Here is a 72,089-nt window from a genome sequence, read left to right as displayed (position 1 = left end):
ATGTTGTATTTCAACTCCTTTTTTTTAACTAAATATATCTTATTCATGATTGGTTACATCATATCATACAATAAGTATGTTGTAAAAGTGTGAGCTTATAATACTAAGTTTGGATAGTATTTCGCTTGGTCGGTTCAGACGTGAACTATCGTGTGTCGAATAAGGATGTCTCAAAAAAGAAATTTGCAATACTTTACATTTTTACTTTCTGATGGGAAAAACGCGTCGAATGCACACAAGAAAATTTGCAGTTTATACAGGGCAGATACACTTTTGGTTCGTTTTGCACAACAGTGGTTCAAGCGATTATAATTTTTCCTTTGTTCTCAATTATTCCCTCTTCTGTGGACAAGTCAATCTTTTGAATTTGGCGATTGAACAGAAGTGGCCAGAATTATTGAATAGGAGACAACAAGAACTCATCAAGACAACACCCGACTACTCATATATTTGATGATATGCCAGAAGATCCGGGAGCTCGGATAGGAAGTTCTCATCATCCACCTTACAGTCCAACCCTGCACTAAGTGGCTTACATCTGTGTATATAGCCAAAGAGGTTAGGACTAAAAAAATTGGCCTCAGTAGGGGGCTGGAAAAATGGCTGTTCAAGTTTTTGATAATAGGGGCAAGGCTTCTACGAAATGGACATAATGAAGTTGGATTCTCGTTTGTAACAAGTTATAGAACAGAATAGGGGAATATTTGCCTTATATCGGATGATTGTAGCACTTCTTATAAAGCATTGAAATAAAGTAAAAATACCAATAAAAATAATTCCTTTTTTACCAACGTGATATATGGAATTATATAAAATATGACATGTAGGTAGTTTAATTTTTTTTCAAGCTGTAATATCGTTTTATTAGATTGTCAACACGCAGCTATGGTAGAAACTAAATAAACACAAATACCACTCAGTATCTAGCAACGACTTATGAAGGCAGGAATTATTTCGATTTTGACCCTCCATTCTACTCTAAGTCCAAAAAGGACTTACACTTATTACTCAAAATAAAAATAATCAGTGATACTCGCTTTCTTGGATAAGCAAACATAGACCAGTAATTAATTTTTACTTCGATGTTCTCTCTTTAAAAATTAAAAGAATAATGATATTAGCTTTAGAAAATAAAAAAACTGCTTTCATACTTTTGACCGGGCCGACAAAAAATTCCCATGAACTTTCTGCCCTTATATCTCGGGTTCTAAATTAAGTGAAGACGTTTTAGGAATTTTACTGAAAGCTCAAAGGATTCTGAATATTTTTTTTTCTCCATTACGTTAGTAGGAGTAGTTTTTACAATGGAGTCCCGACGAGAAAAGATCTGTGCTCTCCTCGACGCACACATCTCCACCAAAGAGATCGCCGAACAGCTCAAGTGTGCCTGCAAGATCGTCTACAACGTTAAAAAATGCATGGAAGCGACTTTAAGCGACGTAATGAAAGTGGGAGAAACAAAAAGTGGATCCGACAATGTACAAGAGGCCGCGAGTGCCAATCTGAACTCCACCATCACATCCATCTCAGGGTGGAAAGGTCGATCGCTTCTCTCAGGATAAAAAAAATCAGAAGAATTTTAAAGGCTCTTATTGTCGCAAAAACAGCGTAACCTGAGGCTTGAAAGGGCCAAAAAACTCTTGAACGCGAGGAAGCGAAATCCAGTCGAAATCGTTGTATTTTCAGGGGAGAAAACTTTCACGATTGATCCAGTGTTTAACTGGTAAAATGACGGACTATGGACATTCCTCGATGTACCCTAGTGTAACTCCGCCAGGTACGTGACCACCAAAAAGTATGCCGCGTCAGTGATGATGATAGGCCTCCCCACATAATCTGGTAAAAAAATGAAACCAATTTGGATATTGTCTTAAAGCTGGCGATTATCTCGACATCCTCAAGGAGAAGGTAGTCCTATGGCTCTGGAAATCGTTCTGGGAGGGCCTGTCCTATTTTAGCAGGACGGGTCCCCCGTACACCCAGCCATATCTGTCCAAAACTTCCTCGGCAAGAATGTTGTTTACTGAGCTAAGGATCCCCCTGCAGCCAGAGTCCCGAACTTAACCCACTGGACTACAGCATCTAAGCGCATATTGAGGCAAAGGCCTATTTCGACCACTTGGTATGTACTTTATAATTTTAAGTTTGTGTATTTGATCAATAATTACATACCTGTGTCAGTTATTGCTCTTATTCTATAATTGGTTTTTAAATTTTGGTTTTGGCTCAACTCTTTTTATGCTCTTAATAAACCCCCAATTATATTAAAAAATGCTTTAGCAGTTTAAAAGATTGATGGAATTTTGACCAATTACCTCCTGATTTTGGATTGTTTTTTTACTTGTTTTGAGAGAAAGGTTGAGAAATACAATACAAATCCCTATAAGTTAAATGAAGGGGTAATATCTACTACTTATGTATGTAGATGTACGATAATATCATTAGATCATCTGTAAAATATTGACGATGATGCTTTATTGTGACTTATATAAATTCAACTGGAATTACATGATTTGGAATATGTAGACTTATATGTAGATTTGTAGATAGACCAATACAAATTGAATTACGTCAACAAACATCATACATGTTATCAATACCCTATTAAATAATACCTCATGAAAAGAATAATAAAGTTTCTATAGATATAAACAATAAATAAATGACTGATTGAAATAGTCCTAACATAAATTACTTTTTTTATCTCATAGACCCTACATTCCTAAAAAAATTCATATTCAATATATCCAATAATAAAAATGTACATTTGAATAGACATGTTCAAAAATAATTATTTCAAATGTGTATATATAAGTTTAGAACGTACTTTTCACCATGTCTTTAAATCTAAAGAGTTTGATGGAACAGTTTTTGGAACACTCACCCTTAAAGAGTATTAAAGATGACTAAAAATAATAATTAGAAACTTTTGGACACAATTTGAATAGGAATAATTATTAAATAGTGTAATAATTTAACAAAATTGTTATACTTTAGTATTTGAACTATTTGGAATAAATTTAAATAATTTACAGAATTTAATGAAATTTAGTTAACGTGTGAATTTTGACATGCAAACTCTTTTTTCGTTTTGCCATAAAATGATTGGTTCCCAAGTAGTGTTAACTTCGTCAGCTATTTTCAGTTTCGTCTCGTCTTGTCTTTGTCCGCAAATAGTCTTCGTCCATCATTAGTTTTTCTCATTATTTCGTCAAATTTGTCTTCGTCAGAGTTTCGTCTGCGTCATAATATTGTCTTCGTCATAGTTATCTTTTATTTCGTCTTTGTCAGAATGTTGTCCTTGTCACAGTTTCGTCTTCACAAGAGTTTTGTCTTCGTCATAATTTTTGTCAGATTTTCCTCTTCATCATAATTTCATATTTGTCAGAGTTTCCTCTGGATTGCCACCAATTTTTCTAGTTTGATTAAAATTTCTTAGTAATAAATAACGTTAAATAGTGTTTTAGACTACATAAAAAACAAAAAAAAAACTATTTTTTCTTTATAATTACATTATGGCCAGAGTAGGTTCATGAGCCACAACCAAATCATAGTGATTACGAAAGGAAACCCTTATTTCAGACTCTATTTATTTTTTCAGGTCATAAGACCAATATACCCGCGGGGAACGTAGTGGGCTCATAGCCCAACGCCAATTCAAACTTTTTTGATATTACTTCCAGAGTATAAGCAATTTTTTTAATTATATGATCCATTTGACTTCCTACTGGGTTTGTAAAGGCAGTCACAGGTACGTCTACAGGGGGGTGGGCTGGAGGGACTGTAGCCCTCCCCAAATTAAAGATATTTTTTTATTATTAGAAATTTGTTTTCGTCATTTTGGCAAATTATTTAACGGAGCAAAAAATTTAAAATATAATATTTTTTTTTCCTAAAAATTAATTATCTCTGTGTAGATATGAATTTTTGAAATTTTTTGCCAAAAAATTTAATATTTGATTTTTTTTTTCTACAAATTTAATTTTATGTGAATAGCTATGGGGTTTGGTAATTTTTTCCCGAAAAATTTACTATTGGAATTTTTTTTTCAAAAAATTTAATATTTGAATTTTTTTTTCAGCAATTATTTTGTAAATTTTTATTAGATCTTCACTTTTTACTATAGTCATCCTGATATGCCCAAATTTTATCATGTTCAGTCAAATTACTCACCTTTTTGGCTTAAATTTTAGTATTTAAAAAAAACCTGAACCTCTGGCTGTAAAAGAGCCGCATGACGGTCATAAACCACCACCAAAGTTACACATACCTTTACATAGACCACTATGAATAATACCAACAAAAGTTCAAGAGTTCTGCGAATAACGACGCACCTTTTCGACCAGAGTTCACTTGCACAACCTATGAACTGTGGTGTATTATAAGATATTGAAAGGGGGCCTTGATGAGCAAGGAAGCGGTAGCGGTGGGTAATGATCCACATTACGAACTTGCGGTTATTTTCCACAAACCGTATTATAGGATATCAAAAGGGGTCATTGATGCTAAGGGACGTGGTGGGTAATGATCCATTTTTTGGAAAAGTGGTTCAATTGTACCGACGGAGTATTATAATATATTATAAGGGGTTTTTTAGGAACCAGTTGTCCACCTGCACAACCTGTTGGCCGAGGTATATTTTGCAACATAGAACTTAGTCTCTCGTGACAATTTCTTATCATGGAGTAGTTTGATTGTGTGAATACAATATAAATTTCAATAAAAATATACCAGAGTATCAAATTGTATCATAATCAAATTTCCTAACGATCAAATTGTTTAGCATTGAATTGTTCAATAATCAAATTGTCCACAATCATTTCACCTGACTATGTAAATGAAGTTAAAATGACCATTGCCCAATGTATTGGTAATTTTATAAATTGCCCGGGCATTTTGCACAATGCTCCCTCTTATGAGAATTTTGCACATTGCCCACTATTACGGGCATTTTGCACATACATAGACATTACAGAGACACTTAATTATTAATTGAATTCAATACACTTTAAGAAAAGTTATGTGCTGTGAGTTTGTTGTAATACCACGAGGGCATGTTGCACGAACCATCGGCATCAGTGATTGCATTGATATTTTTTGGGTTTGTAAGCGTAAGTCTTTTACTATTATTAGTTTTTGTCAGAGTTTTGTCAATGTCATAATATAATCTTTGTCAGACATCGTCATTTTTTCGTCCTAGTTACCTTTTATTTCGTCTCATCTTTGTCGAAGTTTCGTGTTCGTCAGTTTCATGTTCGTCTCGTGTTCGTCATCATTTTTGTCAGATTTTCGTCTTTGTCATAATTGTTATTCAATTTTCGTCTTCGTCATGAAAAAAAAGTTTCTTTGACGAAATGATTTTGTCTCGTCAGGCTTGATGAAGTTAAGACTGTTTTCGATATGTGGATACCATTATTTTTGTAAAATGTAATTTAACACGAACATATATTTTTATTACCTAGTTTGGTTGCGTTGAGTTTGACCTCGTAGATCAAAATGTCGAGGATTTACTTTTATATGTTTTAAAGATATTTAGATTTGAGTTATCAATGAAATTCAGAGTATATTACACTAAAACAAAATCCAAACATGAATGAGAGGTTGTGATTTTAGCAAAATCGTTTATCATCTTAAGTCATAACTATACTATGTCAATAACTACCTTAATATTATTTGCTAAATATTTTACCATGATTAAATATACATTGTTTGCACTGATTTTTAAAATCCAACCAGTCCCAAGATTGATGACATCCTAAGGAAAGTGTGATTCTGAACCAATGAGTTGATCTAAGGGGTTTCGATGATATTTGATCAGGTTTTTAGTATAATACAATGTCAAAATATTTTTTTATTTATGTTGGTTACTCATATCTTTTTGAAATAATGAAAATTAGTTTCGCTTGTGTCAAATATCATTGTTTTTTCTCAAGCTTGATCATTCACTAGATTCTTTGTCGTTTAATTTAATGATGTAACTGAAAGTCATCAGCAGAAATTGTTGATGTAATCCATATTGGTCAACATAATATCACAATAAAGGAATCAAGTCTTTTCAGCTTTCCAAAGGTACGTTTATTGTAATTCATAAAATCGTTATACTTAAGCACCTTTTTCTGAACTGAATACTTTTTAAAGAATACGATATTTACAAGTAAGATACAAAAAAACTTTTCATCTTCTTTTTTGTTTGGTTTAAATTAGTATGTTTGCTTCTCTGAACACTCCACTATTACTAGGTATACTCTCAAAAACGAGGTCATTAATCTTTTTATAATAATTTTAAGGATCTGGAGTTCAGTGAATGTTTGAGCTTGGCATTCTCCAGATGAATCACACAAATTCCTTAGTATTCCATGGAACTTACATTCAGGATACGCAGATGAACGGGACAGTAGAACTGATAGAACATATGTATTCCACCCAGGTTAAATATTAGGGGCATCTTGTAATATCTTAGAAACATAGAGGGAATAATTTCCTACTAAGAATGAGTATTCCTCTAGCTTTTAAACAATACATATAGTTTGTTATGTATTGTCAAACAATCTAGGACAGTCTGTAGTGTTACAAATTAATCCATATTCTATGACATTCTTTGTTATTGATAAATTTGTTATAGATAACTTGATAGTTGAGAAAAAAACGGATAGCAATCTCCCCAAGTAATTTTTATTTATGGATTTTTTTATCTATACCTGTATTTTAAAATTTGATTTAAATACACAAGAAGGACATAATATTTTCTCCAAGGAGTAAATGGGTCTTAAATATATGATTATTAATTAATAACAAACTTTTAATTAAGTGGCATATACTTGTTTTGAAAATAACTTCTTACCATACAAAAAATGAAAATGTGTTGGAAAAATACCTTTTGTGGTATCGAATATTGCAGAAAATTTTTCTTTATTTTTCTTTACATAAAATTCTTAGGTTTTTTATTTAAGGGATAAAATTATTATTAAATATTATTAAAATAGGATTTTTTTAAAAATATATATTCATTTTGGTACATTCTCATGTCAATTAACAATTATTGACTATACATGCTTCCACTTTTGGGAACTGACAAGCCCATACACTGAAACACTCGTCTGAGAAGTCGTGATGAATATTTCAATAACTATGGGATAACGTCTGCCGGTTATCTGCACTCAAATAGCATCGGGTTGAGGAATTTCATACTTTCACGAAGGGACTTAACACTGTTCCGAATCCCAAAAAGCGGAATAGAAGCGTTGGAGGTACTCCTATTCCGACATATATTTTACTAAAAACTGTTTCTAGTCAATTAAAAAGAGAAACCTTTAAGAACGGCCTTGCTGTGAAACACCCTTCCACTCAGAGAAGAATAAATAGACTGGACCTAGAAAGACACAAACGGTTTTACCCATGTTGAGGGTGGTGGAAGAGATGGTATGGCACGGAGTGAGACTCGCCTACCTGGATTGGCTTGTCAACACGTCTCCTTTATATAAGGAGTGTCTCAAAATAGAGAACATTGATTCTAAGGTCCAGGAAGTGCTCTACGTGGCGAAGCATCCGAATTGAAATATTCCATTCGGAATCCGAACCTCCTTATTTAATATAAAACTAATAATAGCAAACTTTTAAAAAATGAATATGTGAGTAGGCATAAATATTACTATTCATTTAAATTTATATTTTATTAACATTTAAACAAAAAAATTAGTTAATTCTTGTGTCAGTCCTTATTTATTCGGTCTAGTAAAGTCCAGTCTTATGAACGGTCTTTTGAACTCTCAGTACTATAACTGATTAAAAAAGGGAAAAAATAATGTTGAGTGACGTCTCATCAAAGACTGAATCATATAGTTTGTAGGACTGACATGCAACAATAAAGCCCCACACAACGCTACCCAAATATACCTAAAACGTCACAAACAATATTTAAAATTAATTTTTTATTGTAAAATGTAAAGTATATTTAACATGAACGAATTATTTCTTTTTCCAAACAATTATATACTCACATAGGTTTATTCCACTCAAATCCTATGATACATATGAAATATTTTATACCTAATCAATGTAAATCAGTCATAACTTTGAAGTATCTCTCAACTACAATAAATCATATTTACAATTAAACTTTTAATAAAATGGCATTGCAGAAACACTGACTTATTACTCCTTGAAATGAAATTGATTTGTAGGCAGTTAAACAAATAACTGATTGACCTCTGTCAATAGGTTTTTAGAAATATTATTTAGGTACATATGATGTTATTGCTTGATAAAAAATATTTATTTTATAACAATTGGAAGGATGGATACAATTTCGCAAATTTTATTTGGGTTCTTTGTTTTTTGACAAATTTATAATTTCTTCGCCTAATATACGAATTTACGTCCAATTAATAGTTTTGTCCACTGCAGCTGGATATGTTGCATTTTCATTAAAAATACCAAGTATTGCTAGTGATTCCTGGGATCATGTTATCGGAATTGTCAAATAGAAACCATCAGATTCAGCTAAATACATCATTAGTTTAAAAATAATTGTTCGGAGGTATGAACACTTTCATTAAGGGAGACCAATGAATTCATTACTATTTTTTGAAATATTTAGTATCTGATTGTTTTATAATAGAAAAAAATATATATTGTCATATCGAATTTTTTTTTTATTTTTAGGCGTTCGTCATGGCTAGGAGGTTTAATTTCAAGCAAAAATGATTATTCATGTTAATGTAATGCAACTCCTCCGAATAATTCATATTCTCCTTTTTTTATGTTTGTATACATATGATGTGAATAAAGGTAAAATAAAGATATTTCTATATTTTTCTGTAAATGCCGTCGATTTGGCAATAGATTTGAAGAATATTTCAAAAAATTGATCATGTGGTTCGTTAAATAGAATATTTTTTCCTCATAATAAGTCTAAATTTAACAAATTATAATATTTCATTTCCATTACTCCATTATTTTTAATATAATCTAGGTTTTATTCATTTCTAATCAAACATGTAAATAATAATTTAATAATTAGAGTCGAGCTAGAAGGAAATTACAGTATTTACTACATCCTGGATACAATAAATCCCTGATACCAAGATTCCTAGTGTCTATAGTGTGATGGAAAACAATACCCCCAAAAAATATAATTCGTTTTTGCCTGAGCATAGGCAATTTGTAGTAATTTTCAATACATAAATCAAAGAGATAGTCTCTCATTAATCATATCTATCTCATATATTTGGCGCCCTCTTTCACCCTTTCTCTACCCAGTAGCTCGATACATCGATCACTTTCTTATTCTTGTTATTATTAACAGTTCACCACCCAATGTTGCATAAATTCAACACACTATGTTATCTATATCGGTTAAGTTGTATACAACATATGTACATAAATATAAAGTAATAGAGACCTTTCTCCTGGTTGTTGTCAATCATTTCAAAGGTAGAACAATATTAGATGACTACAAATTAGTCATTTTCCGCTGGTATGACAAAAACCTTAGGGTGCCATCAATGTTGTTCATTTTTTTTCGCAAAATATTGTGGAAAAACTTGTCAACCTGCATCATATTCCTATCATTATTATCTGTCAATCTAGGTGAAACAATGAGAGAAGAATTTTTTTTCCTGTATAAACATGAATATCAATCCAAATTGTCTTTTAAATATTACTAGTATCAATTCCATAAATGTCGTTATTGATTTTCTACAAAATATTCCAAAATTGAATTATAAATTATTTTAGCTGGAACAATCATAATGCAATTTTATTAATTTTTGAAGTTTCACCGAAAATGTCACTTGGATCTAATTGATTTAGATTTTATTTCTTTTACATATTTATACCGTCTGAAGTATATACGTACACCTAGACGACAACGTCACATGACCTCCTTGCCACTCACATCAGGGTTATGATAATTATAAAAAGAATGTGGGATTATCATTAAGCCTGTCTATTGTCTCAAAAAGGCGCATTTTGTTCAGAGTTTTGTAGATGCAACGTTTTTCAAATCAATAAAGGGTAAATGGATTATTCTTCAAGTCAAATTTCAAAGACTTAATGAAGCACCATCAAAAACTAGGAAAAAGTCTATGAAATAGGATTTAAAGTAAAAAAAAAGAATCAAGGGAATGCCTCATGACAGTAAAATTACTTTTTACCGTATTTGTTTCATTACTATAAATGAACTTGGACTTTTAAAAATGTGAAAATTGATATTATAATATCTCTATTGTATGTATAATTTGAATAATATCAATAAAAATATATATTAAAATTGATTATCCGGGTCGTTTAATTTTTACAATAGAATAAGAAATGAGGGCAATACAACTGTAACGGTTTCCAAACCATTTGTTACACCAGATTTTCGATTGGTTTAAATATATTTCCCAACCTCCTCTAACAGAAGCCCATTGTTCCTCTTTCAATTGCGGCACCATTTTTATCTACTTTTGGTTCAGAAGTCTAACTAACATAAATATATCACTATTTACTGAATAAATAGAAATTGTAAAATGCTCTAGGGAATTTAAAAAAGGAAAATATCTAAATTACGATGAAAGTGCTGAGAAAATGTTGAAAATTGGGGGAATGTGGAATTTGAAGGCAACGGGTAACTCTGTAGACAAAGGGGGAAAAAAAGATACAAGACAATAGCCCAGGATTTCCATATTATGGAAGCAAAGTGTCAGATTCCGAGTCTGGACATGGGAGGATGGAAGAATTTGGGAGAAAAGTAAGGGGAAGGCCTAGAAACTACAAGAAAATAAATAGTTTGGACGCCCAATTACCAAACATACAACGTTATTTCAAACATGTTAAATATTGACAAAAACTATTAAAAGAAACAAAAAGATGTATTCATAGAGTTACATAAATACTCCATAAATGTACATGAAGAACAATCAAATATGGAATAAACAATAAAAAAGACGGAAATGAAAAGAAAGAGGTGAAGAATATAGATAAATCGAAGTGTTCATCCTGAATTAAAAGTAGGAGAAAATTTTTAAAGGAGTATTTTGGAAGAAAAGCCTAACAAGAAGCAAAAAAATAACAAGAGGAAAAAAGTTTGTTCTTGATTAATCAGATTTGATAATTATATTAAAAAGAAAATGAAAGTGAATAAAACACTGTAAATATGTGAAATTTTGTTTTTTCTTTCTTTCAGAAACTTTTAGAGGAGAGTAATAAGTTGGCATACTTTATAGCTTAGAGAATATTCTGAAAAACAAATAAACCATCAATACTAATTTGTGTAATAATTACTCTTTTGCATAATCCGGGCAACTTCAATAAAGAAAAAACAATCTTTGTCCCCTCACTTTATTCGAAAATTTATAAATAAAAAATTTACTGATACATAGTTATGCAAAAACCATAAGAAATAATACGAGAGTTGTCGATACCATTCAATACCCTTATTTATAAGGTACGGGAAAATAGAAAGCAAGGATCAATAATTGTCATTCATTTACAAATGTGTTTTCCGAAACACCAGTTAATTTGAAAACAAGTTAATATTTACTTCATGAGGGAATCTTTAATTGTATTAGAGCATGTATTACATATGCTAAGTCGCATATTTACGTAGATAGAAAGTATTATAGGGAAGTTACATTCAGGAGTTATACTTTATCAACAAATTTTTTTAATTAGACTCTCTTGACGCAGATGAAGAAAATTGAAAACAGTGGTTTTTTAAGAGTTTTAATTGGAAGAAAAATTTAAAAAACTCAACTTTATGCCAATGACAACTATATTTCGATAGAAAATGAAAGTCACGGAAGCTATAGTATAAGATAAAGAGAAAACTACAGCTCTATAAAAGATTTGAAAAGAGGTTTAACTTAAAAATCAATAGGGACAAAACTTAAATCTTGTCCGTACATAAGACGAATAATTCAGTGTAAACAATTTTTGGTTGTAGGGGGTAACGACGATCGAACAATTGTGAATTAGAGTGAAGAAGAGTAGATCAGACCTTGGACATATCAACTTTAGACCATACAGTGTCTACTGTGGGAATCAAATAAAAAAAAGTAAAGTCCTCTGAAAGACATATTTGGGAAAGGTTTGTCACACCAACAATTAACACTTCTACGTAAGCTGTAAATTTATTTACCAAATTACTGTTGATTCAAATGTGTACGAAAAAGTTTAAAAAAGTTAATGTACTTTTAAAAAATCCTTTTCCTACGGATAGTACTAAGAAGTTGCAGGTACCAAGGTCTATAGGAGGTTATGTATCAAACTCCTCAGGAGAAATAAAGTCGATTATTTACTCTAAATCTATCATTAGAATTATTTACTCTAAATCTATCATTAGAATTATTTACAAAAACAAACCACGGATGGTGGAAATGAGAAAAGATAATTATTTTTGGGAGCACTATATGTATCCGAAAACCTGTAGAATATGGATCTTATGCAGAATAAGAGACATAAGGCATTACCCATAACCTAAATTAAGTCCAACAGATAGACTTCTCTAATATAGTCGTACATATTTTTCACAAAATAACCAAGCAGCTGATGAACAAGAAAGGCCGATATAATAAATTTGCTCGACCTCTGGAGACTCTGGTAAATATAAATAGATTAGTAATGGGAAACCAGATACAAAGAGTTCTTTGAGGGTACGGTTAAATATACAACATATCTTACAAGATTCCCTATGTTGTATCAAAGAGTAGGCCAGATCCCTTACTAAAGAATACATAAATTTGAATTTAGAACATTCCCTCTCATTGGGAAAGCGTTTAAGGCTCTAAATTTTAAAAAACGGAAAATGTGTTCGGAATACCCTCATTATTGTCCTATAATAATGGATAACATTGAATTATACTGTAAAATTATAGTTATAAAGGCTATCCAATGAGTACTAAAATTCTAAATTTCTTTAGGTGTAAGAATATATAAATCCATGCCTTTTTTCTACATCAATAATTGATACTCTGTGAGATATTGAAGAATGGATAAACGTTTGCATATCTTAGGAGTGTGAAAAATTCTTAAAATGAATACAACTAGCGAAAGACTTATATTACTTGTTGTTTGTAAAATACAATAAGGAGTAATGGTTTTTGTAAGGCCCACCTAGAGTGACAAGGGAAGACTGAATTCACTTAAATATATTCACAATTATAAAATCGTCTTTAGTTAAAGCAAAACTACAAGTTTGGGAACGCAATATGGACCAAATGAAACACTAGTTGACAATATATACGACAAGCAAATACGTTTGTAAAACTAATTTTAGTAATATTCTTGATAATTTGGTTTCGAGGAGTATAGGATTTTTATGTTTTTATCAGAATGTTTAAAGTGTTCTACTGGCTCCATTTAGTTATTCAATTTGAAAAGGAATTACGTTTTAAATGGATTTATTTATCAGAGATAGTGTTAACACCTCTATTTTAAATAAAGATATTAATATTATTATTTTTTAATGTTGTATTTTATTTTCTAAATATTTTTGTATATAAAGTGTGTTTTAATAAATGTATTGATAAATATTAAGTTCTTGTGAATACAAAAAACATAAATATATCAGTTGAAGAATGTGATAATTCCTGACATTTGGACTACACTTCTTGGCTATCAAATAAGTCTTTATAAAATAAAAAATATTATATTTATTAGCAAAATAAAAAAATCAGTCAATAATAACTTTTCTAAAAGAAAAAGTGTGATACTGCACCCCAATACTTTTTATACGAATCTATGGTAAATAAAATAATAGACTATCTCCAAATTTGATATATACCTACTTTATGCGTAAGTACTAATAAATGATTCAACTCTTTTGAATATGTCCTTGATAAAAGCAACGATATTATTATCATTCTTTATTTTCTGTCCTTCAAAAGTTTTTTTGTGTAGATCAAATTTTAAACTAAAAATTCATTTCGCAGAACGTGCATGCGACAAAAAATGATAAGAGGGAAACGAGAGAGACTCGAACGTTTAAAAAGTCTACGCTTGGTATAGTTACAACAATTCTAAGTTTGGTGGTACTTTGTTTGTATGAATAAGAAGTTTTTATGAGATAAATGTGTAATTATGGCAAGGAAATACAAAGACAACAACGCCACCAACAAAAATAAGAACAGACACACAGAGTATGGGAAGTAAAGTATTTATTTATTCGAGCCTTGCCAATTAAATTAGAGATTTACATCTTTGCGGAAACTGCTTGTTTACTTCTTCTCACACATCCCCTTTATACTACCCAAGTAAATAAGCTAATCTCAGATCCTTTACCTGGCAGTTTCTTATGTCGATGTTCATACGAATCTACGCAAATTCTATAATTGGCTTAGTAATTATTATTAAAAATCTACTTAGATCATGAATATTAACGGGGGAGAGAGTCAGGCTAGTTAAAACACTTTTCACTCTTTGGTATAGTCCAAAGTTTGTAGAAGGGATACTGAGATTCAAGTTGGTTAATTTCTTTTTATAAAGTCTTAGTAAAAAATTAAATTTTTAACTGCAATTGCATAACAAATGCATAATATAGTTATTGGTATTTTATCTTCAATATCAAATGATGTGTTGGAAGTTTTTGAGTCAATTCTCCCAATGGAATGAGCCAGTTGGATTTGTAGTTTTAATGACTCCAATTACTTATCAGTGGTATAATTGAAACAAAATTTCATTTGTACAAAAATACATATTCCAAATAAACAGGATGATAATGCTGGAGAACAACTTTTCAGAAACTTGTTAGAAAGACAAGAATGCCGACTCGCCCCTTGGGTTTTCTGATCATATGGGGTAATTTGTTAAGAGGAGTAGTGTTTAAGAATCAATTTTTGGATCTATTGGATGTCAGTATGTACAAAATATATATGTTACCAATCACGTCTCGACGTTGCTTAATCGAATAAACTAACCAAATCTATGATTTTATTTTTGTCATATGTAAATAATATAATTCAACTTTTTGACGAGTCTTTCATAAAATCCTTATGAAGCTCACATCTACTGGCAATAGAAAAACTGTCACAGGCTATTTAATTTACAAATCTATCGAAATTTGACGTCATATTTAAATAAATGATGATGTATTAGTGTTGAGCAATTAAAATAAATACATTTATCCAAACATTTTATCATTTATTTGAGAAGGTGTAAGTAGTTACAAGAAACCACTAGACTTCAAATCTGTAAAATTTCCTTGTATTGGAACCAATCAACTACTGAGAAAAATTTCACACCTATCAAAATTGCACTTTTTTATTATCTAGAGTAGATAATTATAGCATTGCTTTTTAGAATAATTTCAGACCTAGTGACATGTAATTTGTGAAATTTGACGTAGAGTACAACAATAATTCACCAATTATATTAGTAAAATTACAGATGATAATAAATTATGAAATTTTGATACATTCTGAGGCACATTTTTCCTTTTAATTTTTTGCTGGGACGTACTACTCGTATGAAAATTCATAATATTTAGAATTATTAATTAACTCTAGAGCTTTTAGCTAATAATTTTCCCTTTTCAATTTATATAGGTACAATATGTCTATATTCATATTATGTGAACAAAATTCTAATTAGACGAAAATTACAAATAAAAACCTTTCATTAGTAACAAAATATTTTACGCAATATTCAAACCTTGATATTGATGTTATTTATTTTTTTAGCATCCGGGCATTGAAGACATGATATTGCCTTTTCCGCTACTAGAGTTTATCTCTATTTTTTTGCTTATATATAAACTTAATATTGAAGTTTCATGATAACTTTGTCATTAATTGATATTGTTCATCTTATTATAAGTTAAAAGCGTCTTGATGTAAAGGTTTATATATTCTAATTATGGAATATACACTAACCAGAAGTTGGCAAACTTCTTCATTCCTATTAAGTAGGAAAGCTTGATAGTGATACTGTATTATAAAAACATAAATGTATTTTCAATTAATTATAAAGTCAACAAATGATAGTAAGTTATGAGTAAACTGTAGTCGTTATTTGTAAATACGTATGTGGCTGTCAACACAAAAGCAAGTTAGAATGATTTTATTATCATCAATTTCTATCAACAAATTATTCTAACTACTCCTTTGCATATATTGCAAATTACCCTTAATTAGGCCAAATTAATTATCACAATATAGGAATGAGAAATTATATTTGATTTGAAAAGCAATATGGGGGTCAAATTAAGATTCTTAATCAAATAAAGTTTCTAAACTCTAACTAAAATTCTTGGGCATTTTAATTCATACCACAAATTTGATTAAAAAGCCTATAATTTACTCAAACATGTCTATCAAATATTGTCTTTATGTAAATATGAACTGTGATATATTATATGAATAATCATTGTTATTATTTACATATGTATTAAAACAATTAATATAGAGATGTGTCGCTCTATCGCTCTATTTACAATTTTTAAACTTATAACAACTCTTCTTTAGATTTGATCAATATTTGGGTTTGACTAACCTCCAATTTCTCAAATACCTACATACGTCGATTTTCACCCTTGACAATATATGACCGATTATTTTCACGAATAGGGTCTATAATCCTGATAGAATCCCAAAATTAATTGGATTTTGAACTCGGACTTGTTGTCCAACTTCAAGCATTGGTAAATCCCAAGCACCAATCCGCTTACGATTTCTCTCCGCAATCTTATTTATAGAGTCAGATATTCTTCGATATTGTGATTCATGTGCAGGATTCAAAGTTCTGAGATTTGTTCCAAATAACCACTCTGCATCTGATAGACCACCCCACTTTGGAATATTCCTCCACTCTAATATTGCCGGATTAAATTTATATGTTGGCATTTCCATTTCTGCAGGATTTTTTTACGAGATCTTTCCTTCCATTAACAGCTGCTTCAGCATTTCTGTTTCTTTGGGGATAGTGTTAACTTGATTTTTAGTGATTAATTTTAAAATGATAACATAATTCTTTGAATTCCATAGATTTGTATTGAGGTTCCCCATCGGTTCTCAAACGGTTTGGAATTTCAAATATCATCATATGAACTTTTAACGCACCGACCAAATTGTTTGTATTTGGAGCTTTGTGAAATTGGGTCACAATGGGCCATCCGCTGTATCGATCTATATAAACTTGGAAATATTTCCCTCCATATTCGATAATATCTGCCGATGTTGCTTCATATGGTCTGTTTACAAATTCATCAATGAGTCTCTCAGTAGCCTGACTATTTCGAAATCGTTGACATTTTTCATACGTGTCTCTCTATTTACAATTATCAAACCTATAACGTGAAATAAAAAATGAATGCAGATTTTATGCTTTTTCTTAATGTTCTCCAAGGTTGTTAGTCATGTTGACACAGCATATATATAATGATATTATTTTGTTTTGTATATAACATGTTAAATTTATTTAAGTTGTAATGTAAGATAATATTATTTGGCTTAAACGTAAGTTTAGGAAAGATCTCATTAAATTTGTCAACTTGTTAAAAATACTCATAAATGAATTTTCAATAATCCAAGATGTTTAATAATTTATTCGAAAGGGATCTCCTCAAAAAAAGACATAATATCTAACTGTGAAAAAACCCTGTTTTCCCCACCCTTCCACCTTAAAATATTTTTTCTTTATTTCAAAGTGCAGATTATATTCATTACATCAGACATTCTTAAAGATACATTAAAATACAGGGTAAAAAGTACAGTTTTCAGTGTTCGTCTTTTCATTAATTTTAATCAAAAGAAAATATGAAAACAAATTATAGTTCGAAGATTTCTCATTAGCTTTTTATAAGTAAGGGATAAAGTTATTGCATTTCTGAACCGAATAGACATTTGAATAATGAATTCACCATCCTAATTACAATAGGAACATATGTGTTTTTCTCTTTTTTTTTATTACTATAAAGAGCTTTTCAATTAATTTTTTTTGTGGATTCAATTACATTTTTTGAGTAAAATGTTGCATTATTTTTTATTCAGTTTTTTTATCGGACATTAAATGAGTAAACAGAAGGAAAAAAGGTGTGGTGTATCCGACTTGCTTGACTCCCTTATAGCCCAAAAAGATATCGTTTGGGTCAATGTGAGGACAGTTTGCAATATTTAACATGCCAGGAACGTTGACAAAGGGGCGTCCAGAGCTCCAGGAAGTGGAGTTCTGTACCCAAAAACTATGGTGATTTCTGGTGAAGCTCTTGAAACAGTTTGGCCTTGAGGTAATGTAACTGGATCTTATTTACTGCTGTGATAACAGTATTAATTGATTTGTGAAATCAGTCACTAAGATTTTTATGCTACCAGAAGCTGCCTGTGGATTGCACAAAGCACTGCATGTGCACCAGGTACTGCTTTTCAAGAAAGTGGATAGGGCACCATTTATTACATTGCAAGTTAGCAAGTTGGTTGTTTTTCTCCTGGAAAAAAATTATCAATGCTATCAAATACTGACTCTCCTTAGTATTTATTATAAGATTTTTTACAAATATCATTTCTTGAACAAACTTTTCATCTTTCGCAAAAAACCGAGATAAGCGAGAAGCACATTTCATTTCATAGTAAAATGGACTCATCTAACTTTTAAATTATGTTATAGCAAGAATCCTGAAAAATGTATCATAATGTTTTCAGCCCCTTAAACTGAGTTATTAGTGAGATGTATAAACTTCATAATTTGGCCTGGTGACTTATGTACAACAGTGTTCATAATCTAACTTACTACCCAATCATGTAAGTTTTACCAGATCTAGCAATCAGCAAAGATATATTGTATGAAGCACGCAAACTGTTAGTGAATTGTTACGAACTGATTGAACTATTTCCAATGGTTGTTTCCTGCCTGGAACATTTCTCGAAGCAGCAGATTAATAGGTTTTATGAATCTCAAGGACTTTTGTGTTTAAATAATTAAATAAATAAAGGATTATTTATCCAAAAAATATCTTAATACAGTTTTATAAATACTGAACGTATTTTAAGTACTTGATTTATGATTTTGGATATATCATTTGGATTTTAGTTTATGGATCTTACTTTTGTGTAATTCCACACTTTTAACTTAAGTATAAATATTTATTCTAAATAGTCTGTTTGCATTAGAGAGTAATAGTATGCTGAGTATAGGAAAAAAATAAAGGCACCAACAATGAAATACAATAATACGATATCAATATAACGTACTTCCATCCTATCAATCGGATAACATTCAGCATATACCTTGTAGTCACATTTTTTAAATTTTTTATTTTAATTTGTTTGTTTTATGTAATAATACATAATCACTGCTTTTTTGCTCTACCGTTGCACAATCGCCTCTTTTTGGATTACCACCCCCGACATCAAAACACTGCCCCCAGAGGGTTGGTATACCCCGCTTTCGAAAACACTGGTCTAGGCCATCCCCCGGAGGAAAAAATTGGCAATACTTGTAAAAACTTCAGGCACCATATTGAGGGTGCCTTTGCTTCTAATGTAGGCCACATTGAATTAGATTCAGCCTGAGTTGTTTGGCAACCATTTTTGTAAATACATTTTTTTCAAATCAGTTAATAAAATTTTGAGTTTTTGAAACAAAAAGTTTTATTTTTGCTAACTGGAAAAATTTGCTTCTGTACCCTGTATAAAGTGTAAATAATTGACTTTGATGCTCTCCTTTTGTTTTTCATGATACTTTGTAAAAATTAGTCCCATAGATATCTACAGAGGTAATATTATAAAATGCTCAGCATTTTTTTTTTTTTTGTTATTTATTTGAGTTGCGTTGATTAACATAATATTATATACGTTAGTGATGTGGTACTCTAGACCGGCTAGATTAATACATATTTTAAAAGATTATTTGAAGAGATCCGTCTTGATTCTGAGAAGCTTTGGCTTTTTCTGATTTTCGACTCTTCATAACCATAATTGTTTGGGTTCAAGTTGTTTAACAAACGGGTATGAACAAAGCTCCTTCAATGGACAATTTCCTCCAACTCAGGAGTCATAATGAATAATATAAGGTCATTATTAAATGATGATATAATTGAATAGAGTTCTGTGCATACGGATAATAATCAGTCATCATCATTATGGTATCATTTTAAACATAGTATGGCGCAATCAGTAGGAATTTGGAGATCAAATAATGCCGATAAGGGAAATGCACGGTGTTCTTATTGCAGAAGAAATTATCATAGAAATGAAGAAAAGTGTCCTGCATAAATGAAGAAATGCAATCAATGTTGTCAAACTATAGCCATGAAATTGAAATTGAAATTGCCCATTTCCAAATATTGGTCTTGACTGAGTGTCAAATCCCTCAATGTCTTGATCTCAGGTTAGATGGATGGTATTGATCACAACACCTAATATATGAATGTTGTTACATAAGTACATATTTGATTTGATGATTGTGATATCAACAAAAGCTTACCCCAATAATTTATTTTACTCTTTAACAAAAACAAAACCTGAAAGTATAAAAAAACTGTTATCGTAACGTAACGTGAAAAATGTGATATCTGGACACCACTAATAATATACCATTGTATGTAAATCCCTTACTAAATAAACCTATTGTAATTATCTTTTAAATGTTTACAACTATTCTACATTTTCATTTAAACTTAAGTACTTAGGCGAATGAAGTATTAAAGTACTCATAAGAAATGAATTGAACTAAAAATAAAAGACATGTGCATAATGTAGGTTGTTGAACTTTTAGAATGGTGATAAAACTTCCTTTCTTCGATTTTTACTTGGCCATATCTGTTTGAAGAAATTGATTGTGCATGGTTTCCTACTGTTTCGGTATATAAAGACGATTTTGACAATGTTTTATATTTTTAAATTACACCATGACTTGAGAGTTGGGGAAGAAAAATTGCTTTCTCAATTATTGATGTAGGTACTTTGCCCTATAGATTTCAGTTTTTAAAATATTAATAAAGTAAAATTCAATATAGAACCAGTGATTTCAGTTAGAAATATTCTGTTGCTCTCTTTCAGATCTAAGATTGTAAAATACTTAACCTTATTATCATAGAAACATAAATTTCTAGTAAGTTTCTACTAATTGTGATCCAACCTATCAGTGCTGTATTGGATGGTCTTTGATGTGGTAACTGGTAATAACACCAAACTCTGAGCTGTGACTCCTTTTCTGAATTCAGAGCCTCGGATATATTGTTCTTCGTGCTCATTAATTTTCTTCGGAAACAAGTATTCGATTAAATTCTTCTTTTTTATTTATTTTAGGCAGTAGCGATAGTCAAAGCCTTACTTCGATCAACTTATACTGAGTATTTATTAATTATAAAATTATCACTGTTTGTAGCAGTATTACATAAAACGTAAAAATATTAAAATTTTACAAATAACGTGATACTGCAAAAAAAAAAAAAAAAAAAAAAAAAAAAAAAAATTGCCTGAGGTCATCCTCACATTTATAGGTATAGAATTGTAGAAACTAGCCGATCTATAATCAAAGTTATGCTTTAAAATGTTAGATTTGGTTTTGGGAGGTCTATGGTGTTATGATCAAAGAGTTTGGTTTTGTGGAAACTGATAGTCTTTGTTTAGTAGCTCGAGTAGGGATTTTTGCTTAAAATTAGGTGGATCGTGATAAAATTCTACATGGAACTTGTCTATGATACAGATTTATGAGGCCAAGTCTTTTGATTTTGCGTGGATATTTGTCGTTATCTTCCAATGAAGGAAAAATAGACAAATACTTAATTTGTACATTTTCCAGGGACTTAATAAAATATTTTTTAGAGTTAGTTTGGCGTTGTTTTCAATCCTACTGAGAAGAGGAGGGTACCTCTCTGACTTCTTTACTAGAAAGAAAGAAAATTGTTCTAGTTGCTCCCCTTTCGTGTTTATTCGATAACGGATACATACAGTGTACCGCTTTGAGAAACTGATAATTGATTGACTATTCTGCTTACCAGCAGATGAAAGCCTAATTTTATCTGAGATTCGGTCACGATAGATTGATGGGCGTCTCTCTCAAATTGCTTAGGTATTTGATTAAAAAATAATTAGTTATTTTGTTTTTATTGATCGTGTTTGTAAGAAAAAAGGTGGTTTGATACCAAACAAAAGATATTTAGCTGAATATTTGACAATTATTCTGAAACGATCAATAATTGGGTTATCGATTAAAAATACTATTTAAAATATTGTCTTTTTAAGAGACGAAAAATAATTAAGAATCCCAACAGGCAGTAACATGTTATCTGTGACTAATTAAAGGATTGTCAGTTATTGCTATAAATGTGTTTAGATATAAACTAATTGTGAGTCTCTTTAATGCCCTAAACTAAATAACATGTTTATTTTCCTCATCAGGAAGAATGACCAATTGGTTCTAGATCAGGAATGTCCAAATCATTTTGACCAAGGTCACATGAGTACAATATATGTTTATATTTGAGTAAATTTCAAGTCAACAATGATGATTCATTTCTACACAGTTTCCCTAAAAACAACATGTTATGACGATGAATACAAAATTAGCAATTGAACTTTTTAATTTAAAGGAAATTTAGCACCAAAATAAATTTGGAAGCAAATAATTGTCCGGTTACCATCCAATTTAATGTGCAAAAAATCATCACAGAGCATATTTGCCAACATCTTGCCAACCTCATGGGTAGAGGCAGAAAGGATGAAGGAGAAAAAAAACTCACCGGATTAATCAGTGGAGTGACAGAAAATATAAGTGAGGAAATACTATCCCAATAGATGCAAACCAAGGTAATACTCTTCACATCAAGGGTAATGTGAAAATCGTAAGATGCTAAATTAAGAAGGTAGGCAACGTTCTGCACATCAGTGTGAATGAACAGGTCTTTGAAGAACTACAATCTGTAAACTTCACATTAGGAATTGGCTCCATTGGAAAAATACATTTTACAAGAGCCTCGGGATCCAGCAAGAAGAGGAAACGAAAGAAGAAGAAGCTGACAAAGACCCCCCAGGTCCAGCAGAGGTCCAAAAACTGAGGTTACTTAAGATAATTATTTTCCCAGTAGGGCCGTGAGGGGAGAATTGCAAATAGTCTACATATACATAGTACACGTGTTTCGTATAAAGGGGGTCTCAGCTAAAAAAGTATTAGTTTATGGGGCCTTGGAATAGTGACACTTGGGAAAACCTGGCTTAAGAAATATTATATTTATCATATTATAGTGCCCCGACAAGCTTAGTAGCATACCTGTATCCATAATCTACCCCACCCCTTCCCTCTTTTATTTTCACCTTCTGCTGCCTAAAACCCCTTTTTCTTATCCATAAGAAGCCCTTGGCTATTTGAAAGTCAGAAAAAACTGTATCACGCAAAAAAAAAAAAGTCATTGTTCTTACTTTCCAAGTGCACAAAAAAAAACCCTCAGAAAATTGCTTTATTGATTTAAGCTAATTTTTTAAAATCATAGATATTGGTTTTTTTTTTTTTAAATAGGTACAAAAGCCCAAGAACCGAGACCGATAAGCAATATAGTGCAATCTCATTCTGGTTTCTGTTCGAATTTGTTCATTTCGGTTCAAGAACCGGAACAGGTTGAACCGCTAGAACCACTAGACTGATGAGGGCACAACTTTCATGATAATGGTAATCATCAAAAAGAAAGGAATTACCTAAATGATACAAATGATGACGATAATACTGACACCAATGTTGATGAACATGATGAGGTTGATGCTGATAGAAATAACGATAACAATCGTGCTAACAATGAAGATATTGATTATTTCAATACAAATAATCCAATACTTTCTTGAAAGGGCGAAAAGGCTCAAAGAAGCTATGAAATTACCCTCAATAACTGAACTGTAAAAAATTGTTACTTCAGAAGAAAACCTGATAGCCAAAAAAACAAAAAAACAAACAAAAATGGACAATTTATTTGACAAAGTTGGCAATGCCGTCTTCAGTCAATCAACACCATGAAACAAATCCAAATTATCATCTTATAAACAGATGTCCTACACTCAAGTAATTCAAGATGAAAATGACGAAGTTCGTGTTCTAAAATTTATGAAATGTTCAAAAAGAAAAGAATCGATGGTTACATTTTCAACTAGTAACAACAGCCACAGACAATTGAGTCGATTGGATTAAGGTTGAGGGAGCTAGATAGCAGAAATTCTTTTTAAATGTATTCTCATTTTATTGTCTTCCCCTCAATCACCCCTTGCCTCTGAGAATCCTTGGTGTCCAGTAGAGCCTTTCCGATGTTTTGAATTGTCCTAAAGGGGAATCAATCCACTCAGCTGTTTGAATTCAACAAGAGAGATATTTCGTTGAATTCAAACAGCTCGACCCCCCATTGGTAATGAACAGATCAATGTCAGAATTGTACTGAAGATGACTGAGTGTGTGCATGTACGACTGACTTAATCTTGTGTAAACTACTTTATTAACTTGGGAGTAGTGTCATCATTACAAAGACAAAAATTTGATATAAGCCCTCTATATACATATATTACATAAGGAATTACAAAATCTGTAGGTATGTTTTTGTGATATAAGAGAAAGATTATTGGAAGTACATACAATATGTGTAGTGTTATGACAAGGGTTGTGAGATAAATATAGCAATTGACATTGAGTCTATTTCGAAGAGAGCCTTGTACTATATTATTTCAAAAAATAATTGACATTTTCCCTTTTATGATAATGCAGATTTTTCCTTATATTTCATTGATACCCCTCTCCCCTCCCGGCCTTACTTTTGACCGGAGATAACAAAAGAATTAAATTATAATTATTATAGATCTCTTATTAAAGGATAATCTTCTGTTATTTATTTATATTATTTTCTCTCATATAAAGAAATAAGGTTTTTTTCTTTCTTTCCTTTAGCTTGTCTATTCCATTAATCTAATCCTTTTTAACTAAAAAAAAAGAAAAAGAGAGAAAATAACGTAAAGTTTCTCAGGAGCCTACAAAAAATTCCGTCTGTTTGGTATTATTATTATTTAAATAGAAACAAACTTTTCTCATTATTACTATAATTTAAGCATAATAAATATTGTAGAGCTTTCTTTAAAAAATTCTGAAAGTCTTTAAAAAAAAACAAGAACGGAGATTATTTAGATCTAGTAAAATAAGTTTCAATTTAAAAAAGAAGCATTTTTGGAGACAATTTGATGTCCTAAAAATGTCATTATTTCGTCCGTATAAAATCTCCAATATATAAATATATACGCCAATGTATGCAATACCTGATATATTTGCATCCGAATCTTCGGGTGCACAGAAATGAATATCCACACTCAAATCCGTAGCATAAAAATGTGGATATCTTTCCCTATCTAATTCCACATTGAACTGAGAAAGAAAGAATGAGAGGAACAATATGAGACTCAACGCCGTTTTAAATTGTATTCTGGGACATCAATACATTAAGCATTTTGTGTATGTAAAAAAAAAAAAAAAAGACCAAAAATCAACAGGGTGACCATGACAATCTGTAGAACGTTTTGGAAGAGAGCAGTTTCCATGTCGTGATGAGATTACTTATAGGCTGCTATGAATAGATAGAAATAAACAGGAGCCCTACTCCGTATCAAGCAAGGACATAGTCAGAAATTACTCCATATTTAGTACTACTCTGTGTCTAACAAGGACGTACCCTTATAGCATCCTATCACTTTATACTTACAATTTGATGTTTCTTCCCGAAGAATGAAGCAGAATGATGACAGCCTTACAAAAAAAAAAAAAAAAAAAAAAAACACTGTTCAGGCTCCCAACAACAAAAAACTCACATACTAAAAATATTTCAGATTTACACCCTAAGAATATTCTACTGAAGGAAAAGGGTATATTATTAATGCATCGATAAATATTACATAGTGGCAATAGCTAAAATATTAGGTAGGGAAAAAGTAATAACAATGAAATTATATCAAGAAAAAAGATAATTGGTAGCAAAAGGTACAATTTAAATTTAATCGGAACCTATAACATATTACGAAGGAATTTAAAAAAAAATCTTATTTGAGAGATCCATTAAGGTGACAAACATAGAAAAAAGTTGATTTTATAATGTAAAAATGAGTAATTCTTATCGGAATGTTTTAAATGCGTAAGTGGCTCCATAGCATTGCTTAATTCGACAAGATTTTTTATGTATCTTTTTATAAAAGGGAGCTTTAACATCTCAATTTGATATCAATATCAGTGATAAATTTATTTCCTAGATATACCTATTGTTATACATATTACACAAGAGAACGTTTACAAGGTCAAAATTTTATCAAAAAGTTGAAACCAGGATGGAGTTATATTAAACAGATAATCCTATACGGATCTCAGTTTTTCTTTTAGTCATTTGGTTTTAGAAATATCAGTGTTTTTATTAATTCTGGACTATTATCGTTCAGAGTTATTTTTTCCCTTAATACAGTCACCAAATTAAAAATACAATTAATAAAACTAATATAAAATTTTTATAATGACTATAAAAGATCAAAAAAGACACTTTTCTTTAAATCCTTATAACTTATTCATCATTCATAGTTCTAAGGAATATCATAGCTTGTTTTTAAAAACAAGATAAAGGGTACCCTCTTAAAAAAAAGTATTCTCTATATAATATTTAGTAAAGTACTCCAGACGACTGATAAACAAAAAAAAAAAAATATTTCATGTAGATTGAATCATTCATACTTATATGTAGTTGTAAATTTATTAACCTATCACCTGGAATGGGGTAATTTGCCATTAGAAACATTAAATGTTGACATAAAAAAACTATATAACTTTAAACGCGGATATTTTAATAACCAGGAGGAGTTTGTGGTCAAGTAGATCGTCTTAATTGCAAAGAACTTTCAACAGTATAGAATAATGCACTGGTGTTAGTAAGTTGCTGATGAGTGATGACTCATAAACGCTACAACTGATGAGCTAGGGATGGATTACCCTCTGACTTTTTGAAAGGCAATAATAGTAAAAAGTTGGATAATTATGTTGATTATGGCGTCATTTCTGTGAAATTGGTTCCTTCCCAGTTTAAAATTGGTTGCAGAGATAAAATGATGAATAAGAGCACGGGAAATAAACAATACATAACTCCATTTTATTGATGAGAGTTGTTTTGTTTTTTTAAATTAATTTTTTTTTTTGCTTTGCTGCATAATTTGCCGAAATGACCTTCTTTTTAGAAAAAGAATACCCAAAAAGATTTTTTCCTCCTATTTTCGCTTCAAATTTCCTTCTGACGAAAAAAATTTATAATAAAAAGACAAGAAATCAATATCACTTGGAGTGAGCCGGCTCCTGTCGTTCACTTCAAGGAGCTGTCTCATAGAGCCCTTACTTTCACTAACGATACATTAATACAACATATATGTGATGTAATTCTTGGAGTGCTTTCCAGACATATGATGACGTCACAAAAAGTTGTGAACTAGTTCGTTTTCTCTTTCATAATACTTTTTTAAATTTTACCCTCCGACGAGTAATTACCCGTTTGGGGTTAATATCAGATATTTTTATATTGATGTTGAGGGTTCAAGGGAATTATCCGGACCCATTCCTAATAAATATTGTACATATTTATACTGTTTAATTTCAGAAAAATAATGAATGACTTTATTTCATCAATTTCTTTGTAATGATTTTTACTTTTTACAAAAGTTAAAACATACAAATTATATTGTGGTGCGAGTTGATTAAAATAGTCTCACAAACAACTGAAAGGTCGGGGATTCTCCATATTTATAGACCATACAAGTTAGTAGTTTTTCCACTAACTTCATTTGAAATCGCCCGTTATATATTGTAATTGTTCTGGGCTACAAAGACAGTTGCAAGAGTGGTTTGGTTATTATTATGAAAATATTTTTTTGTGAATAAATTTTAGGACTTTTTAAGGTGCGAATTATAATTCAAAATTTGTCATATCACATGAAAATTAATATTGTAAGTATTCAATTTGTTTAAAATGCACTTTAACTATTACTTTATTCATGGCTCATTCTACTATACAAACATTTCGTATTTTTATGTAAAGTAAATATAGAAAAAAAACTAGCACATCAGCAACATTTGCTGCTACTTACCTATTTTTACTGCCAGTTATAATATTCCAAATGTATCCTTTATTAGTGAGGTTTGAATTTTGTTCAATTATATAAACAAATAGTTTAATTATTAATATTTCTAATTGTTTAAATTACAAAATAAAATAAAAATTCAAAACAACTCCTCGAAATTATTTTTTTGTTTGATAATCAAATTATCTCAAGCCCCCTATATTAATAATTTTTGATCTCGCTTTTCTGGAAAGAAATTTGGCGGTTTGCTTTTATAAAAGAAAAAATATTTTGTCTTATTTTTTAATGGTAAAATATATGAGTAATAATCAGCAAATTTTGCCATTTACACATTTTTCTTAAACTATATATAATCGTTCGACTTAATCAAATCGCTAATAACATATATTTCTATAAATTTTGTTTAGACAACATCGAGACACACCCAAAAATGGATGTTATATAATTTTATTGTAGATCCCTATTTCTCAAACTTTATAGAGTCTGAGTGTAGTAGCAATACTACAGATTCCTGCTGGCGCACTGTAAACAAAATAAAACTTATATCTTATAAATATAGAATACAGAGTGGGGACACAAAAATAGCAGTTGTATGATATATTTTCTAAACGTTGATTTATAGGGAATCTAGTAAACACAGCTCAGAATCAATTTGTGATGTCTTTAAATTTCTTTATATTTAAAGTTTAATATGTACTCATTAACAAGCAGTAACAGCTTTGAGACGCCGGCGAACAGATTAGCAGCACTGGACGATAAAGACCGTGTCCACAGTGTATCACACTGTTATTATGTATGCTTGTAGGTAATTTAAATTTGGATGAGAGACACTTTTCTCTGAGACACCCAAAACTGCAAAGTCATAGGGGTTGAGATCAGGGCTGGAGGAGGGCCACATGGAAAAAGGCTAAAAGTCAGCCCTATTGCTGCTACAAAGGTTTGATTCTTTTTGGCTGTTTAGGAGGGGGTGCCATAAAATTGGGATTTTGATGTTGATAGTAGTTCGGCTTGATTACTTTTTTTAGTCGTTGCTCCTATGTTTTATACTATTTTTAGACATGGTGTAAAAACAAAATTTGTTTACTTTTTGTTTCAGCTATCGTTTTGTACGGTATTGAACCCTCGTCATTAAATGGTATTGCAAGTTTTGGACCCCCACTCCTGTATACATATATTTGAGGATTCAAGATTTGGTGAATTTAATTATTACAAGAATGGAAATCCTACTTATTGTATATACTACTCTTACAGTCGACTAATTTCATACAAAATCATTATACATATTATGATTATAAGCGTATATTTTTATGACATGCACCATAAAAATGTGGATCAATTAGTGAATCTTAGTAATTAATATTTTATGTAAGATAATCACTTTATTACGTTTCATAGACTGGTTTAATTATCATGGATATTTAGTTTTTTTTTTTTGTATGTGAGTAGCTATGTACATTGAGGACGATCTAATGATGATGACAAGAAGGCAGAGAATCAAGACTATATAAAAATCTTGATATACAAAATATGAAATTTATATTCATTGCTTCCTGTTTCAAAACGAAAATAAATAAGATTTGAAATTTCCTACAAAACCTCAGCCCAACATTTTTTTTCAATAAATATAAAAAAATTGTTGGTGAATTCATTGTCAGCACACACAAACTTCACATCACTAGTAATGTTCAAGGTCATATAAATGTTTTTCTTACATGTTTTTTATTTTTGCAATTTCCTTTAATAATTGCAACATACCTATCTACAATGTCTTGAAACTAATTACCATGGCAGAACAATTAAAAGTTTGCTTTGATGATATCCTCCTATCTCTACTACAATACTAACATTTAATAATTACTTCCATATATATGTATTGATTTTCTAAACTATAGGCCATACGAATACATATAATCATTTATATTTATGAATATTCTTTTTCAAAATAACTCTTCATTATTCAGCATTATACAATTTATTATACATAATTTTGAAAAATCAAAAGACATGATTAACTATACCTTTTTTATTGACTTTCAATTTTCAAATCTTTATAAATAACCTTTTAAATATTTTTATAGATATTCAATCATTTGAGTGTAAAAAATAATGGTTATTATGATACAACAGCAGTAACAGTTTTAGGGAAAAGCATTGGTAATTTGAATACATTAATAATATATATTCTTAGAATTAGTCTTAAAAAAAAAATTATTTTCTATATAAAGTCACTGGAAAAAAGGGAAATACACCTATTTTATTTTATTTTACATAGGTAGAATAACTTTTTATTTTATAAGCAGAACTCTAAATTAAATTTAAACTTTTAAAAAGGAAAAATAAGGGGCCCGTACATTTATCTTTGTCCCAGGCTCCACTCTAGCTAAAACCAGCTAATAATTTAGTAGTTCAAGAATCCAAACACTTGTTTCACCAAGGGATCAATTTTTGAAATTTCTTCTCGGTCACAATCCGTTATCAACATCAAAACTATAGTAACTAGATTAAAATTTTCTTTTTCAAAACAAAATTCAATAAAATTGATATTTTATTTGATCTGTCATTGTCTTGGCCTGGGATAAAATGGTTTTGACCACATCATTACAAAATGATACACTGAAAGAATAAAAATCAATGTCATATTATATATCGTATTTTGTACCTACATTTAGAATTGTAGAATGATGTAAGTCCAATCCCGAGGCTACACCCTTTATTTGTATGAACACTCCATATTTTAAAGACCACCATTATAAATTGAAGGTATTCTGATTATAAATATCATTTTTATTTATATTGAAAAAAGTTATACCTTTGTATGAAATTAAGAAAGTCTTCTGAGCTTCTTACATATGTAGCTAAGGAAACTCAACTTCAAATTCAACTTGAAAGCCTCGTTATGATTCTTTTTGATCATCCAGAACTTTAATTTTTATATTCAATTCAACCTTTCGCCAATTGTGTTTTAAAAGTGTAATGGTAGACAAAACTTTTTTGGTCCTATTGTCATGGGGGGGGGGCCCATGGAACCAAGAATGGTGCAATTAGTAGCATCAGACAGTTTCCTCTCTTTTGACTAAAATTTCAGCAGGATAGATCCTATTATACGGTCACCATATGAAAATGAATTTGAATCCCTTGCTAAAATGAAATCAACTTTATCTTGATATCAAGGGAACACCAGAAGTATGGTCCCAATTAATGTGGCATCATTTACAAGACTTCTTTAAGTTATTTGAAATGAAGTATGAATTGTCCTCATATTGTCGAGAAATGTCCAATTTTGTAGGCACGTATATTTTTTGCAATTTTTTTTGAGGAAACTGTATACTCATAGATAGTACATATAAAAGTTGAAACTAGGTATCAATGATATGGATTTAAAATTAGCTGAAGAGAAAGAGCGTGTTAGTAGTGATATGGCAATTAAGATATTTGACAAAGATTGTATCTATGTACATATTAGACTGTTACTTTAACAAGTACAAACATATCGTTAATATAGTTAAAGTGTTTTCTACTTCAACTCCTGATGGATTCCTTATTATAACATTATGAAAAAAATAATTACGCTGAGTGAGTAAAGGAATATGTATAGAATAATGAATAGGAAGAAAAAATCACACTTGTTACTCAGTTTACTATGATAAAGTGATTAGTTTGATATTTGATGTAAGAGAAGGAGAACTCTACCAATATAAGTATTAATGGTAATAAGAGGTAAAATAAATAAATTCATGGATTTTGTACAAAAACACACGCACAAAAAAAAGAAACAATGGGTTGTCGATTAGTCTACCCAAGGCCTTAAACATTGCTTTGATTGTCTCTCTAATGTTGACATCATTTTTGCTACAAGGCATGAGTCAAACAAGGAATTATAAACAGCTGTAAACAAACAACCTACATGAATTTGCTGTTTTTTCCAGAGTCATGTAATAGGGGAGACTTGGTACATTTATAAAACTTTTTTTCTTTTCTCCTTAATTACACATATCTTATATGACTCAACCACGCCAAAATACTCACATATATTGCCGAATAAGATACAATTAGATTTATAATATGGATCATGGATAAGTATTACAGACATGCTTACTCTGAAGCGTGAATATATATAATATTAAAGAAGTATATGCAAAACGATAATAATTCCAAAAATTGTTCTCCCTTTCTACAGAGGGCTACAATACCTCAAATTTATCATCATTGAATACCTTTGGAATTGAAATAAAATATAATCAAGTTACAAAAAAAACATCGAATTTTTACAGAATAATTAAAATTATTTTATACATTTAAAATATTCATTTTGTGCTAACAACACTTCCCTGTCTCCCCTAACGTAGTATGTAAGTGTTTTCAAATAATAATATATGTATAACCTACTTTGAATAATATACTACTCGTACAATTTATTTGAATTATAACACTTTATTGTTGAAGGTCCAATAACTGGTCACTAAGCTCTCGAAAAAGAAAGGAAGAGAGAAAGATAGTAGTTGAGGAAGACAAAAATAAAGTATCACACCTGTAAATTTAGATCATGTTATAATTTTTATTAGATGTCCTTACCACAGCAGAAAGAATAATATTCTTTATATGATTCTAGGTATATCTGTATATTATGTTTAAATAATATAACTATGTAGACAATAAGGACACATAATTAATACTAAATGCAATGATAGCAAAACGTGGACTCGAGAGATGGGTGTAGAAATACATCAATAATTTTACATTTTCAATTATATGAAAAAAATAATGTAAAAAAATATGTAGACAAGGTTTCTGCAAAACTTTTTTTTACTCAATATGGTAACCATCATTATCAATGACAGCCTTTTAATGTCGTCTAAAGGCCTAGCAGGAGTTGATGACAAATTCCTCTACAGCTACTATGGAGGAATTCAGTGAGTCTACATTTGGGTGATAGGTCCTGTTGTTTCCCTCTCCTAAGTGTCCCGTATAAAAATGTCAAGTGGGTTCAAATCTGTTGAGGAAGGGGGCATATTTATTTGAACCAGAATCGAGCCATGTCATCTGCGCAGAACTTTTGATACTTGGTGGACGTGTGAGAAGGGGCGTCCACACGGACCATCCGGGTAATTAGTCTTCAGCCATGGCAAGATGTTGTACCTAAGGACCTTATATTAGGCCTCTTGACGGATTTTCTGTCCAACCTCGAAAAAGAACAGAGGCACCTTATTTTCATCAGAGGCCACAAGCCGAGGAACATTATTTGGGCCGGATATTTGGTGTGGTTAACTCCTTTGGCCTCTTCTTTTGTTTCTACAAGCCACCGATCGTTCTGGTGGTTGTGGAATTGATCAACTGTGAAAATCTTCTTGACCGAGAAAATTTTCATAATCGACCTATTTGCCTTGATCCATGTGAGGATTTTATTGCACCTCTCAAGCTTCTTGGCTTTTATGCTCTCTGTCAGAAAGTAGATGGGGGACCCTGTGAAATCAACTAATCCCATGTTGTGCTTTATAACACTCCTGATGGTTCTAGTAGCCACAGAGAAGTTGTTAGGGAGGCGATCCATATACATAGTGGGATCCTCCTTCATATTCTTCTCCAAATTTAATAAAAACTTCCTATCCCTCTTTAAATTAATTCTTCTACTTCCTGATATCCTGGAGAGGTCTTCTCCATTTTTTTATCTTGGCAAACTTAAAAACCATGCTCCTAGAACACTTAACAATGTCCGTAATCTTCATAAAATCAACTCCAACATCTAGGAGATCTGAGATTGGCTGCCTTTTTTGCTCACTCATGATGTTAAAATGGCTAAATGATTAATAAAGTTTGTTTATATAAAAACGGTTGGTGGAAACAGAATATCAAAAAATAATCACTTAACCTTTTCATAGTAATGAGAAAATAAAAATTCATTAACAGTCCACATTTTACTGCCCTATGTATATGTATTCTCTTGTTTAGACTCGGATTGTATTGTCAAAATTATATAAAATGTATGTAGTATATATATTATATATACACACATTATATATTTAAAACTAAATAAAATAGAGAAGCTTTAATGAAACTTTATTAAAAGATAGCTATGAGGAGATAATACACTTTAGTTAAATAACCTTATTAGCTAAAAAATTACATTATATACATATGTTTATTTATTTTCGCAAATTCATTTCAGACTAACTTTTATTATAAACCAGCACATTATCCTATTCAAGGGGTTTGTATTTATTTGATAACTACTATAGATACTTTGCTGCTAATCCAAGGAGAGCTCTAAATTACTCCTTGTCTAATCAATTAAAACGTCATGACAGCTAATCAGCTCGTCTCCCAAATATTATTGAATTGGTCAGGGTTACCCATTCTTTTTCTGACGTTATAAGTATAAACCTTACAAATATAAAAAAACAAGAGAACTATGAATTACCTATCAAATGCGTTAAGTGTCTCAAGGCTAGAAGTTTTTTGCGTTTTTTAAAGAGCGTATGGATAGGGCAGGAGTGAGACATATGGGTTCACTGAATAAAGATAGTTCTTTGATATCAGCTGCCTGTTATAAGATTTTGTAGGGAGAATATGAATGAAGTATTAAAAAGAAAATAAACTTCAACATTTGAAATATAACATTGGAAAATGCTATAACTATATTTAAATTCATATATGCCTACATATTTATTTTGTTATAGATTGTTATATCAATTTACAGCAAAAATAGGCAAGAATTCTTCTTTCAGAGGGAGATCTTAATTTACCACAACTTATTAAATAATGAACAAAAAGAAGATAAAGCACATGCAACAGCTTTTCTTTCCTTTCTAATCGATAAATTTTGTTTTTTCTTTACACATATCCCTTCTTTATTGATGTCCATCCGTTATCAAACACTCAAATTATTTATTTTCTTTTTGTCAGATCTGCCTTGCTCTTTTGTAAAAATGGACAGTATTTTTTTTCCAACTAATGTTAATAAATCATTCTTAAATCAAAGGTCCTAAACCAGTAGTAGTAGCTATACAAAAAAAAAACTTAATTAGTAGCATTAAATGTCGATTAGATCGATTAAGGATAAGTTCCCGATTAATTGGTACATCCCAAATTAATTATTAATAAAAATATTGTGGATGTATTTCTACAATAAAAATGAATTACAGTAAGTGTCAAATGAGTTTTTTTAATCAACATACGTACTAAAATTCTGATTGACATTTTTCATCTCACATTTTGTTTTTGCACCATCTTATTTAATTGCAAATTACATATTAATTATTTTAATCCTGTAGGTATGTAGTTTTTGTTTATTTTTATCTTATTTTATTTATATACATTGTAGATATGAGAGAAAAAAAAATAGAATACTAATTTACACACGTAATAAATGCATTATAACATATCTGATCTCATAGAAAAAAAGTGTACTTGATAGATATGCAGGCATAATTATATTAGTAGTACATTTGTCCTTATTTATACATACTTTTATGGAAAACTTCTCGAGATTTTCACTAATCAATGATTATCATTATTTTCATAATTGAAATAATATTTTAGTAAATGAAAAATATTATATAAAGATAAACGCTTTCCTTACTTAAATGTCTAGAACCTAATAGTACATACTAATTGAATATGCGTCAGGTCTAATGTTTTTTGCAAGACCAATGTTATCATAATGATTATGCTAGTCCTTTATACTTTTTTTGTTGAAAAAAAGTTGGGAATGATTTAAAAAAATAGTCTAAAACAATCACATCATGTCCGTAGATAGTTCAATATAGTAATCCCTCGTTTATTTACAATACAATTTTATGACAAACTCAGTTTATTTCTATTTTAAGGTCCTTTTTAGTAATAAAATCCGTACTATAACAATAATAATAAGATGTTTATTGTAAGCACTAACTCAGGTTGTTTCAAACAATCCGGATTCAAACTCTTTGATGCATCGAAGGAACAAGTTACTACCTAAACTGTTTGGGGTGTTACTGTTGAGGGAGATAATTATAACAAAGTGCATCAAACGCGATTATTTTAGATGTTGAAACCGTCCCTCACTACGGAGAGAGTTGTAACATTGTACCGGTTAAATTGAAACACAATAAGTAGAACAACCACTCATTGGTATAATCTCTAAATAAATTCAAACAATGGTAGACATATGTTGGTATGCTGTCCAAAACTTTGGCGAATCTCAGTCAAACCAGTTTTGAGTAATAAAACCAAAACGCAAAAGTTTTGCAACTGTCCCTGGTATTTCCATTCATAATATATTCAAGAACTGCTTTCATAATTATTATTTCTGCCATTACTTGCGCTAATGTCTTTTCTTTTATAGAAAAACTTTATTTTGAAAGATTCTGAGTTGATTTTTGAATAAATTAAAAGATTAGTTACTTAAATATGTACTTATGCCTATGTCATGTGGATTATCATTTGGTTAAACGTTTGGACAATGAGATAAATATACATATACTTTCCTAGATTATCACGTATGTACATAATATTTAACACTTTTGATTGGTTAAAGATGATCATTTGTTATTGTCTACTTTTTTAGATAGATTTTTCCTAAGTGATGTATAATGGCTAACATATTCATTGCTGTTATTAGTACTATTTGATATTTATACATACTTATTACATAGATATGTTTCTGATGTTAGTAAAAATAGACATAATATTGTGAAGTTAAATATACCGTTTCAAGTATCTCTGAACTAACTCGTCAATTAAATATGTACTACTACAAGGATAAGTAATTTGAAAGAAAACACCTATAATTAGGTCTAAACAATGTATATATGGAAAAATAAATAGCCCGTTTTATTTTTCTTAATGAAGTATCATAATAATTTAAAAGAATGAGAGGGAGATGCATTTTCTTAATCTAAGTGTTTTCCTTCCTATATAGGCATACATGTAAGAACTAATAATACATACGCTATTTCATAACATCTCTTCACAAGATTTGTAACAATTTGTAGTAATTTTTATCTCTCCTTCAGAAAAACAATGCCAAATTTTACGTATAGGTAAATCCAATTGCTAGAGCTAATAGACACAGTGATTCCACTTTAAAAACTGCAGGTATTAATACAGAAATATAGGCTTATATATATATCCATGTTGGAATAAACTACAAAAAATGAAAGCTGACATAAATGGTATGAGTGTTGAAAGAAAAGCAAACAAGAGTCGCCACATTTTGTGTTTGCTTTCAACTTCAAAGCTAAAATCAAATCCTTGGCCAAATTAATGAGTCATATTACTTCTTATTCTCAATGGACATATCTATGTAGATTAAGACAATTAATATACAAAGGTTTATTTATGTATGGGTCCCTGTAAAAAAAAAAAATAGACTGATCTTCCCATAAATTTTCGTTTAAAAAAAAAAATACTGAAACGGTAAGCTTAGATAAGTATTTAAAACGTTGGCATATGAAACTTGACTAATCTTTTGAAAAACATCATCATTTATTTACCAATGATGTCATGTACAGAAAATGATTATAAAAGCTCTAGGACAATTGCCCAAAAAATTTTTTGCCCAAGGACAATTTCCCAAACTCATATTTCGCTGAAGGACCATTTGGTACCCTTCACCAAAAAATGATATTTAATATATTGATATATTTGATCATTTATTTATATTCAATTTAAAAAGATAGTATGATAAATAGGTATTGTTGATATAGGTAAATTTATATAGTCTTTTTTTTTTTTTTTTTTGATAATTATGTTCATTAATCATTATTATTTATACAAAACCTAGTAGCATAATAGAATCTTGTACGAATCTTTACCTTTATAGTACTCAAAATAGATTAAACAATAAACAAACACAAAAGTGAGTCTTATGTAAGAAGTGCTGACCATTTTGTGTTATTAATAAAATTATTATTGGAGGATTATTCATATAGGAAAATACTTATAGATTGGCTATCATTGACAATATAATCTAGGATGTGTCAGAAGATGAGGCCACTCAAAGATCGTTAATATAATGAATATGATTCATAAAAAATTATCTTCTACAAAATAAAATCAATATTTACCTTTATGACATGTATAGTATATAGAAATGAACTATTTATTATACTATTGTTCTAAATTGGATTAAAATATGCAGTCTCATATATCACTACGTTGAATATTATTTTACAGTCAAAATTCAGAAATAGTCCTTCAGCAATAATATCTACGGCCAATATTTCCGCTCACAGATTATGTAACCAAAATGTATCAAAATAATTTAAAATGAGAGAATTTTTTTTTATCGTTTAATGTCTAAATCCAATCCAATTAATATCTATTCTACAGGAATTATATAAAAATATTATTATGAATAATGATTTTAAATTCTATTTTTTAGTTACCACATAAATAAAGGCAGGACATGATTGTTAATATTTATGTTCAGTTTATCGAAAAAATTATTGTTAATTCTCTATTATTTCAGGTATTTGACTAAGATCGGCAAAAGTATATATTAATTTTTACTAAGAAAACGTCAAATTAATACCTATGATTATTTATGAGGATAAATTAGTCAAATCAATCATTGGATTCCCACATAATTATCTCAATAATTTTATACAGATATTTTTATTAGAAGATATAAATACTCCAATTTTGATTAAAGATAATTACACCTGTTTCGTAACATAAATATGTCATTGATGCATTTAATGACAAAACATAAATGGAAGTATTGTACTGAAATAATTTCAAAGTTCCATAACTTTGAAAAGTTTTATACATATCTTGAGAACTGGTGGAAATATATAAAACATATATACGCGAATACCGATAGTCTAATGTCAACTAAATCACGATTTTGTTATTGGGGGCCTGATTGGAGTGACTATGGAAGACTCACAATAAATAGAGTTAATAAATACTACTACTTGAAAAAATATAGCGGGGCTGACTCACGATAATTATAATACTAATATCTATAAACTATGCGTAAATCAAATTTAAATATCAATTTATCAGTTACATCTACATGTAAATATAATGAATTTAAATTAAACGTGCCCCAGAAAAAACACAAAAGATATTTTCTCCCTATTATGTATAAAATACAATTTATGAAATTGGATAGTCTTCCATATCCAGAGTTGCGACCTAGTCCGTCTCCTAACATCACATGTTCCTTCACCATTTTGTCTTCATCCTTGAAATCATCATTGACTTTGTTGACATCGGCCCAGAGAGCTACAACACGTTATTGTCATTATTCTTTTTGATCAACCAGGACTTTAACATTTATATTAGACAACGTCTTTCATGAATTGTGTTTTCAACGTATTAGGGGTATAATGCTTATTGTGTCCTAGTGTCATTCAAGAGTCAAGAATGATCCTATTTTCATTATTTTTTTATTCATTTGAATTGAATCTGTAATGCATCAAATGTTTGAAACATTTTTTAAGTTTTTAAATGAATTATCAATTAGGGTTTTAAAGAAATCGATAAATTTTTTGTTGTTTTTTTTTTCAAAGCACTGTAAATAAATTATTTTGATTATTTTGAAGATTATACATTAATAGACTCATATAATTTAGAGATAACAAAAGTGCAAAATTGTAAATTTTTTATTCATTAATTGACTGTACATCCTTGTAAACTTGATCAACGATAAATTTTTAAATATAGTTTGAATTATACGTAATACAAAACAAAATATTGAAACAATTTTGTTTTTAACCTAATAATATAATTTGAAGATTATTGCAATTATTATTATTATGGGTACATTAATAGACTCATATAATTAGAGATTACAAAACAAAGTATCCTTATGAAATGCTAAAATCATTGTTGAATGTTTGAATTTAATTTTTTATCTCTTTTTCATTTACTATGTTTTTTAACCAAACAAAACAAAATAAAATGTTAAGAGAATATATTTATTAAAAAAATAATAAAAAATTGAGTAAATATTAAATAAGCAAATAGATATCTTATTTACTAATTTAGTTTTTAAAAGTTTTATTGTATTATTGTTTTGCTTGGATATACATATAAGTTTTGAAACTGCATAAAATTATGGACTACATCCAATACATTAAATAGAAGGAGGAAAAAAAAGGAACAAATACATATAGAAACTTATTGTTAAGTGAATTATGATATACATGTTTGTATGCCTATCAATATAAGCTTACAGGAACTATAGATTCTATTCATTTTGAATCATTTTAGTACATATATACATTTACTTTTAGAGGAATGGTATATATTAATTCCTTTCTTAGGGTCTTTGGGAACCTCAGTTTAAAAAAAAGTGTATTTTTTCATTCTAAATTTTTCTTCATTTTTCTGCATTTAGTTCTTAATTGTTCATTCTGAAATATGACAGGAAATATTCTCGTTGAACAGTTTTGACTCTTTTTTAATTTCTTAGATATACTTGCACCAATTAGGAATAATTAAACATTGTAGTACTACAATTAATCCATTTGATCGTGGAAATATATTTAAGTTCATATTCAAATCATATATATATATAGCCTTCTCTTTGAGCGACCGGGATTCGAACTGACGCACACTAATTTTCAAGAGAAAAGCTGTTCATGGGCACATTGTGCACAATGCTATGGGTCTGACAATGTTTTGTGAGCAAAAAATGAGTATTACATCACAATTGACCTTGGATGTTGAAATTGAAAAATAACCTGCAAATAAGGAAAGTATTGTATTACACAGAAAGAAAGGATTACCACAAAACCTCCTTATAAATAAAATTATTTTTTTATTTTTCATAGATTATTCAAATATTGCTAAAATATATCCAAAAAAAATCGGTACTGGACAATGTTTTTTTCCCCTTTAATGTTCCTTTCATTGGTTAGATGGAATTGCAATGATTAAGTATAAGTAAATTCCGTCATTTACTCTGTCTGATCTAGAAATCTTCTTTGAAGTTGATATACATAATGTATATTTCCTACTCTAGGAACGAACGAGGCACAAGCCTACGCACATTGAGTTCACTTAGAATAATTTCTCCCGAGCGTGTTGTTCAATGTGCTACATCGTTCCATTACATTTATGTGGATTAGTTTTTGAAGAAAAGTTCTTTTAAAAAGGGTACCTCATGATACTTTAATGTTGGGGTGTTGAAAAATTCCAACAAAAAGTGTTCAAAAGAGCCGAGATTTAAATGAACTCAAAACCGTTAACGTTTATGAGGGTTATTACTTCAAAAAAAAATTAAATGAATCATTGAACTTTTTTGGAGAGTTCCCTATTTTGCATAAAGTATAGTGTGTTCATAGATTCAAAAATAAGCAAACTTTTGATTGGTGTGTGTGTAACACATCAATACATATAACTAAACCCGTCATACAAATAATAAAATAAAAAATGAAAAACTTAGCCAACTATATAATTGTTGTATTATCCATATATAAATAAAATTTTAACTTAAGTTATTAGTTTAACTGTTGAAGAACACAAATACTGTATTTAATTATCCTTTAATCATTTACACTTTCCATTAGAATATCAAGCCATATTTTTTTATATTTTGTGTAATGAGCTATGTATGTATATAAAAAGCTTTCACCTTGGGAAAAAAAAGTGATGTAATTTTTGTTTTCTGAAGGATAATTGGACGTCAACTTGCAAAACAAATATCTGAAATGTATATCATTATATTTGGTTCGGAGAGATTAGGTAATAACATATCATTGTCAATATCCCTCTAAAAAAAATTTTTAGGACAAAGTACTTAATTCATAACTTAATGATGGAAAAAAAAATATGAAAGTCATTTAAAAAATAATGATTAGGGTAAATGTTTTAAGCTATACATAAATTATTATATAAAAATATATATTTAGTTAAATAATAAAAAGTCGATTACTTAAAAAATAGGATATTTATCCAAGTTTTGATTAAAAGTGTATGTAAGTGTTTGATTTGTACAAGTAACAACATTTACGAGTATTAGACAACTGTTGAATTTTATCGTGTGTTACAGAATGTTTCATAATCATTAGTGGATTATTCTTATCACAGGTACTATAAATGATTCATCTCATCCATTCAGTCGTATTTTTTTTCGTCAACGAAAAATGAAGCAATGTGGATCTTCTTCTAAAAAAATCAATTTATTATCTTCCATTTCTAGTAATAAATTATTTTGATTTACCCTTTGGGTATGTCACAAATTATACTTAGTTTTTACCCTCTCACAATTGAACACAAATAATATATTCGATTTTATTACTTAAAGGGCACGTAGAAGTCAAATAAAATTTTATAAATGAAATTATCGTAAAAGACAAAAGGTTCTTAACTCGGGAGTGGGGGAGGGAAAGGGGCAGAATATTTAGATCTTACCTAAAAATCATGCCCTTTCCCAGATTTACGATGTTTCTAGTAAATAAGCTTTTTATTTTGGAGGACAAAGCTAACACGTGATCTCCAGTTTTTCAGATTATTAAATTATTATATATATTAATAATCTGTCGATGTGGAAAAAATGCAGCTGTTAAAAGAACGAAAAGATGAACAAATTTATATTATTTTTTTTTTTTTTAAAAGATAAAAAATAAGGCTATTTTATTTAAAATATATTTATAAATTTAAATGACAATTGTTCTTTATGAAAAAGGTCATATAATAAATAATGAACCAATCATTGTAGACTTTGAAATTATATCAAAACTTTTATCCTGGGATGAAATAAAATACAATAATAACAAAACATAAAAGTTTAATTTTTTTCTTGGCGGAGCTCGTAGTTTAACAAAAAAAAAAAACATTAAAGAAATGACGTTCTATCACCAACTCTCAACCTGCTCGTATCTTAATAAAAATTTGTATGTTGTGGGCCTTTATATCAAGGTATATCTGTACCCTTGTTTTTAACCTTTGTCGTAGCTAATGTTCATTGTAGGAAACTGAAAAGTATGATCTACAACAAGCTGACTATGGAGAACTGGCAATCGAAATCCTTTTCTTGTCAAATTAAAGGAATACCCATCAAATTTTTTCATTTTTGATATAGGTCTTCAGTTGACACACTATAAATGTATATAATTAAAAGAATAGAATATTATAAGAAGTTACTCAAGATACGACATTTGTAGGGGGAAAATACAATTTGATACTATTATCTTTTAAAAAAATATGATTCTATGTTAGATCGTTGTGATGAGAACATCTCCCTCGAAAAGAAAAATTAAATAACCTTTGCAAAACTTTGGTAGATGTAATTATTTTTTAAATAATTTTTTGAGCATAATTATATTATTCTCCGTATATTAATGCTATACTATAAATGTTGAAGATTATACTTCCTAAAACAGTAATTCCGTTTTCTCCCTACTATTAATGCAACGGGCAGTTTTCCCTCGCGCTCTATAAAAGTAGCACCCCTTGGAATATGAAAAAAACAAGGGTTTTTTTATTTTTTATGAAAAGTCTTTATTTTATTAAGAAGACAAAGATTTCGATAATAATTTGTATAATAGTAATAGAAATAATTATATAGTAATTATCGTATAATATAATTTAATAAAAATGAATTTAAATTATCCACTATGATTTTTCCCCTTTCTCTTCTTAAGTAATTAATAGTAATTATATAATATGTAATAGTTATATATAAAATAACATAATATGCTAATAATATTTAAAAAAAACTCGTCAAAACTCAGTGCGAATGAACCACGAAAAAAAAGCGAGCTAAAAAAACTTTTTCATCACAATTCAAAATTTTCTTGTAGTAGTAGTACATAGTTTACAAAACCACATACAGATAAATTATTTTGTATATTTACAAATTATTTAGAACGAATAATTATCAATCGATCACTAATTTCACCAGACAATTAACATCAATTATTTTTTCACCGGGGGGGATAAAAAGGTTGCAGGAGGTTTTTTTTTATTTTTATTTTTTACGAAAAGTATATTGTTTGTATATAATATTATTGCGATCTAATCAACGTGTAATCACAGAATATTTTATTATTATTACTTATTAAAATCTCTTATAAAAAACTTGATGATTCTCTCGTTTTTTCTTAGTCTCTCTCTTAATTATAGTTCTAAGATTGAGCTTAAAAAAACACACTTCTAAAAAAATAAATAGGCTGTTGTTGACGGTAAATGAAAGGTATTTTGCAATGCCTGAATGCATTATATTATATTAGAAAATAAGTATATGATTGAATTAGATCACAACTCTGATTTTGGTCTCTCATCTTCAGACTGCTCATTTTTTTTTCTTTGAAAAAAAAAAAAAATATTCAAATGATAAAAATGTGTTTTTTGGAAATAAAAAAAATGAAAAAATCTGTTAGGAACAATTTTTTGCGTGTTTTCTTTTACTTTTCTTCATGTTTTTTTTTTTTTTTTTTTGCAGGAACTTAGGACCATGACAACAACTACGCTGTGTTAAAACATTCATGAGAACTTTAGAAAAAAAATGAAAAAAAAAACACAAAATGAAATGAAAAAACAAAAGGATTTACGATAAATAAATTATTGCTATTCATTTTTAACAGAAAAAATTACTTTTTTTGTAATAGCTAATGAATGATTATTTCTTTTTTTTAGAAAATATTTTTAAAGATTTTTTTTAAAAAATATATGTCAGTATATTTTTTACTTTTTTTTTTTCATAAATAATACATGATGACAAATATCTTATAATTATTATTATTACTAGATAAATATAACAACAAAACAACGATAATTATTTATTTTCATTATTTTTTAATTGAATTTCGACAACAATTAACACCAGACACAAAGGAAATATGTAAAAAAAATATCCCAAGTTTGCAGCAAATTCTAAGAACTAACAACATTAGGACATTGCAAGCGGGGTTTGCTGAATTTTGGAAGATAGATCCCCTGTACTTCCAGAGGATGAATTATTGTTATTATTATTACAATTAGGTGAGGCTCTATCTCCACTTTCTTCACTCTCCATGAGAAGAGTAGCGGCAGTTTTGAGACCACTCGGACTACCTACTCCTCCTCCATTTGCTCCTGAGATCCCGAGAACCTGTTGATTCTCTAGGTAGAACTTTTCATGAGTGATTTTGATGTGACTCAGGAGAGAGGATTTGAAAGGGAATCTCTCTGAACAGACGGGACAGGTGATTCCATGACAGGAATGGAGGTGTGCGTCCAATTCTCCTTTATCGCTAAAAGACTTATCACAAATGGAACAAGAGAAACTCGAACAGGGATAATGATCCTCTAGGCCGGATTGAGTTTCAAAGACTGAGTCACAGGTAGGACAGCGTAGGGGAAAAGATGGGGGGAGTCTTGAGAGGAGAGAGGGTGAAGTAGCGGATGTGGCGGATCCTCCTCCCTTGTCTGGAGGACGATCATTTGCTAAAAAATGATGAGAAGGGGAGAAGAGTGGACTCCCGTAAGGAGATCGATCGTTCGGAAAGCCTCCACTCCCACCCCCAGGTCCTCCTGGAAGTGAAGAAATGGACTCATAGTTGCTGAGGGATGCTGCATGAAGGTGTGCGGCCGCTGCTGTCTGCTGCTGTCCGGGATCCTGATGAGCATGATGCATGTTATAGCTCATTGGTTCAGGCGGAGGAGGTTGAAATCTTTGGTTATACAATCCTCCATAGATATCTGGATAGGGAACGCCGTGCTGAGGTAGGGGGGATCCTGAGTCTTGTGCATGATGGTGATTATTATTGTTACTGTTGGTATTACTGTTGGGAAGGCCTCCTCCACTCCCGGGCGAAATGTTAGTAGGTCTCACTTGCGGAGAGTTGAGACCCTCAGGGCGGATGTTTGCTGTTTTTTCGCATTTCCTTAAATGTACTTGGAGTACGTTAGGAAGCATGAAACCTTTGCCACAGTTATGACAAATGTATGGACGCTCACCATTGTGTGACTTTCGATGTACTCTCACGTACCAGGCTGTCGAGAAACGTTTTTGGCAGATCTCACAGACATAGCGCTTTTTATTGCTATTCGTTGAGCTTGAAGAGCCTTTTGATTTTCCACCTCCAGTACCAGTGGCTCCACCACCGTTTCCAGTTGGAACAGGTCCGTGATTATTCACAGGTGTGTGTGAAGTAGGTGGGTGCTGAGGTCCCAGCTCTTCTAGAATGTTTCCTCCTATTCCTGAAGAACTATCGAGTCCATCAACCATACCTATTCTAGGCCTACCCGGCCCTCTTTTTCTATTAGCATCAGACTGGTCCTCTCCTGGAGACAATTCAGAGGAAGAATAAGGCGAAGGAAATTGTGAGTTGAGCGGAGATACAGGGATTCGAGGTCGAGACAATGGCGAGGAAGCAGAAGAAGAGGAATCTCCACCCCCGCCAGGAGATCCTGGAACTTTATTTGAAGCACTCAGTCTTGGTCGTCCAGGTCCTCTTCGTTCACTTCCTCCCCGAGAACTGGGTCGAGGACCTCTTAAAGCCCATGCTCCAGGAGGTTGAAGTCCTGGAGGATGGGGAGATTGTTGTTGTTGGGGTGGATGAGGAGGGGGTCCATGAGGAGGTGGTGGAGCATAATTCCACCAGGGAGAATCCATGAACCGATCTTGATGTGGCGTGTGATGACCAGCTGGGGAATAGGAATTGTAATAGTTCCACATGGGTTGTTGAGCCTGCTGTGCCGGTTGTTGACCATATCCTCCCATTCCCATGGGAAACGTATGTTGCTGCATACTTGCACCAGAGCCTAAGAAATTAATTATATGTATGTAATTATATTATTGAGTCACACGATCCTAGAATCATAGAGATTGATCAAGAATTCGGGAAAAGTATTTACAGAATTTTTGAAGAAAAACAAAATAAAGTTTTATTTTCTTACCAGGAAGATGCTGGTTTGCAGCTAACCAATCATCCTGATTCAAGTGGGGATTGTGGTGGTCATAGGGAAGCACGGCTCCGTGTGCTTTTTCTAATTCGTTTCCAAGCTGATACTCGTCATTGTTATTATTGCTGAGAATGTCTGTCTGCTGTGGATGATGATGGTGTTTCTCGTCAAATTTGGACAGATCAGAAAGTAGTTCATGGGATTCATGAGGTCGAAAGTCTAAAGAAGATTTTTTATCCTCATCCATACATCCCTTATGCGTGAGTGAGGAGGAGGAATCTTCGTTGGAACCAAGTGGGGAGGAGGAATTTTCTGGTTCATGTCCGGAATTCACGGAAGAAGGAACTATGAGGTCATTACTGTTTTTATCGTCTTCACCAACAGGGCGGCTATCACTACTGCTTTTTTCTTCTTCAGAAGGGGGTCGGAATGAATTGGGATCCGGGTTAGACTCCGCTCCACCGTAGCCATTATACACAAAAGCTGGATCCTTTTTCGGATCGTCTCCATCTCCAGGAGGAGGAGGAGGCCAAGAGGATGGAGAGTAACCATAGTTGGAAGACTGATTAGAATAGACTGGAGAGTAGGGTGATCCACCGTAGGAGTAATATGCACCAGCAGGGGGTGGTGGAGGATTAGAAGAACCCGTGGAGGAACTTCCAAAGTTCATAGTTTAGAGGAAATGGTTTGAAATAAGGGAGGGAGAGGAAGGGATGTGTGGTGATGGTGAACGTAGGATTGCCGTTATTGCTAGCACGGAGGGATGAGTGTTGAAAACTCCATCCTTTCACATGTTGTCTTTACTCCACACTCACTCTCCAGAGTCTCTAAAAAACAAAAGCAAAGAATGGTTGTTAATTGTGTTGTTCCTTTACGTTGATTTCGACGACATGCACATATGAGATTCTGTAATTGTCTATTTCTCTCTCTCTCTACATAGGTATATGTATGTCTCTCGTTTTAAATTAGCACCGAGTTACTTTTGCAGCATTTATAATAAGACTAAAATAATACAAGTGAAAAACGCGCTCACTAAATTTGCGTTAATAAAAAATAAAAAATAAATGCTTTCTTTCTCCGAAAGAGAAAGAGGGCGCTCGGAGTAAAGTTACATTTATGTATGTATGTAAGTATATGTACATATATATTTGTGAAAAAGGGGGCGCAAATAACCCCCCCAAATAGTCTTCGATTCTCTGTAGTCTAAACTTTTGTAGTTTTAGTTCATATATGTACACATTATTGCATGCATATAAAAGTATCTGAATAAGACATGATTCTTTGTATAATCTCAAGACATAATGATCGTCCCATAAATGTCATAACTGAAACTGTTTATTTTCCAGGCTTTGTCGCTTAGTATCTCTCTCTTTTTCTTCCTTGCCAAAAAAACATTAGATATAATTATACATTTTGTAAAATTACCAAAACACCCTGTACTCATCTTCAAGCCTAAATGCGCAAAAATGGAGGGGGGTTAACAAAAGCTTAAATAGAGAAAAAGAGAAGGAAAAAAGAAAATGATGTTTTAAAAGACTTTTTTTCCCTTCCTCTTATTATTATTGCTTTCTTAAGATGATAGCAGAAAAAGAAAAGAAATGGGGGGTATAAGATTTTTTTTTTTTTTTCATTTTTGTTTGTTTGTGTTGCTTATTTATTATTATTATTTTCTTTTGCAGGAATATGAGTTCGATCCCTATATACGAAGCCTCCCCTTCCTTCCTCCCCCGAAAAAGTACTTTGATTAAATATTAATTCAAGGTGGTGCTATAAATGTAAAACAAGGTAAAAAAAAACGCAAAAAAAAAAAAAAAAAAAAAAAAAAACTCGGGGGACTTGATCATTTCCGGTTAGGTTGAGGAGTCCTCTTTTTTTTCTCTCTCTCATGAAAGAGTCATGCAATTATTTTAAGTGTATGTACATATCATAATAAAAATAACAACCAAATATTAATACGACATTATCAGTGGCTTATAATACTTTATATTTCTCGTCAAAATATTAATTAAGTTATTTGTTTGAGGGGACTTAAAAAAAAAGAAATGTGAGGTGTAAAAAGTTTTTTTTTCTTTCGTTCATTCTTTACCCAAATCCTGACTACATATGTAGAGGGTTAAAATTATCTAATGGTACACATTTTATTACTTTCAATCTGGAATGGCATTGGTGCAAAATTACGGAGGAGACAACAGGACATCTTATCTCTGAACAGAGAAACAAGACGCTAGGAAAGACCAATGAAGATTCTAAATTTTTTCAAGCCCAACAATTGGGGCAAAGTTATTGCTCTTTTGACCATTAATACCACTATGAATAAGAAAGTGCTACTACCTAAGGCCAGATAAAAAATATGGGGGCAACTTTGTTTTCACTAAAGACGGAGCTCAGTGTCATCGTGTCCCTAAGAGACAACTTTCCTGACTTATAATATCTCGACATGATGTCGCCCTCCTCTCCAGAAGCAAAACCCTTGGACTACTCTAAACGTGACTAGAGAAGAAAGGGTGCGTGCTACTCCTCAAATGAGTGTCCAGTCTCTAGAAGCTTCCATCAAGAAGGATTGGACGAAGCTTGAGTCTGACTACATAGTCTAGGTCTGCAAGAGATTTAGGACTTTGAGGCAATTATTAGAGCTGAAGGCTCACATATTGAATAAAAGTTGTGAGGATCACTATCTATAGATGCATTTGTTTATATCAATGTCCTCACAAAATCTCTCGTTTAAATTTTACTCTTGGAACATTCAAAAAAATAAAATGTGTACTACTAGACAACCCTGTAGATACATATTATATATGTATTGTAACAATATACATTAATTGAGGTAGAACCAAAATTCCCAGTTTTAATGACGTCATATATAAATGAATATTCCTATTACTGATATATGTATGCACTTTGGACTAATACGTACATTGAAAAGTGTTTTTGAAATTTGCTGAATATCACAGTCAAATATTAATTATTAGCTAGTTATTATATGCAAAATTTGGAAGAGGAAGAAAAACTATTATTCAGCAAAGGATTTTGTATCATCACATGCCTTCATTCAAAAGGATCAAATGGGAGAGGAGAGAGGTATACCGAGCATTAGCCATACTCAATATCATTAGCTGCTGTAGTCCATACGTATCATATAGATGGAATCGTGATTCATTTGTATATGCAAAAAGCATATTCATTAATGTCAAAATTTAATTTTTGCAGCTTCTTCAAAGCTCTTTGAATCAATTGAGTGCAGACACTGATATAAAGGTGGATTATCACATCTATCATGCATATTCCCGCAATTTATATCTAAGAACTTTACATATTATGTTCTTCAAACCTTCACACTTCTCTTTGTTAAAATAAAAATGTTCTTTGATATAAAATATAAAGAGATATAAAAGAGAAATTCCAATTTCGATAATTTTCGTACTTCCAAAATTTAATTTATCGTGTAATTTTTACTCTTACAAACAATCCTCTTCAATTTGAAAGGGAGAATAGATTAGGTTTGGAGATTAAAATAGGGGGTAATCCACCCTAATAAAAAAGATATATTCAAAGAAATAATATTGTGATTTTATAAGTGTTTACTGGTGGAAAATTATCTTAGTCATTTATGAATTTTAATAAATTTAGTCAGCTTTTATATATTCCTTTATTATTTTTTTTAATTCCTTCTAAAAACTCCGTGTAATATATTTGATAAATATACGTGTATATATAAATTTATACATATGAGATGGTAATTAATTAAAAGGCGATTATCACTCTTTTTATTATTGTTTTTATTAGCAATCAATAATAGTTATAGTAAAAAGAATATTTAAAATAACCGTATTTAATATTTACAGAAACCTTAATGATTTCAAATATTTCGCTTCATATTACGGGAAATGACGTAGTGAGAGGAACGAGAGAAAACAATCGGTAAAGAAAATTGCAGGATTGCAACTTTTAAGCAATTAAAAGCAATCCTATCTAGGATTTTATATCGGTACATAAATATTGAAGTAGGGTATTATTATATTATATCATCATTTAAAAAGAGGAAAAAATATGTAATTAAACACGGTATGTTTAAAAATCTAGTTATAAAATCCGTCAGTTACTAAAAGAGAAGTTGAGTGAGTAATCAATACTAAATGGCAAAAGCACTGGTCCTTTCTTTTGTATTTACTTCTGTCTGTGTTGTACATATGTATTTTTCAAGGAAAATTTTTCGATTAAGGTAAATGGAATTTTTTTTATTATAACTATTTCTTGTTTCTTCTTTAAAACAACCATTTGTGGTACAAAGGAAAACCCAGAGAGAGGAGGAGGAGGGGAATAGAAAGATGTTTCTGAATCATTAACTTTAAGGAAATAAAAAGAAAGAGTTGAGGGGGAATTGAGCCTGAATAATGATAATAAAACTAACATAAATAACACCCAAAAAATCATACTAAATTCGAGGTTTTGTTCTATGAAATATTCAAGGTTCCGAATATATAAATATTCAGAAATACTTTGGCATATGTGTTTAAATCATTCTTGGTTTCAGAGATTAAGAATAAAAACTCCTAAGTCAAAGCAATATCCCCTTAAAAATTAAAGCTTGAAGGGGCTCTTGCATCCCCTTGCCTAATCTTGACCAACTCGTATCTCAAGGTATTACTCTGATATTAAATAAACCTATTTCTTATTTTTCTATCTTCAAATTAGAAGTAGAAGAACTGCGTAATTTTGTACTATACATATATCATGATGTATTCATATAAAATAAGTCGCACCAACTGCCTAGGTTGTTTATATGTGTGTGGAACAAGTATTTTCTATTATTCCCACAGAGTGACAGTCATATTTCGTACTTCTCATATATTTTGAAGAAGAAAAAAACCTTTGTAAGTATTTTTTTTTTCAAAACAGTAAAAAGAGTTTTTGAAATTCATACAACTCCACCTAGACACAAAAATCTGTTTATAATTTTTATATAATTCCATGAGATGAAATGCCAAAGCTTAACATAGTAATTATTCTTTAAACTATACTTAATAAATAAATAAATATCCAGTCTACATATGTTATAATAAGAATTTTATATACAAATTCGGGAGTTACAATTCAAGTTGAGTCATATGCCTGTATTTTGTAAGCCATTTGAAGTGATTTAAAGAGATAGATACACATTAGTAGTAAAGAAGAAAAAAAATGTTTTTTGTAATTAATGAAACACCTTTTCTATTGTTTTGTGTATGTTTTTTTTAGTACTTGTTATAAAATAAATTAAAATTAAATTATGTCACTACTTAAACATAATAAACTCCTTAAGAAAATAAAAAAGAGAGAAACAATTCTAAACAATAATAATAAAGTAGTTACTTTGTTTCATTATCTTACAAAGATCTCTTTTATATTAATATTAATATGAATAAAGAAAAGGAAAGAAAAAAACTAGAATCATATTGTTAAAATTTTGACATGATCTTTTGAATAATAAACAAAAGGTTTTTACTACAAAGTATCAAAATTATTTACAAATCTTCACTCTAAGTAAAACAAGTCATGTATTATTTTTATAAGATGTACTTTTAATTAACGCTATTTTTTTTTCCAACATAGTAATTCTTTTCATCCTTTGGCCAACTAACAAATGTATATTCTTATAAGATCAATTCAAAAAAGAACTTTACCCTTATAAATATAATGATGGTCTTAACTCAAATTGAAAAAATTTATAGCTTTTTTAAGCATAAATCTCTGACTTTCAGCTACCAAATGAGATATTTCTCCATTTTCTTGAGTTTATTTTTTAAATATCTATGAGCCTTTAAATAAAATCTTCAATTTTAAACAAAGATTACTCAAGTTCTAACCATAAACTGTGCGTTATAAAAATGTGTTTAGAATTTTATAAAATTAGGAATTCAAATATATTCATACTGATAAGCCTTATGTTCATTACTGAGCGCATGAAAAGCTTTGTAACTAAAAAAGAACAAAATCTTTTTTGAACTTCCTTAAGAACCTGAAACTGACATAGAAAAACTAAGGACGTATTTAGAATTAAAACATCAAGCTCAAATAAGTACAGCATATTTCGATCTTTCAATGTAAAAAAATATGTGATTTGATTAAATAGGGCATGGAACTCAAGATACCTGAAATAAAGACGGCATTTTTCCAACTCCCAAATGAGTCATTTTTATTTTATAATATATCAGAGAAGAATCGGGCTCTAATATAATGGGTTAAACATTTTTCAAGTGTAAAGTACAATTTTTTGCTAAAGATTCATCATCTTTACATTTTTTTTAATTGCTAATTTTAATCTTAATCATTGTTATTGACAAAAAAATTAAATAAAAAACTCATTTTTTTACCACGGATATCTTTTAGTAGTATTTTTTTATTCAAAAAATTAAAAACAAAAAATGTAGTTCAAAAATGTCTTTCAAAATACATGAAACACTATGAACATTAGTGTATAAATTAGACATATAAGAAGAAGTATCCATGACTCAAGTGGAAAAAAAATTGGAAAACAAAATAATATTGATAGACTTCCATGTATAGGTGATTAAGTGAGTATTTAATAAATGGAAATTGATAAATAAATTTTCCATATAAAACTATGATTTTTTTGGACAAATATATACGTTTATCCCTGAATATTATGTTACCTCAGATTCGGACATATGTAGTTATGTAATTAAAAGAGAGAGAGAGAGAGAGATGAGACTAATTAACATATGTAGGTACTGTTAATCTATAATAAAAAGAAAAGAAGTTTTTTTTGTTGTTGTTCAAAGTAGTAGCAACATACCTACGGAAAAAGAAAAAAAATGTTAACAAGGTAAAACTATTTATAAGTAAATATGAAACAGCTGTTATAAATAATATAAGTAGTAAGAATAAATAGCTAATGTTATAAAGAAAGAAGAAGGGGCCTTTCTAAAGGACTCCTTATGTTCCAACATAGGTGTCTATGACGTAATTCTCAACCTTTTGCCTCAAATTGTTTTTTTTTTTTGTCATTAAGGGCTCACTGGTTGAGCATTAATTTAGTAGACATGCCTAAGCCATATAAATGCGTGTTTTAAATATAATTTACCTCTGCCAAAAAAATTCCCTTATTATTACAGGCCCATGCCATGTATATGTATAATTACGTCACTCTTTTATACAATGAGATGTATTACATCATCATCATTCCTGCCTGTTTGCATTAACCTCCGCTACGTTAGCATGGTTATTATTAATTAATTTATATAAATAATATCCCCCTACAAAATATTATATATCTGAGCAACTATGTATGTATGTAGTTGAAGGATAAAGCGTTGGTTAGTAAAGGATTAATTAGTATTTCAAAGCTTTACTAATAAGTCAAATGATATTTCCTTCTAAATTACATATTTTGTTTCTTTAAAGAAATGATAAATATATGATGCACTGTGAATATAAAAGCAAGTTATCTATGCTATTGTATTTTGGCCCTAACTAATTAATTAAATTTCATTTGTATGTATAAATAATACTCAATAATCCTTCAGAGGCGCTAAAAATTGTACTTGAATGTCGCTAAAATTCCCAGTCACAATATAAAAGGTAGACAGGCAATATTATTATAATGTATTAAACGAAAGCCCTAGACCAGAGGAGAGATGGAATTTAATACTACTTTAAGGGGGAAAGGGTCTCCTAACGACATCTGTGATTAAAAAAAGTAATTTATGAAAAACATCAAATATATTGTGAAATGTTTTAAAAAGCTAATCAAAGGTAAATTCCTTGTAGCTCTACCCTGGACTAGATTTAACATTAATGGATATCTCAATTAATTCCATAAATTTAACCAAAATAATATGTCTATTAACTATATTTGCGCCTTTAATTGGAAATATAATCTCATTTGGTTCAAAATTGTTTTTTAGATTGGCATACTAACTAGTTATACTTACAATACCTTAGAATAGGATAAGAAGTTAGAACGCAGAATAAAACCACTTATATATCATAATTTAAAAAAATGTTAGGCGTCAATTTAATAGCAATCTTAAACTAATATACAAAAAAGGACAAAATCCCAATTTGTTTATTTTACTTTGGATAATCCTATGGACAGTACTATGTTTCATTGTCATATTTGAGTCAATTATATGCATTGTATTCAAATTTGTGGGATGAGTTAAGATACCTAAGAATTTTTTAGCTTTAGTTTAATACTTTTATTTGATTGAATTGACTTAGATTGCCTTATATATGGTCTCTTAAATAAAATCAATCAATTCTTTATTCTTCTATAGTGCTATTTGCGCCATTTGAAGTGCTTAGAATAATTTGTTGATAGAAATTGAGGATAATTCGTAGAATAATACGAATGTACTTTATTTTGAGAAAAATAATTCCAGCTTACTTTTGTGTTGACGGGCCACATATGTAAATAAAATAATTATTAAATCAAAATATATGTACATATTTATATAGAACCACTTGAGTAGTTGTGTTTATTATTTCGATAATTGCTATTCTAATACCTGTATTACATACGTATCTACATAGGTATATAGTTATATCATTAAAACTTATTCATATATATATTTGATATGTCTAGTAATCATGCTATTTTTTGTTTCAAAATAATAATCATAATCATATTCATTGACTATTAAAAGGCTTTGATGTAAGGAGGGATGAAAAATAAATACACATATTATATACAATAAACAGAGACATGCGTTTAAATCCATTTCTTTTGATAGTTGTAATTACCACATTATATTGTATATGTCCATAATAGAGTATTAAAAAAAACAAAAACAATTCACTTTATTCAAAAGTGTAGATAATTTATGTTTCTTGACTATATATATAAGTTCTTAATTCGTACTAAGAAACATAAATGGGAGAACATTAAATGTATGCAATAATCATTTCTTTGACAAAATATTAAAAGATGATACAAAAATCATCTCATGTTTATTTGTATGTCAATATAAATACACTCAACCTTTCCTTTTCCTTTTTGCGAACTTATATATTATTTCGACTAGTATTTCAAATATGTTTGTACGACGTATATAGTCCATATATAATCAATTTTGAATTTTGAGAAACAAATGAATCTATTCTTATATATATATATATATAGCAGTAAAATATAAAACTTTTGAATCTAAATAAGGAAATACCCTCCTTCAAAAATAAAATTAAACTAGGTCGAAAAAAAAAGCGAGCAAAAAACAATGATAAAGACAAAAATGAATAAAGGGTTTGAAAAAGGAAGAAAATCATAAAATATCACTCAATCTCATCATAAATTGACAAATTTTATTTTATTTTATATTTTTATTCCTCCATTGTTGTATAATTTATTATTATAGATAAAACTCCGTGATCAATATTTGTCCAAATATAGATGGCTATAATATAACTTTTTAGGACACTAAGGACGTTAGGTATAATTGAATATAAGGTACTCTATAATTAACTAAGCAACCTCCTTGTATTTCCCATTTTAATTGAACTCACAAGGTAATTAATTCTGCAAAGGGAATAAAAAGATGCACAAATAAACAAAGCAACGGGAGAAGGGGAGATCTCTCGTAGATTTTCTTGTAATCTTTACCAGATTAATCTCGTCAGCTATGACTACACGAAATAATATTTTTTGTCCTCAGTTTGATTACGAAACGAAAATGTTTTTTAATTTTTTTTTTCCCCGACTAAAACAAATATTTTCATTTCTTGGCGAAATTTGAGGAAGACGGAACGCAATAAATTAAAATGAAATGTGACGAAAAAGACTAAATTAACATTTAAATCTAAAAGGTGGGTTGTTATATATAAGTTCTGAACTAAAATACCTTCAAAATAAAAAGAATAAGTGAAGAAAATATTCTTGAAAATCAATTGATGAATAATTATTATTATTTGCATTAAGTTTTTAAGGATAATGATTTAGTCGTTAAATTAAATATAATAACAATGAGACAATGTTTGATTTGTTTATATATGTAAAAAATACCTGATCCCTAGAGACACTCTGTATTCTTGTTATTGTTATTCTCATTCAGTCATAGGAAGAAGAGGAGGAGGAGGAATAGAAGAAGACGAAGAGGGGAATAATAAAAAAAAACATATATTTACAAAAGAAGAAAAAAGCAAAAAAAAAAAAAAAAAAAAACGAGAAATCTGTCCAAAAAATCTTTTTTAAGCATGTCAAGTAAGAGAGAAGTATACACATACATACACATAGAATCTAAGCGAAAAAAATTCGTTATATTATGTGTATGTAAGTACTTCTTGTCTGCTGATAATAGCCGCAGAAGTAGCAGCTTAGGGTTTTTCATTTGGCCTTGCCGTTTTGCAGTTGATGAGAAAAAAAATAACTGAAAGAGAAATAATAAAAATAATAATAGAGGAACTAAAGCCAAGTTTATTTGCGAAAAAGAAATCTTGACTTTGATGAATCATAATCAATGATGATGATCATGGTCGCTTGTAATGGTGGATAAGAGATGATTGCTGCAGTCAGTCAAGGTATGTGACTAATGATTATATCTTTACCGTAATCAGAGTTTTGCTATAAGGGGGAAGGGGCTGACTGAAGTGAATATAAATGACTCACTATTAATATGCCAATAACTACTACTAATTAATAAGTATTGCCCCCTCCCCCCGGTGATTACTGACCTCCTATATGTTGATAATTGTAGCAATATACAAGGAGCTAGTAATTGTTTGTATATTTCGCAGAAATTGCTTGAATCCGGATCTTTTTTACAGAGACAATGATTAGATATTAATTCCATCCTTTGTCTAATTATGAAATATATCCTTGATCTGCAATCTTTAGGCGTTTCATAAATGCAAAGCCCTAAACCTTACTTCATGTTCATTTCTTGTAAAGAAATATCCATCAAATGTTTTATGTATTATTGTTATAATCTCTTGCAAAGCGTAAGGACTTTACGGACCTCTGGTTAGGAACTGCTTGCCACTTTGTATGAGAATTATATACATACTTATATATATTGACTATAAAGATAGTTTAAAGATGATATTTATAAAATATATGTCAAAACAGTGTGCATAATTATTTTTTTGGTAATATAATAAATATATTTTATTAGGTATGCACATTGAACAATCATGTACAGCAAAACCTTGAATAGTTGGAGTTCAGCGAATATATGTACTACATTATGACGTTCCTAGACATAATGCTACGAATCTTACAACTACCAACAACCATACAAATATTATTATTTTAAGTTTGTTCACTGATGAATGGAGAGCCCATCTAAACGGAGTGTTTCTGGATATTTTTATGGAACAAATCCCTCAAAAGTGTGTTTCACATCCATGAACTCTTTGAATATCTGGAGCTATGAATATATCGAAAGCTAAAAACTAACTAGTTTTATTATTTTTTGCAAGTACGTACGTATGTCAATAGTAACTAAATTGCAATGAAAAACACTACCATATATAAATACGCGACCCTGACCAATGGTGTTTGGACTAAATTACAGATACATATGTACAATATGACCTCCTGGCTTGTTAAAAAAAGAAACCCAAAGTTAACCTTATCACCCTGTCAATTTGAAGGCAAAAAAATCTGGAGGAGAACAGCTTAGCCGCCACTCCATTTTATTAGATTAGCTGACAGCAGCTGTGAGATGAAAGAAGTAACTAAAAACCCAACTCTATATCTTGCAATGATATAGAGAGGTTTACACGGATGAGGGATCATCAATTCTACTCTGAGTCGAACAAGGACTTACAATTACACTCTGCAAGAAATCATCATTTTTAATATACTTTTTTCGCACACACTTGTGGTTACTTTATACTTACTAAACACTTCTCAACAGCTTTGGAAAATCAACTAAAAAACACTGCTGGTTGCATACTATAGGAAGCACTCGTCCAATATCATATTTTTTTACAACATTATATAAATAGAAACAAATCCTTAAAAATATGAGCGACAAATTCCCTGCTTTTCATTTTAATTTTATAGTAAAAATTTTTGACTATAATTATTTAGAATTTTATGTATTTCATATACTACACGTCCTTGTTGTTTTTGGGTGTTTTTTTTTTCTAAGCAGACAGAACAGGAAAATAATTTTGTTATTGTCATTATTATTATAGTACAATCATTTTTGTTAAAAAAAAAGTTTATAGCCACATAAATTTTGTTCACTCAAAAGAAGAAGAAGACAAAAATAAGAACCTTAATAATAAGAAGAACAAGGCACAAGAAGAGAAATATTTTTTTTTTTTTTGTAAAAAAACAGAAATGTAGACTCGCTTTTTTATTGCCGAAAAATAAGAGGGAAAAACCTTTTGGCTTTTATAAACAGAACCAAAAACCTTGCCTTTTCTACATACATACATATATTTATGAATGTATGTATTTATTTATTTATTTAAAAAGTCATATACGAGTGTATATTTCCCTTTGCCGAATTTTTAAATTGTTTGTAACTACATACACCATACTTTGTGTTCTTTGTGATAGCTTCCTTCTTAACAGATAACCTATGCCGTAGATACATTTCAAATGTGATATTAGTACATAATATGTAGTAAAAATCCATTCATTAATTCCAGGAATTTTTTGTTCTTTTCATTTAACTCCCTCAACGCTATGTCAAATGATAACTGACAACATACGGTTTGCATACATATATTTTATATTACAACAGCAGCCTTTCTTAAATAAATAAAAAAGGAGGGGGAGGCATATCAAGGCCATTTCCGGTCTTGTTCTTATTCTTTTCCTATGTTTATAATAATTGTATAAGGTATGTACATGCAAAAATGACAACAAACCCCGAATCAAAGGCATAAGCAAAATTTAATGAACATGGACTGTCCAATTCAATTTTAACAATTAGTAGGACTACGAAAACAGTCTATGAAAAAATCATGTAGCAAGGTAGAATGATTTTTTGCAAATTAAATTACATAAGTACGAATTATCGTCAATTTTTATGAAGAAATTATTCTTAATTATCCTTTGGAGGCGCGCCGCAAATTACACTTGACGTAGTCAAATTAATCGTCAAAATAAATTAAGGATACATTCTATAGATTGATTATATTTGAAAGTCTATATTGGGCCAATATAATTCTTTTAAATCAAATAAAGGTTTTAAAATATAGCTAAAACACTTGGGTATATTAACTCATCCCATAAATTTGATTACAAAGCCTATAATTGACTCAAATAAGTTTATTAAATATTGAGATGTATATATTATTATGTAAAAGGGGAAATTGGATATTTTTCTTTCCCTTAATTTTTGTTTAAGATTATTTTTATGTTGACGCACCAACAAAATGAAAAACGAATAGGAAAAAAAAAATCTGCCAGCTTCATTCTTATTGTTATTTAATTCAAAATTACGTAATTATAAATGAAAAGTGCTCAAGATTTTCTTTCTTTCTTGTATATGCTTCTTTTGATTCTTCTTCTTCTGATGGCTTATCAAGAGGAGGGGAGGGGGGAATACAGGGTGTGCATAAAAATGTTATGGTAGATATGTACAGTAATAGCTTGACAAACAACTTTAATTCGTTCTTGAACGAAGCTCGTAAATCAAAGCAATTTATCCTATTTGAATTAATTTAAAAAGAGCTTGATGCGGCTCTTACGTCTCGTCGCCAACACTCTACCGACTCGTGTCACAAAAATAAGAAGAAAAAAAAACATTCGTATCTTATTGCAAATTTTTGCTCAAAATCCAGCCACTATCTTAAAAACACGTATGTTGGGTTTATTCTATCCCAAAGTACTGTACATGGTGGGATTTCAAACTACAAACCTACAACACATCCCTACACCTTTTTTGATTGACGGTATAATAACAAAAAAAGAAAAAAGACTGAGGGATTATTTCGCGTGCGGATTTTTTTTTCCTCAATAGGTTAATTTGAGTAAATGTTGGCAAAAAAAAAAAAAAAAAAAAAAGACAAGGGGGAAAGAAGAAGTAAAAGGAAGGGTGATTTAATAATATTAAATTAGTGATAGGGTCAGTCAGCTGGTAGTGAAGCAATTAAAATAAAATAATATCGTGATTTCCATTCATTTTGTCACAAAATAAAAACCGGTTTCTCTCTCTTTTTCCTTCTCTCTCTCTCTCTCTCCTTCTATTTCTCTAATTCCTTCTCCTAATATTATCGATTTTTTTGCGGACACCGCTTACAACAGTGTGTTTCAAAATCTAAGAGTTTTGTAAGTAGTAATAGCTCGTAGAGAAGTAGAGATGTGGGTGCGTTGTTTGACATGTATGTTTACTTATTTTAGAGAGTAGAGCAACTCCGAGAGTGGAACGTAGTCCAAGTGTCATTTGATAAAAGAAATTTTTGGATTGTTACTAATAATCTAGGAAAAGTTTGACACCTGAGTAGATCCATCACTACAACAGTCTAACACAACTATGAGCAAAAAAAAAACACATCAAAAACTTAACTAAAACTTGTGGCAAATACAGTTTTACAGAATGAAAAGGGTTCGAATCTCATATTGATATGACTATACATACATATATGAAAATTGCAAAAAAAAAAAAAAGAAATATATATATCAAACTTTTTACTTAGAAGATAAAAAAATTATAAAAAATAATGTTACATCCAAACTTTGAATTTTATTATTTACTTATTTTTGCATAACCCATTGGTTAATGATGAGTCTGCCTTTTGCTAAGATTGCATCTCCCACCCTGGAAAAATGGGGCTATTTCATTGTAATTAATATCTGTAAATATGGCCCATCAACACAAAATCAAGCTCAAACGATTATTATCAAAATTGAGTGCAAGGAATTATTGACATTATTTATCAACAAATTATTCTTATGAATCCTTGGGCTGCCCCGCAAATTGACCTCTTAAAAAAGCCAAAATTGATGCTCACAATAAAAGAATGAGAAATTAATGGATTTTATTTGAAAGGTCCTATTGGGGGTCAATGCTTTAATCAGCTCACAACTCCAAACTATAGCTAATATTCTAAGTATCTTATCTCATACCACAAATTGGAATAATAAGCCTATAAATGACTCAAATATGTCAATGAAACATTGGGCTCTTTGTTGTATATACGAAATAAATGAATAAATTGGGATATTCTCCTTTTCTGTAGTTTTGATTAGGATTGTTTTTATTTTGAGGCACAGCGTTTGAAAAAAGCCAGAAATAACTTACCATGATGTCTCTCGAGTGATCGAGAAGTTTGACAATAATCCCTGATGAATGAATATATCGGAAATATAGTTGGATGGAACTGCGATGAAGTAGTTTTTTATAATCAGACGAAGGGGAAAACACAAAATAAATAATAATAAAACACTTTGGTCACACTCATTAATGGTTCACTTCATATTGATGATTTTAGCACGGCTCTCGTATTTCCTCTATTTGAGATGAATATTGTGAATTATAATAATAGTAATTCAAATTAAAATCCGGAGAAAAGAGGTTACATAAAAATTTGTAACCTACTACTACTACTATGTATATATATTAAATGTATATTGTGTATTTGTTTAGAAGGAAAAAAGATTCAGCTACTTCGCTGTAGTGAAAAATAAAGAAACAGAAATATTTTTCTGTGAAAAAAAAAATTCACAAAATAAAAAAAATAAAAAGAACGCGTACGCGGACAAAGCGCTTCAACACAAGCCTTGAAGGGAAAAAAAGAAGGGAAAAAAAATCGCAAAAAGTTCTTCTTTACACGTGTTTGGTAAAAAATAAAGAGGAATTTTTTTTATTACGAATGTTCGGACTCTCCTGTTTTCTATCTCTATAACTTCATTTTAAGGGGAATTTTTTGTAAAGTTATAGAAGGGATATGGAGTAAGAAGAAATTGTTGAATTATTTTGCTACAAATTTTGTATTTATATAATAAAGAGTTAAAAAGAACGGAAAGGAATTATTGCATAGTATGTAAGTACTCGGAGCACAAGAGTATTCTATATACTATGTAGTACTGTCTTCTACACACGCTCCTCGTATGAGGACACAACAAAAAAGAGAAAAAGTTTGCGTTTTTGCGCTCTTTGAGCGCACTCTTTGCGGGCAAATCTTCTATATATATTCTTTCAGGCCTTCTTCTTATGTAATATCGCTGCAGATGGTTTTGAGCAATAACAACAAGAATAATAACAATAATAATAACAAAAAAAGAACACAAAAAAAAAATGTGGGTTAGGTTTTTTGGGGACACCCTGTTATCCGTTTCACAGTCCGACGGACACATTAGACATGGATCGCTAAAATGAATTCGGCGGTTTTTTGTTGGAAGTGGATTTTTAAATTACCGCCATCTAGATGTGTACGGGGAATACCCTCGACTGTCTATGACTTATCCCAAAGGACGAATGAATATTTATGTGTATAAATATGTACAGAGAAACATTTATTTATTTTATTTTGAAGTTTCTGATGAGGCTTTTGGTGAATTTTTAATGGACTTGTTTTTTCGTTCTTTTTTCTCCTTTTTTCTTCTTTTTTAGCTTCTTTTCTTTTAGTTCTTCTTATTATTTTGAAGATAACATTTTCTGATAGCAATCTTATGACTGTTACCAAGCTGCTCCTTATTTTTAAATAAAAGAGATTTCTTCTGATTAGTCTAACGACGAGTCGTAGTAGTTTAAATGGAAGAGGAGATTAGTGATGAGTGCGTGGAGACAGAGAGAAAAAGAGAGAGAAGTTCACAATCTTGACCACATTTTCCGGTGGTTTTGCCTACTCCTCCTCCTATTTCTCGTCTTCTCCTTCATTCAGTATACATGTCAAAAGAACATATTCACTTTTTTTAAAAGGAAGTAACAAAAATGAAAAAATATGTATAAACTTAATGAAAATTTGGTAATTCTTTTCACAACACAAAAAAAGAAAAAGAATTTATCATAAATCATTCTGCAGTCACGTGATGAAAGCAATATTGGCACTCAGTCCCTTTGACAATCCTCAGAGTGTCCAAATTACATATTTCGGATAGTGAACATTGTTGTTTGAGGGATATTGCTAGGATTATTCTTTAGAAGTGTCAGAAACTTAAAAATTATGTTTAATTTTCTTTTTTTTTGCATTACTTTTTCTTGGAAAATCCATCATTTTTTCTGGTTGTTGAACATTATAACTTTTTCATTACAACCCCTCAGTCCATTTTGAAAATATTTTGCATTCCAATATACAGGGGTGTCTGCCCCCCCCCCCTCTTGACAAAAAAAAATCTTGTGGATGCCCCTGATAATCTATATTTTCCGACCGGCATATCCATGAAAGGGGTTCTTCCCGATGCGACAACCCTCCTGGTCCTAATTAAAGACTGGGAACAGCAGTTTATTTAAATTTTTTTCTTACAAATCAAACATTGATTTTAAAACCAATTATAACTATTTTACTTAAATGGAATGTTTAAACTTTCGTATTTGCCACAGTATTACAAACAATTTGAATATCTTATAATCCAATTTGTTTTCATTTATCTTCTGGAACAAAGGGTTCTGTGGCTTTTTGTCATTCTGCAAGTTAATATTGAAATTGTCTCTAAATCATACACACGTATGAGAAAATGTATATATAATCAATCTAAAATAATCCAGATCATAGAAAGTACAGTACTTATAACTTATAGATCTTTTTTTAAAGACTGGACTGAATCCAACATTTTAAGACTGAGACAACATTAACCACAACCCACATTTGTACATAGGTAGTTGTGGAAACATATTTATTTAACTCCATTTTATATTTTATGCATTAATTATTAAGTAAGAGTCGTGGAGAGAGGAGGAAACCCCTTAGTGGGTCAGCAGCCCCCAGGGTAGACCAGACCGTCCTCATTTCATTGATTCTTTCTATTCATAGTAAGAGAGAGGGAGGGGGTAATCTCTCTTACCTTAAACGAGGTAATCAGATAAGTTTTTTTATTCTTCTTTACCTACAGCAGAATACATTGTCAAACTACAAATATACAGTTGTCTAAAATATGACATTAAATCGAATGATATTTTCTTCTGGTTGGAAATCTAAAGAGTATTTTTTTATTTTCAAAAGCTGTACTGAGTATTCCTTAATTAAAGAAGAGAGAACATCCAAGTATTAAGTAATAACTAGTGCTTGTGCTCATGAAAGACTGAGATTAATAAAGATGATTTGTTAGGGAGTTATAAATAAGTGTAAATCCTTCTTGGATTTGGAGTAGAATTGAGAATGGACATGAGTTTAATTCCAACATTGCCAGATAGGGAGTGGGATTTGTGTTTATTTCCTGTTCTGATATGTGCTCCCAGATAATCTTATAAAATGTCATGACGGCAAAATTGTTCTTCTCCCAAACATTATTCAAATGGTATGGGTGACCATGTCATTATTGGGCTTCTTTTATTTTAGCATGCCGCTTGAGTTGTTAGAAAATTGGTCCCAAAATATCTGAGAATTTATGTTCATATATAACGTATACGTGGTGTGAGCAAAATGTATATGTTTCCATTTGAAAATAAGGATTTGAAACTTAAAACTAACAGTTGATGAGACTAATGCTATAGTTAAATATTCTATGGATGCTCAATACATATTAATAGTGTAATATGTTTGACTTAAAAATGAAAATAACTATTTCATATGTATTCTGTTTCAAAAATTTTAAAGTTCAAATACCAACAATTATATTACTCGTAATTACTTAAAAAAAAGAGTCATTTTAATAAATTTTTTTTGATAAAAAAATTTAAAATATTTACAGAAGTAAATTTTCTAAAGGAAATTTCCAACAAACACAGGTATTCACAAAAACAATAGTTTTAGAAAAAAAGTTCAAATATTAAATTTTTTGGAATTTTTTTGTATAAATTTCATTAAATTTTCTAGTAAATAGCAAAAATTACTTAATTGGGGGGGGGGGAGGATGGATTCAGCCCCTCCAACCCACCCTTATGTGGACCCCCTCATGTCCCATTCGACAAAATCTCCAATAGGCTAAAATGTTCGTTGTCAAATTACTTAGAACCATTAAGATGAACACTTTTGTAATTAAATAAGGTATCTTAATATGAAAGAATGGCAACTGAGAAGGTTTGCTTATACAAGTTACATTTTGTACAAAGTATATATTTATATTATCCATTGAGGAGGATTTATTATTATTTTGGAAGTCATGTGCTTTTTGCTCGTTGGGAAGACAACGTAGGCACACCACAGATATGTATGTTTAATTTGTTTGAATTGACAATGATTGTCATTTTGTGTGCGTCTGTGTATCATTAACAACAATAATAAGTAAATCATCTTAATAATATACGAGTAAGTATGTAGTATTTACATATTATTTATTTTGCCACTGTTAAGGGGGAGCTTGTGTGAGGGAGGGGGGGGATATGTATGTAAGTAGTCCTTGACCCTTTCAAGCAAATATCATCGTCATCATCGGCTTTTACCGGGTGTAGAATAAATAACAGAGAGAGTATATCTAACTTCTAAACTTTTCGATATTGATACGGTCATAATTCAAATGTAGTTTGCCTCATAATTGAGGACGAAATATCCCGCATCAAAAATGATGCTAGGTGTTATAGCAAAAATAACACCATTCAGGTTTGATAAAGGATCCCATTCAACTTGGTGATCTTGGAGAAAAAGAGTTCTCCGATAGATCTACAAAATCACTAAGTTGTAGTGATGGATCAGTTATGAGAGCGGATTAGTCGATCCGTCAGTCCTAGCTATCTTTTTATATTTTTCACTTCTAGCTAGGATTGAAGAATATAAAAACATAGAAAATAATAAAGGATGGCAGAAAGTATAATAATACATTCCGCTTAGACATATCCTACTTTTTTAATTCAGGCAAAATTATTAGGTCTTGACTGATAGGATTGCAGTCTTTTTAGCTTTTTAAACTAATCTAACGCTACTCAGCAGTCTCGAAATTATAGTTGGGTATTGTCTCATACCGCTATTATTGTTCAAAAGTGAATGGGAAAACTTGATCATTTTATTAAAAAGAAGTTTGGCATCTATAAAGACTCGACTTAGTAGCAAATATAGTCAAGATACTACCAAATACGCCATAATAATATTGTAGGCACTAATTCATCTCAATAAAGGTTCGAGAAAATTGGCTAAGACTATATTTGTTATATGACTTTTCATCCTCACCTTGAGGTCATTATTGACGTTAATAGATTAATTATATTTAATAGTTACGTATGCTTAACATATGTAAAATAAATATGTATAGAAACAAAACTGTACTTAATTTCATCAAGCTGAAATAGGACTAAAAAATAATCAAAAAGTAAAATGTTAAAATACTTTTTAAACACCCAGTATGTTATATGTAGAAGAGAACTGTTTATGCCAGTATGTGAGATGTCTGCTTGGACTCTTGGTAGATTAAATGGAGTATCTATCTGTTATATAATGACTTTGTCACTTTCAAAATATATAGAAGTAGTTTATCATATTATATCTCCTCATGTATTCCCGAATTTATTTTGTATATAAAATATATCGATAATTATTATTATATGGTAGCATTCAGCAACTACGTGGCCAGCATAAAATCACGTTCATCCTCCTTGGGAAGGGGGGAGGGCTGTTAATTTAAAATAACATAGATTGGAATAAGATGCCACGGCTGTATAAATGAAGTGATAGGGAACATGGAACAAAATGAATGTTGAAATATGGGGAAAACAAAATGTTCTTGTGAGGGAAAAGAACCAATCAAGTCCACACAAGAAGAAAGGTCGGGGGGTATATTAATGCAAAAAGAACTATGTGGTCTATATGTCCAATAATTTAAAAAAAATCATTGCTCAACTTTGTACTGAAGGTATTCACACATTAAAAACCCTATTATACATTATTTGCATTAAAACCAATACTTGTAACACAAATACTTTATAAAATAATGACTTAACCACCAAATTTCTGTTGTACTCTTCTATAAATAAATAATAATTTTATCAATTAAAAAAATACGAATGAAAATGGCTTCTTCTTTTAAATAGTCATCAAATTTAAAGGATAACCTCTCCCCCCCACACACACACTCCCAATACACTAGAAACCCCCTTTTGCAAAATATTTCTTGTCAAAAAAGTATAAAAATACCCATTTTGGTACTGTAAACGGTATGAAAATATTGGTCTCCTGACAACACATAACGTTTGTGACGACTATTTTTTAGTGTAAATATAATCAATATATATATCCGATAATACTACAACATAAAATTGACCTAAAATGGGGCAATTATTAATTGTTATTTTACTAATATAATATATAACTATGACTTTTTTTATCCTAAAAAATTTAAAACGATGTTCAAAATTTTATTTATTGTTGTCTATTTTTTAGTTCTAGAATTAATTTTATCCTTAATTCTGATTAATTTTCACAATGATTAATTAATTCATTTAGTCCTTTAACACACTTAGTTAATTAATTGTCTGAATTTTCTGAGTTTTTAAAATTAGAGCCCTTGACCATTTCTAAGAATAAAAATGCTTTGGTTTTTTAATATAAGAAAGAATCAAGGGTTTTATAATATTCTTTAACTGAAGATTTTTGAGTTTAAGGTTAGAAATTGAGAATTTATCAAACTTCAAACCAATTATGTTTAGTCTTATAAATGAATGATTTTCACCATATAACACCATCAAAATAAAAATTTGTTATTTTTCAAAAAAGCAAGTTGTTTAACATTTTTTCGACGGGGCAATACGTTTGAAACACTGTTAAACGATGCATTGTCTCTATGCATGTGTGAATATTAATTGAGTGTTTGAGCAAAAGAAAGAAAAGAAGTCAAATTACTCAAATCAAGGATTCCAAAACTATTTTATCAAATATGTGCAAAGGGATATATTTGGAGAAAGTATTTACATATAATTTGTGTATTTATTTGAGCTATATATTTTTGGCAAATTTATTTGATATTACAATATGTTCGCTTGTTCAAAGATCTTTATTAAAAAAAAAAAAAAAAACTACTACTTCCTACATCAGTTCTATCTCGTAGTATCACAGATGAACTTATAATAGGGATTTACTAATGCAGAAATCATGTAAAAAATATATATATACTCGTACACATACAGAATGAATGGAAAATAATTCAAGCCTTTTACGGGGTCCTTTTTTATAAATATAATTCGTGGGAAAACAAAAGGTTTTTATGTTTTTTTACAAAAATATAGGTACATAATTAATAATTTTTTTGAGTAAAGATGCTTCCCTCAAAAAACCTTCTCCCTTGAGCCGATCACATACCTAAACGTTTCATTATTATTAGTATATAAAACAGTTTTTTTTTTTTTTTTGCAGATATTTGCTAAATATTTATAAACTTATTCATTGATTTAAAAAAAAAAAACCATTTTTTGCAGATAAACATTCCATGATGGATATTTATCATCCACCTTGGTCTCCTTTTGTTCATAACAACTTAGGTTCATGCATAACTATAATTATGCTGACTAAAAATCAATGTGTATATTTTGTAAGGCACTCAAGTTGTGTATTATCAAAAAGAATATATATCAAATTGAGCCATTTTAAAAACTAAAAGCATTGAAGCGTAATGAAAATAAAAATATATTTTTGCAAAAATTATGATATAGAAAATAAAATTTTGGTAAGGCTTTTATTTTTTTGGGAAAATTCTCATGTATATAAAATGATTTAAGTAAGTAAAATACATACATACTTATTTATTTTCGTATGTTGAAAAGTGTTAACCACAAAAACGACTGATCTCCAGATGTGAACCATATGACTTTTCCTTCTATAAAAGTGTTTGTTTACTGAAGTACAGAATATATAATACATAGAGTAGTATAAAATATGACTTTAACCAAGAAACACCATAGAAAAGAAGAGCTTACCTGATAAGATAGTAAAAAAATCAGGCCTATATATATATATATGTTTGTTGTTTTTTAAAGAGAAGAATAATAAATAAAGTAACGTAGTAATTTACTAAATAGAAACAATATAAATCTATCACTTTTTAAATTAATAAAGGTTCATCTACTCTATTGGCTGGCTGGCCCAAGTAATTATATATATAAGTATTAAGTAAATAAAAAGGCAAATTTTAAAGGATTATATATTTGTATTACAACTTTCAACCAACAAAGAATTCAGATCCTGTCCATATGTACTTAATTTATATAATCACATACGTATTAAATGATTAGATCACATGTCTCCCATAAAAGTCGACTCATTTCTCTGGTTTAACTAATAAATATATTATAAATGGGAGTGTTACGACATGCCCCTCCACAAAGAAATATCTGGCGCTGGGCGATCATAGGGTAATTATTAAAATTTAATATATTAAACCCTTTTTTCGAGTGTCGACTCTGAATAAATTCCCATCAGCCATTTTGTGGAAGAATGAAACATGTTGACTCATGAAGAAAGGCTTCCTGGTCTTTTTATATACAATCCTGATGCTGACCCTTAAAGATTTCTGGAATATAATGGATTCTAATTCCTCCTTAATCTTCTACACTGGGTTTATTGCACAATTTTGGAATTAATACATGAGAAACATTAACCAAGTAATTTTCAATGCACTTATTAAAGATTATACGAAACAAAAACATCAATAGACAACTATGTACTTTAGGCCTAGGTTGGTAGAAATGAAAAGAGAAACTGCACTGTCCTCCTGTTAAATAGTCTTGCCTTAATGCATGCGATATTTTTTCTACTTCCCAATCTACAGAGGATTTTTTATTTTCCTAAATTATTAGGGTTATTGTTTAGTTCTAGTTTAAAGTAATCAATAATGTGCGTGCTCATGAAAGACATAGAGTAACACTGATGACCTGTTAGTAGTTATTAGGGTCAGTCCATGTTGGACTTACAGTAGAATTGAGGATCGACATTCGAGTAAATCCTGTATATGTCCTCTACTCTCATGCTCGCAGCTATTCTACTTCCTTCCAATGCATTTTTCAAATTGTCAGGATTACCAAGATCATTTTTCGGTCTCCTTTATTTTTACATACCGGCCAGTCATATTTTATATAACTGTATCAATACAAATATGTATAAGTAAGAAAAAAATATACAAAGTAAGGATACAGAAAGAACAAACGAAGGATAGATGAAAATACCTAAATTTTTGTTGTTGTTTTTTTTATACAATTTTTCACTCACTACAAATATTTAATTGACGTCTTAAAAAAAATCTTTTAAAAAACTGTCAAACATTGTTAATTAATTTTGTGAAAAAAAATTAACGAAAAGCGACTCATCTTATATATTCTTCTTCTTCTCTCAAGAGAGGGAGATGAAATAACAAACAATTCTTTTTCTTTTTTTCTTTTTTTTTGTGATAAATCTAAGCAAGAAGTTCCATTTTTTTGTTCATTGTGTGTTATTTTGTTGTATTGTTTTTATATTTTTTGACTGATAGTTGATGATATAAGAGGAGAAGTATAGGTGTAGTGAAAAAAACATGGCTTTTTAAAGAATCAGTCACAAAATCTCGAATTCCAACTTCATATTTTTACAGTTAACAGACCATAAAATAGCGAGCCTTTCCCAAATTTATATTTGTAATTATTACAATTAGATCATAATTATAGGCCATTTTTAATATTTATAATATAAAAAAACTAATTCTGCAAGTGTCATTGTTAAATTTGAGAAAATTAATAACAAATAAACAAATAATCATAGAACATTTTGAATACGACACAAAATATCAACTCTCTGAAGACTTTTAGGCATCTTTGAGCATGAGAAAATAAAAATTATTTCCCGTATATAAGTATATTTTTAAGATTGATATACTTACAGCATGGATAAAATCCCAAAAAATTAGCCACATATTAACAAATTACTATCAAATAAAAGACTCTGGTTAATATAATATTGTTTCTCATAATACTTTATAAAAGATAAAATAAGGACATTATTCGATCCTTAGCCTAAAAACATATGCAAAGTAGTTTCAAATAATCTGGAATTGTTTTTATAGTATACAATTTATTCCATGGACTGATGAAATTAAAGAAAGTGACTTTCTAATGGTTATTATATTATTAAAAATAATATTTTTTGAATGAGGAATTATCTTTGAAGTCAATATACATAATGTATATTCTTCTCCAGGAGTGATGGTATATCGAACATACAAACATGTCCTTCTTAACCTTTCTACCTCCATGACCTAATTTCAGAATATCCATAAATTCATTTACCCAT

General features: G+C 30.1%; 1 protein-coding gene across 3 annotated transcripts; it reads right to left on the bottom strand.

Moving 5' to 3' along the window:
- Nucleotides 1-44,694: 44,694 nt before the first annotated feature.
- LOC121114757 (uncharacterized) lies at nt 44,695-63,231 on the bottom strand. Of its 3 annotated transcripts, none has more exons than XM_071887214.1 (4): nt 62,054-62,914; nt 53,507-53,649; nt 46,851-47,683; nt 44,695-46,715 (listed from the first exon to the last, which is right to left on the bottom strand). In XM_071887214.1, exons 3-4 carry the CDS (start codon nt 47,524-47,526, stop codon nt 44,860-44,862), a joined length of 2,532 nt encoding a protein of 843 aa, XP_071743315.1. In that variant the 5' UTR covers nt 47,527-47,683; nt 53,507-53,649; nt 62,054-62,914; the 3' UTR covers nt 44,695-44,859. The 3 variants fall into 3 exon arrangements, with proteins under 3 accessions (XP_071743315.1, XP_071743316.1, XP_040564746.1); XM_071887215.1 differs by having other exon boundaries at nt 53,507-53,592; nt 62,054-62,706; XM_040708812.2 differs by lacking the exon at nt 53,507-53,649 and having other exon boundaries at nt 62,054-63,231.
- Nucleotides 63,232-72,089: the final 8,858 nt, after the last annotated feature.

The sequence above is a fragment of the Lepeophtheirus salmonis genome, chromosome 3 (assembly GCF_016086655.4).
Source record: "Lepeophtheirus salmonis chromosome 3, UVic_Lsal_1.4, whole genome shotgun sequence".
Lineage (NCBI taxonomy): Eukaryota > Metazoa > Arthropoda > Copepoda > Siphonostomatoida > Caligidae > Lepeophtheirus > Lepeophtheirus salmonis.
Note: the sequence above shows the minus strand (reverse complement) of the source record. Positions and strands in the feature narration are given on the sequence as shown.

Coding starts and splice junctions, on each gene's coding strand:
- LOC121114757 (XM_040708812.2), bottom strand. CDS start 47,526: ATGAACTTTGGAAGTTCCTCCACGGGTTCTTCTAATCCTCCACCACCC. Junction 46,716..46,850: donor TGCAAACCAGCATCTTCCTG/GTAAGAAAATAA, acceptor TTAATTTCTTAG/GCTCTGGTGCAAGTATGCAG.